This window comes from Stylophora pistillata, chromosome 12 (genome assembly GCF_964205215.1).
Source record: "Stylophora pistillata chromosome 12, jaStyPist1.2, whole genome shotgun sequence".
In the NCBI taxonomy this organism is placed as follows: Eukaryota; Metazoa; Cnidaria; class Anthozoa; order Scleractinia; family Pocilloporidae; genus Stylophora; species Stylophora pistillata.
In genome coordinates this window covers 13,137,501-13,205,675 of record NC_142530.1, presented here as the reverse complement: position 1 = coordinate 13,205,675, position 68,175 = coordinate 13,137,501, and the positions used below count along the sequence as shown (strand labels likewise).

The 68,175-nt window shown below is 40.2% G+C and overlaps 8 protein-coding genes, 1 long non-coding RNA gene and 1 other non-coding gene across 17 annotated transcripts; 3 read left to right on the top strand and 7 right to left on the bottom strand.

Annotated features, from left to right (window-relative positions):
* Positions 1–9,428: 9,428 nt before the first annotated feature.
* Positions 9,429–16,500, bottom strand: LOC111328381 (uncharacterized). Its single transcript, XM_022932792.2, has 3 exons — positions 16,383–16,500; positions 15,859–15,929; positions 9,429–15,502 (listed from the first exon to the last, which is right to left on the bottom strand). Exons 1-3 carry the CDS (start codon positions 16,385–16,387, stop codon positions 10,941–10,943), a joined length of 4,638 nt encoding a protein of 1,545 aa, XP_022788527.2. The 5' UTR covers positions 16,388–16,500; the 3' UTR covers positions 9,429–10,940.
* A 4,086-nt stretch (positions 16,501–20,586) lies between these two features.
* Positions 20,587–23,844, bottom strand: LOC111328395 (uncharacterized). The gene is made up of 3 exons (XM_022932816.2): positions 23,557–23,844; positions 23,144–23,213; positions 20,587–23,052 (listed from the first exon to the last, which is right to left on the bottom strand). The coding sequence occupies exons 2-3, from the start codon at positions 23,199–23,201 to the stop codon at positions 21,197–21,199; spliced, it is 1,914 nt and encodes a 637-aa protein (XP_022788551.2). The 5' UTR covers positions 23,202–23,213; positions 23,557–23,844; the 3' UTR covers positions 20,587–21,196.
* Positions 23,845–24,185: 341 nt separating this feature from the next.
* Positions 24,186–28,942, bottom strand: LOC111328359 (uncharacterized). Its single transcript, XM_022932765.2, has 3 exons — positions 28,767–28,942; positions 28,163–28,269; positions 24,186–28,057 (listed from the first exon to the last, which is right to left on the bottom strand). The coding sequence occupies exons 2-3, from the start codon at positions 28,233–28,235 to the stop codon at positions 26,103–26,105; spliced, it is 2,028 nt and encodes a 675-aa protein (XP_022788500.2). The 5' UTR covers positions 28,236–28,269; positions 28,767–28,942; the 3' UTR covers positions 24,186–26,102.
* Positions 28,943–29,821: 879 nt separating this feature from the next.
* LOC111328413 (uncharacterized) lies at positions 29,822–32,211 on the bottom strand. Its single transcript, XM_022932838.2, has 3 exons — positions 32,058–32,211; positions 31,673–31,747; positions 29,822–31,060 (listed from the first exon to the last, which is right to left on the bottom strand). Exons 1-3 carry the CDS (start codon positions 32,119–32,121, stop codon positions 29,967–29,969), a joined length of 1,233 nt encoding a protein of 410 aa, XP_022788573.2. The 5' UTR covers positions 32,122–32,211; the 3' UTR covers positions 29,822–29,966.
* A 2,515-nt stretch (positions 32,212–34,726) lies between these two features.
* On the bottom strand, positions 34,727–34,799 carry Trnar-acg (transfer RNA arginine (anticodon ACG)). The gene has a single exon. It is a non-coding gene; the product is annotated as a tRNA-Arg (tRNA).
* A 772-nt stretch (positions 34,800–35,571) lies between these two features.
* On the bottom strand, positions 35,572–38,614 carry LOC111328402 (uncharacterized). 4 transcript variants are annotated; one of them, XM_022932826.2, is made up of 5 exons: positions 38,456–38,614; positions 37,664–37,783; positions 36,394–36,636; positions 36,188–36,238; positions 35,572–35,939 (listed from the first exon to the last, which is right to left on the bottom strand). In XM_022932826.2, exons 2-5 carry the CDS (start codon positions 37,740–37,742, stop codon positions 35,728–35,730), a joined length of 585 nt encoding a protein of 194 aa, XP_022788561.2. In that variant the 5' UTR covers positions 37,743–37,783; positions 38,456–38,614; the 3' UTR covers positions 35,572–35,727. The 4 variants fall into 4 exon arrangements, with proteins under 4 accessions (XP_022788561.2, XP_022788562.2, XP_088597086.1 ...); XM_022932827.2 differs by having other exon boundaries at positions 36,406–36,636; XM_088740960.1 differs by lacking the exon at positions 38,456–38,614 and adding an exon at positions 38,360–38,453.
* An 856-nt stretch (positions 38,615–39,470) lies between these two features.
* On the bottom strand, positions 39,471–44,195 carry LOC148718862 (uncharacterized). Its single transcript, XR_015993971.1, has 2 exons — positions 43,999–44,195; positions 39,471–40,204 (listed from the first exon to the last, which is right to left on the bottom strand). It is a non-coding gene; the product is annotated as an uncharacterized LOC148718862 (long non-coding RNA).
* On the top strand, positions 41,681–44,071 carry LOC111328380 (ventral anterior homeobox 2a-like). 2 transcript variants are annotated; one of them, XM_088740959.1, is made up of 2 exons: positions 41,681–41,848; positions 42,997–44,071. In XM_088740959.1, the coding sequence occupies exons 1-2, from the start codon at positions 41,728–41,730 to the stop codon at positions 43,395–43,397; spliced, it is 522 nt and encodes a 173-aa protein (XP_088597085.1). In that variant the 5' UTR covers positions 41,681–41,727; the 3' UTR covers positions 43,398–44,071. The 2 variants fall into 2 exon arrangements, with proteins under 2 accessions (XP_088597085.1, XP_022788526.2); XM_022932791.2 differs by having other exon boundaries at positions 41,681–42,043.
* A 7,460-nt stretch (positions 44,196–51,655) lies between the features above and the next one.
* LOC111328358 (uncharacterized) lies at positions 51,656–57,144 on the top strand. 4 transcript variants are annotated; one of them, XR_015994194.1, is made up of 4 exons: positions 51,656–51,883; positions 52,706–52,856; positions 53,775–55,935; positions 56,718–57,144. XR_015994194.1 is itself a non-coding variant. In XM_022932764.2 (3 exons), exons 1-3 carry the CDS (start codon positions 51,826–51,828, stop codon positions 55,084–55,086), a joined length of 1,521 nt encoding a protein of 506 aa, XP_022788499.2. In that variant the 5' UTR covers positions 51,656–51,825; the 3' UTR covers positions 55,087–57,144. The 4 variants fall into 4 exon arrangements, 1 of the variants encoding a protein (XP_022788499.2); XR_015994192.1 differs by having other exon boundaries at positions 53,775–56,183; XR_015994193.1 differs by having other exon boundaries at positions 53,775–56,304.
* Positions 57,145–58,028: 884 nt separating this feature from the next.
* On the top strand, positions 58,029–60,035 carry LOC111328345 (uncharacterized). Its single transcript, XM_088741663.1, has 3 exons — positions 58,029–58,319; positions 58,922–59,089; positions 59,667–60,035. The coding sequence occupies exons 1-3, from the start codon at positions 58,283–58,285 to the stop codon at positions 59,846–59,848; spliced, it is 387 nt and encodes a 128-aa protein (XP_088597789.1). The 5' UTR covers positions 58,029–58,282; the 3' UTR covers positions 59,849–60,035.
* Positions 60,036–68,175: the final 8,140 nt, after the last annotated feature.

Sequence of the window (68,175 nt, the reverse complement as noted above, 5' to 3'; positions counted from 1 at the left end):
AAATGGTTATTAGGAATGTCATTTCACCGTTTATTTCTATCCGTGGCGTCCGCTGTAAAATTTGGTATAGGGGGCAACCCCTCCAGTGTACTACTTGTCATAAAGTTGGTCATAAGTCGGCGGAGTGTCCCCTTAGGGGCAAATGCTTCCGATGCCGTCAAGGTGGACATCTAGCTAGGAACTGTCAGACGACCGTGGGTGCTCAACCTGCTGTAGACACATCAGTAGAGATGGACATACCCTCGTCTGTAGCTCGAGAAAATGATGTGACAGCTGAGACAATTGCTCCCGTCCCTAATGACGTTGTTGCTGAGTCTGAAGAGTGCGATTATAACCTTGAGGCCAGCGAGGACCGTTTTCCAACCTGCACATCGGTTGACCAAGTACCATCAGACAATGTCTCCCGTAAACGCGCTGCTCCCCAGACTTCTCCGGTTTCAAAAGGAACTGTAAAGAAGCCTGCTACAACGGATACAACCCAGTCGATTTCCTTACCAGTCGCTAATAAGATAACCGTGCCACCCTCCGTTACGTCGGTCATTTCTTCCAAGTCCAGAAGTGAAATTCTCGAATTGCTATCCACACCTCCTGGCCTTTCAGGTGATAGAGTTGACCTCCTACGGTTAACATCACACCTTCAAGTTCCTCCTGGTTCAATTGCCTTTGTTCTCAACCCGCAAAATGGTCCTCCTAGACATGTGCTAAAGTACACTCCGAAGAAATAGTTTAATATTAGTTTAAAAATTTAAAACCTAAAAATGAAAACTAAAAAGTAGTTTAAGTTATTTAAGTTATCGAGTGTGTGTGTTCAATTTTTGGTGTGAGTGTGTTAATTTTTGTTGAGGTGGGGTTCGATTCCCCAGCGAGTTTGGTGTCTGGTGACCCTCGTTTCTGGTGGACCCCAACCCTAAGGCATTGCACGCAAGCCATGGGTGGGATTAGTCCTGTTGGTCGGCGGGCATTGCACACGCCCTTCATCGGGGGCCCGGCCGTCCACCTTAAACATAAAAAAACTGCACTGATGAGGCCCAGAAGGCCGAAACAGTACTGTCTGCAGATATAGATATATATATATATATAGATTATATATATACATATATATATATATATATATATATAGAGAGAGAGAGAGAGAGAGAGAGAGAGAGAGAGAGGGATTAAACTTAGTGTCCGTGAAATAGTGCTCGATACAAATAGTAGAGCGGGTATAATGTGTGGTAGTCGGAAAAAAACAACAACATATACATCCCTACAGACCTGTTTCGTGGTTGCCCACTCGTTAGGGGATTTTAATGGTAGAATAATGCGATACCATCGCTTATATATTACACTAATTGCTAATTAACATGGTTTATGCAGTGTGAAAAGTGTCAAGTCAGCTGTTGCGCAGGAGTGCTTTGTTTCTGTGTCGGCAGGAAGAGACGAGTTCGTTACGCTTGTTGAGTGTTGATAGGTCTGGGTGGCAGATGATTAGGAATTTCTCTTTAAGGCATAGGTTGCACCGTTTGCTTGAGCTGTTGTAGGGCAGGTGGGAAGATAGGATGCGCCAGGTGATGGAATAATTGATGTTGTTGTCTTTAAGTGTCCAGATGTGTTTGCTGAGTTCGGTGGAGTTGCGGTGTTTTGCGTGTCGGAATGATGAGGTGTGGTTGCTGTAGCGCGACTTAAAGTCGTTTGCAGTGAGCCCGATGTATGTGTCTGTCGTGTCTTTACGTGTAATGGTAGTTTGGTATATGACATTGTTGGAGGCAGTTTCCGTCTAGAGGGCATGAGTTTTTCTGTCGGCAGTTGCATTTCTTTTTGCTGTTTGCTGTAGAGGTGTCGGTTGTGGCTGTGGCGTTAGTCTTTACGTGGGAGGTGAGGATTCTTTTGTTGTGGTTGTCGATGATTTGTTTTGTATTGTCCATGCAGCTGTAACTAATTTTGATTGTGTTTCTGTTGAAAATTCTGCGGAGTTTATGATCTTTGGGTAAGTGTTTGTCAACCAGCGTGAGGAATTTATGTCCGATGTTAGTGTTGGTGTTCTTGGTGAAAGGCAGGTTGTACCAGAGGATGTTGTTGCGTTGGCGGTTCTTGGGACTTTGTGTGTGCGTTGGTTCGTAGTGGAGTGTATAGCTGTAACCACTGGTATTTAATGCTTTCTGGTAGGCGGGAGCGGCTTGGTCGAAGGAGGTTTTGTCGGATGAGAGGGATGATAAGCGTCTGTTGATGCCGGCGGGGATGTTTTTCGTGGTGGACGGTGAATGGTTGCTTTCGCGGTGGACGTATTGTAGTGTGGTATTGGGTTTGGTATATGGCTGGTAGGTGTTTTGGCTGAGGTTAAATGTGACGTCCAGGAAGTTGATTACTTGTTTGTTAGCTTCTATGGTGATGCGGAGTTCGTTAGCGTTAAAAGTGCGGTATATCTCTTTTTTGATATTTTCAGTGTCCCTGGGTGTGGCGTCGGTTGTGGTAAGTCCGTCGTCTCGGTATAGACTAATGTTTATGTTGAGATTCTGTAGGTGGGAAAGGAGGAAGTTTCCGACAATTTCACAGGTTTCGGCGCCGTCGAAGCTGCCCATGGTTACGTCAAATGTAGTGTTCCCTTTTTTTGCCAGGGAGGGAAACCCTGACACTGTACACCCCAAATAATCGTACTTAAATAGAATAAATATTTGTTTACAGAGTTTGTTTAATTGAAATTAGCCTGTATCCGTAATTGGATCCCCCTTTGTCATCCGCTAAGTTGACTTCGGTCGTGTATCTTTAATAGATCCTTAGTTGGGTTTCATATGGGTTTATAGGCTTCCCCTACCCTGTCACCTTGAAAATTAAATTTCCTGGGAGACCACGTCTCTGATCACGTAAATCACATCTTCGATTGCCGTGTTGCCAGCATGGTTGTCCTGATACTGTAGTGGTCATCACACCTGACTAGTAACAGGGCGACGTGCGTTCAAATCCCGCTCAGGGCAAATTTGCTTTTCAAACATTTATTCTATTTAAGTTTGATTATTTGGGGTGTACAGGGTCAGGGTTTCCCTCCTATAAAGAATTTGTTTAATTGAAATTAGCCTGTGTCCGTAATTGGATTCCCGTTTGTCATCCACTAAGTTGACTTCGGTCGTGTATCTTTAATAGATCCTTAGTTGGGTTTCATATAGGGTTATAGGCTTCCCCTACCCTGTCACCTTGAAAATTAAGTTTCCCGGGAGACCACGTCTCCGATCACGTAAATCACATCATCGATTGCCGTGTTGCCAGCATGGTTGTCCTGATAGTTTTTTTTATATTTGAGGTGGACAGCCAGGCTCCCGTGAGGGCGGTGCAATGCCTGCCGACCGAACTGTCTGGTCCAACCCAAGGCGGGAGTGCAAGGCCCTAGGGTTGGGTCCACCACAAACTGAGGGTCACCATACACCAACTTCGGTTGGGAATCGAACCCCACCTCAACCAAAATTTAACACGCTCACTCGAAAACTAACACACTCACTCAATAATAATAGCCCCGAGCCAGCCACGGGGTGGCACACACAAAAAGACAAACAATAATAATAGCCCCTAGCCAGCTAAGGGGTGGCCCACGAAAAAAACGAAACATACATAGAACAGGACACAGAAGGCGATTTAAACAGAGAACGCAAGTGAGCTATTGGCGACAGAAGTGACAATGCCACGGGCGCCCCACTGCCGATAGAAGAAGCGCCGGCGCCTGAATTACTTGAAACGTTTGAAGAAGATGGCGAGATGGAACTTCAGACGGGACAGGATGTTAGCCAGGACCGCCACAGCGCCGGGACGGGTGCTGCGGAAGCGGAAGTCGTTTCGGGATTGCCAGATACAGAATTTGGACAAGTTCAGGAGATACACAAAGATACGGGGGGGTGGCTACCAACTCATTAGAGTTGAAGCCGAAGAGAACGTGACGGACCAGGAGGACAGGACACATAAGGGAAGAACAGAACATGAGAGACTGGAGCCAGGAAAGAACACTATGCGCGAGAGGACAGTAGAAAAACAGATGTTCCAGGGACTCCAATGGAGCACCACAGAAGCAGGGGAGGGGGACTGACAACCCGAAAGAAACCAGGCGCTGGGCGGTGTACAAGACGCCACGAGCGATTTTCCAGTTCAGATCGATAACCGGGCGATCAAGATCGAAGAAGGTCAGGGAGCGCCACGTGGCTGATCAATCCAGAGAAGGAAAAGTGAAACTAAATTTATCGACGCAGCGCGGCTGGACCATGTTTTCAGATAGCAAGTAGAGGTAGCAGGATTTGGTGGACATGTCAGTAACAGGGGTGCAAACATGCGGACAGGAAGAGCCGAAGACAAGGCAGTTTTTGGACACGGAAAAAGACCCATTGAGACCACGCCACGCCAAGCCAGGACCAGGGAATGATAAATGGGCGGCAAAACCCTGAGATCAAAGGAGAAGGGACGATAAAACACAACCGGAGGGGGAACACCAAAAGCAGAATGACACCAAAAGGAAAAGAAGGTATACCAGTCAGATGGGGAGGAGGCGAGCCTCCTCACCCACTGACCAAGGATAGCCCACACTTTGTAATGAACATCTACCACAGAGAAACCACCAAAGAGGGGGGGGCTGGATCACGGCAGAGCGGGCCACAAGCTCCCACTTGCCGGACCAGAAAAAGGAAAAAAATAAACGAGACAGCTCTCTCCCCGCCCAGACCGGCATGTGGACGAGGGATGCCACATACCAGACCCGAGCGAGGGCAAGAGCATTGATTACCAGGGCCTTTCCGCGAAATTACAAAGAAGGAGAACGCCAGGATTTGAGAACACGATCCACCGCATCGATAGTCTTTTGTACTCGTTTGAGTCACCTATGTGGTTGCTGACTTTTTCTGGTGGGTCCGAACTTTGTTGCAACCCTTCCAGGTTTTCAGCTTCGCTGAACTTGGTGGGTTTTGCCTTTGAGGCAGGCTCTCTGGGTCTTTTTCCTCTCACTTTCCCGGTGCTATGGTGTTGCCTTGCGCCAGAACGTGCGTCGTGCACGCCACGCCGGCGATTACGGTCTTTCCAAGGCCGGAAGTGCCCTCCATGTTGGAAAAGGTAGTCGATTTTGAGAAATTGTCCACCTTCCAATTCGTACCAAAAGGCCTTAACCGTCTCACCTTTAAAGATCCGGACGATAAGGATAGTATTGTTGAGCGTGGCCTACTGAATATTAGTGGTGTCAACTTCAGTGTCACAGATTCCAATCGGCCTCATTCTTTCGTCTACATCCATCATTACCCTGCCGAAGGGGATGATGAAATTTTGTGCGACGATTTTCGGCATTTGGGCAGAGTTTTCTTTTGCAGGCGCCAATCGTTTATGGGGAGACCCGACAGGGTTCACGCATTCTTACAATGTCTCTCGACAAGCCCATCCCAGCTGAAGTCACCATCGACGGGTATCCCGTTCGCGTCTGGTATCGTGGCATAAAACCGTTTTGCTCAATCTGTAAAGTTATGGGCCCTAAAGCAACCGACTGTCAATATAACGGAAAGTGAATAAGATGTGGTGAAGCCGGTCACTGGGCTCGCAACTGCCCTTCCCGTCGCAATGGTAATGCCTGGGGGCCTGTGCCCTCAGGAGCCAATGCTGCCCCCCCCGGCGGCTGATTTCCCGCCAATTTCGGCTCGGAATGCGGCCACCCCCTCAGTTAATGTAGTGAGTGCTCCCATTCCCTCAATTACTATTGAGGACAATACTGTTGACGCCCCGAATGTGGCAGATGGAAAAGATCTTGTCGAAGATCTAACTATTAGTGAGACGATCATCACCGTCATTAATGAAGCAAGTAGTGAAGCAAATAACAAAGTGAATAATGAAGTAAATAATGAAATAAGTAATGAAATAAGTGCCGAATGTATTAGTAAGCAACCTGAGGCTTCAGTTGAAGAAGTTAATAATAATCCTGGTCAAAGTACCAGTCAACTAATGAATGAAAGCAATAGCACTATAGTGGAAAATAAGGATGAAGATATTACTGAATTTAGTTCACAAGACTCTACCTCTGTTCAGGGCTCTGAGTCCCCAGTTCTCTCTGAGTTCCCCTCCCCCCTTGTGCGGAGTGTGTCCTCCGATAATTTCCAAACCGTCACCAGAAAGCGTCCTGGTTAAGCTGCTAAGCGAGTGATGATCCCGACCTCCGCTCAGTTGTCCAGTGCCACTTCTAAGCGGTCCAAGGCCGTGCCCAATCTTCCCAAAAGGAAGGGAAGGTCCCAGCCCTGGCTTTCATGAGGGTCTTTCACCTTTTCCTCATGACTCTAACTGTAATTACGTTGAATGCCAATGGTATTAGAGCCCGGCCCAACCGCGAAGGTCGTGTGCAGTGGTTGCGATCTCTCCATGGGAATGTGAATTTGGTCTGTCTTCAGGAAACACATTGCACATCTGCCAACGAGTGCTCTTCTTGGTTCCTGTCTTCTGGTTTCGTCTCTGTGTGTTCGCCTGGTTCTATCCACCCTATCTTTAATCAATTCTTGGTGTGACACTGACGGACGTCTTCTTCAATGTGAATTCTCTTTCCTATCCAAGTCCTTCCGTGTGGTTTGTTTGTACGCGCCGAAAAAGCAACCCTGCACGAGACCTTTTTTTTGGACACTATCCACCCCTGAGTGGACCCTACTGTCCCCACACTCCTGTGTGGTGATTTTAATGCCGTGTTTGATCGTGTTTTGGATAGGAGGGGATCCGATCCTTCTGATCAGTCCCGGGAGAGCTCAGTTTCTCTCCAAAGCTTGTTCGATGCCTGTTGTGTATTGGACATTTTTCGCTATCTACATCCACTGACCCCTGGGCTTACCTGGACGAAATGGAATGGTTCCTTGGCTTCACGCATAGACTTGGTAGGCATCCCCTTTTCCTGGGTGCCATCTGTCATGTCGTGTTCTGGGCTCCCCTATCCTTCTTCTGATCATTGTGGGGTTCTTACCTCGCTCTCAATCCCCGATTCCATTCCTCCCGGCCCTGGCTTATGGAAATTCAACACGGCCATTCTGAAAGAAGCCGAGTACATCAAGCTGGTTTCCGACTTTTGGCTATCTTGGCAGGTGTCTAGAAGGGCCTTCTCTTCTATCCAGAAATGGTGGGATGACGGCAAAAGCCGCTTAAAAGGGTGAACCATCAAGTGCTGTCAGGCAAGAACCTCTGCTAAAAAACGCAACCGGGATGTGCTTGTCTAACTCATTGACCACTTGAAGGCCAAAATGGACACTGGAATGGTTTCAGTTGCTGCACCGTATCAGTCGACTCTTGCAGCACTCGCGACCTTGGACCGTGAAACGGCCCTGGTGCCCAGTTCCAATCTCGAGTCAGGTGGGTGGAGGAGGGGGAACTCTCCACGGTATACTTTTTCCGTCTCGAAAAGAAACGTGGGGTGGATCGTTGGATCCCTGCATTGAGGGCGAGCGGAGACTCCATTGTCATCTCTCCAGAGGACTTGTGTGTTACTCTCAATTCCTTTTACTCTGATTTGTTCTCTGCTGCTCCGACAGACCCCCTTGCTCAAGCTTCCCTATTGTCCAACCTTTCGTCCTCCCTTTCCTTAGACCAGGCTCGTGAGTGCGAGGGACTCCTCACCGCGGAGGAGTGTTTTGAGGCTCTTAAAGGGATTGCAAAGAACAAAACCCCTGGTGTCGATGGGTTCCAGGCCGAGTTCTATCTCAGGTTCTGGGATGTTCTCGGTCGGGAACCAGTTTCGGTCCTCAACGCCTGTTTTCATTCTGGTTCTCTCCCCCTTTCTCTGCGTAGATGGGTCATAATACTAGCTTTTAAGAAGAGTGACCGTCTAGATCCACGGAAATGGCGGCCAATCACCCTCCTAAACGTAGATTATAAAATGGCGTCTCGAGCCATTGCTGGTCGGCTCCTGAGGGTAATCCATTTGGTAGTAAGTAAGGATCCGACTTGCGGTGTACCTGGCAGGTTCATCGGCGAAAACGTTGCCCTCGTTCCCGACGTTGCACACTACACCATGTCCACCGGGACCCCTGCGGCTATCCTGTCCTTAGACCAAGAAAAGGCCTTTGATCTGGTCGATTGGGGGTTCATGACGGCCACTCTCTCCGCTATGGGCTTCGGTCCTTCCTTTATTGCCTGTGTCCGTTTGTTCTACCGTCGGGTTCAGAGCACCGTACACGTCAATGGTTACCTCTCCCCCTTTTTTGACCTTTCGCGGGGTGTTCGGCAGGGGTGCCCTCTGTCCCCATTGCCTTACGTTCTGGTCTCTGAAGTATTGGCAGCCAATATCCGTGCTAATTCGCGAATTTCTGGTCTTTCCTTACCTGGTTATCCTCCGCTATCACCTATCTCCCAGTATGCGGACGACACCTCGCTCGTTCTGTCATCTGACGAAGCTATAATGGCCGTTTTCGAAGTGTACGCCCTTTTTGAGTTGGCCTCTGGTGCAAAGCTTAATCAGGGAAAGTCTAAGGGCCTTTGGTTGGGCCAATGGGTTGGTCGGACTGACCCCCCAGTTGACCTAGACTGGTCACCCTCCAGGCTGAAGATCTTGGGTGTTTTTGTTGGAAGAGGCGAACTGGAAGAGGCAACAAAGTTCGGACCTACCAGAAAAAGTCAGCAACCAGATAGGTGACCCAAATGAGTAGAAAAGACTGGCGTTCCCTCCCGGCAGGTACTTAGCACAGTGAAAAATGTAAGAGAATAAAGTAGAATACTTACGATCTCCTTACCAACCAAGCTTCGGAGAAGCGCCTACCCACGTTGCAGAGAGAAAAGCCCGCGTCCTGATAGTGTACTGGTCATCACACCTGACTAGTAACGGGGACGTACGTTCAAATCCCGCTCAGGGCAAATTTTCTTTTCAAACATTTATTTTATTTAAGTATGATTATTTGGGGTGTACAGGGTCAGGGTTTCCCTCCTATACAGAATTCGTTCAATTGAAATTAGCCTGTGTCCGTAATTGAGTCCTCCTTTGTCATCCGCTAAGTTAACTTCGGTAGTGTATCTTTAATAGATCCTTAGTTGGGTTTCATATAGGGTTATAGGCTTCCCCTACCCTGTCACCTTGAAATTAAGTTTCCCGGGAGACCACGTCTCCGATCACGTAAATCACATCTTCGATTGCCGTGTTGCTAGCATGGTTGCCCTGATAGTGTAGTGGTCATCATACCTGACTAGTAACAGGGGGACGTGGGTTCGAATCCCGCTCAGGGCAAATTTTCTTTTCAAACATTTATAACTAACTGCAGACAGTACTGTTTCGGCCTTCTGGGCCTCATCAGTGCAGTGCTAATGCTAGGATGGGGGAGAACCGAGACGGTCACCCCAAACGACCCAACCTTTGTGGTATCGTCTAAGCCATGCCAGAGTGCTCAAACTAGAGTAAACCAGCGAGCATGCGCAATATATATATATATATATATATATATATATATATATACTTCCTATATATATACCTCCTTGACTTGGTTTAGGATATACTTTATTCGGCAATCCCGTTCATAAATGGTTGTGGACTAAGGAGGCTCACAATTCAACTGATTGAATTCAAGTCTAAATAATACGTTCGAACTTCTTACATAAATAACATGCCACCAGTGTAGCGATATGGTAGACATTTATAGTAGATGACATGATAAATATGGTGGGTGCGTTAAGTTATAATATGAAACTCAATGCATTCCTTGGTGTTCCGATGATTCAGAAGACACTTCAGACGACTTTGCGTCATGACGTACTGCTGATCACGAAGTGCCCTCTTTTCTTGTCAAAACTTTCTTAGACTCGTATGAAAGGAAAGTTTAATTTTTTTCCATTTGTTGCCAAGCTCAGTGATAGCAAATTAGCTTTGTGCCCTTCCGCCGATCAAATAAAAGAAACAGGGAAAAAACGAAGAATAGCAGGGAAACCGCCATCATTATCTCTGCTAAGTCATACATTTTACGGAATACATCGATGATGCACTCAAGGCCATCACAGAGAGCGGGATATTCGAAAACATGTTCAGACCTCACTTCTGTGTACTTCAAAATATGTAGTGATGGGAAATGATGCGTGTATGCTTAGATGTAAAAAAGCATTTGCCAGTAGCAGGCTTTTTTTCCAGATACCAAATACAACTTAAGTCTCTAATCAACTCACTAGAAACATACCAACCAATGCTATACATGAACCTTAAATGCACCATGATCTCTCTGCAGCAATATTCGATATTAATATACGATATAATAGACTCAATATGTAATTATTGTTCTAAAAGGTCTGAGTGAGTCCAGTAATTATACGAGTGATCAGTAAAATGGGACGACCGCGAAGTGGGAGTCCGATTTGTTGATTACGAATATGATTGTAGACCGAACTATAGGACACAAAGTCCTGTTAAAAATTAATCAAATTGTGAAATATGTTGAGAAACAAACCATCCTTTGGTTAACGACTTGGAGAAAATAGCACTGGAGTTTACTCGGCGAAATTTGCAGTTTCAGTGCCCGCAAATGACGCGTTCTGTACAATTACACAGGCAGACGCGCGCACAGTCCGATAACCCAGTTCAATTACAAGTATGACGCGTACAGAGTCCTATTAGCGCTCAAACGAGCAGGCCGGATAACCAATCATGTTCGCACATTTCATCGTAAGTTTGATTACGCATCTAAGCAACCTAGTGTTCTTTAATAGTTTTGGCGGTAAGGGTATCCAACATCATGGTAAAGAATTCGTAAACATTTGTTTCCTGTTGATGACAGCTTCGTCGTTTTAGTTATAACACTATGCTAAAAACAGTGTGACAAAAATGAAGTGTCAGGTAACCTTTAACCCTGAAATGGAGTTAAGAGCCCTCAAAAGGTGCCTAAGAAAAAATGGCTTAATGGAAAAATCATCTGATACCATTGGTAAACATGAAAGGAATCCGAATGGGAGTATTGTTCTATGCTTCGCCCTGGACATTGAAGCAAAACTTAATTTAGAATATACTTTCACCACTCAGTGTCCATCAACTTGCAAGGACAACTAGAAAGGACCTTTCCTAAGTACTCCCATTCTCCTTTCAGCGGTGGCGAAGGCCCCCCGATGACTGGTCTGCACAAGTCTCTATCCCCTCTTATTGCCTTGTGCACCACAGCTGTTCTTTTCGCACCTTTCTCTTCCTTTTGGGATTGAGGAACTGTCATACGCGAATGTAAAGGCCGCCAAGGACCTGATCGACTGAAAAGAGTTGGCAAGCGAAAGTGAGCCAAATTTTGCTCCCTGGAGGGCACTCCAAACGGTAAGAAAGGGCGGTGACGAGGATGAACGGGTGGGTGAGCCATTAGCCAGGTTCCTTTCCTGTGGCCATGTCGAGACCATGGGACCCAATGTTTTGCTTTGGTTTCCTCTGATCCTTCATCATCGTCATCGTCATATTCATCGTCGTGGCCACGTGGAATGAAGATATTGTGCTGGTAATCCCAGAATCCTTCATCGCTGTCTTTGTGAGCCATAACCACAAGAGGATGCGAATGGCGGCTATATCCCCAGAAGTGGCGCCTGTTGGGAATCCCAAAATGACGGTGAAATCTAGGATAATGAGATAAACCAAACCCATGAAAGAATCCGAATGGTTGTATCTTTCGATGGTAATGATGATCATTTTTCCAAGCATTTTGTCTCACAAAACCTGGTTGAGAGGTAAACGTATCATCTGTGTCCATTAAGGATGAATGTTCAGGAGGCTCCTCTTGAGAATAAGCTTCTTCAGTGTCCATCAGAGTACTGCTTGGCATTGTCATATCTTTCAGCACATCCTCAATATCTTTGCTTTCTGTTTTCATTTCCTTGTTAATAGTTGTTTTAACTTGATCGTTCAAAACATTCATCACCTGGTCCAGCTGCAAACTGGGGCCATTCGCTGCTTTCAAGTTTTCGGAATAACCATCACCTTGAAAGGCTGAAAGAATATTTGCAAGACCATGCTTTTTTTGACATGTCAACATCGTTGTTCCCGCTTTCTCATTTCTAGTATCAGCATGACAATCTAGCTTTTGTTTTCCTTGTTCATTTGCAAATGAAAATTGCTTTGAGTATCCCTCTTTGGCTGAGCCAATTGGTATTACCTTTCCACCGACTGAAAGAGATCCGTCAATTCGTTGCATTGGATTTAATACGATATTCAAGGTAGGAACGTCTTGAGCTTGCTCTGCCACCAATTGATCCCCTCCTAATAGAAATCCACCGGTAGCATCTTCCGCAAGCTTCTCTTGAACCTTTCGTTGTGCTTCCTGCAGGTCAGGACGGGAAACCTCTTCCATTTGAAGGTCACCAATATCACTTGTTAGGTCCTGTCCAACCTTAACAAAATGATGACCATTATGCGTGGATTCCTCTCGGCTATCGGAGGTAAAATCATCTTTTTCATTCATTAAGACATGAGCATCAGTGTTCTGTTTAGGAAGCTTGTGCTCTTCTTTCCGAGATGTACTTAGTGAACTATCAGCTGGGGCTTTTTTTTGATGCCTTTCTATCTCTTCAGATATTTTTAAGGCAGGCTCAATGTCTTCTTGAAGAAGTGACAGGGGTGCTATCTGTTTGTTGCCAAGTGCTCCATTCCCTTTGTTTTCATTGACTGATGTTTTATTCACGGCTTGAGTGGCGGAATGACTAATGTTGACATTTCTATGATCGTTGGTAGATAGGAAATCATTTTCTGGTAAAAACTGAGATGGGCTAGTCTGTGGTATGAGCAAAGTGTTTTCATTAGGCATAGAAGCTTGAGTTGCAGTTGGGCCTGAAATGATGACCGTGACATGACCATTTGCGTTTGTGATCTTTTTACCTGCATCATTTACTAAAACATGATATGTCTCCGGTTCCTGAGAGTTAGTACTTATCTTCTTAATTATAGCAGATGGCTGTTGTTTAATTTCTTTTTCTGAATCAACTGTCACATTCGGTGATCTATGGGAATCCTTTATCTCAGACTGGACAGCACTCATGCTTTGCTCTAAAAGTTGGATACCTCCACTAAGTGCAGAGGAATTTTTTTCGTACAAATGACCTGTGGAATCTGCTGAAATTTGAAGGATGGTTGCATTTTCTCCATTTGCACTTTTTTCATCGCTAGTGATCGGAATGGACGAGTTATTTATTGCAGACGTACCATTTCCTATCATATTTTGTACGAATTCGGTTTTTGTTTGCCCACGATCAGTTTTATTCTCTTTATACGGGGTCCCGTGATCAATGAGCTCGTAGTTACTTTGTAAGCTCGTTATTGAGTTTGAGCTTATTTGTGTTTTTGTTTCATTCGATTTCACATTATTGACCATACTATTATATACTGCTTTTTCAGTACCATTCTGAATAACTCCAGTCGCTGTAGCGTTTTCACCATCTGAAGCTTGCCACTGTTTTTCAATAGGCTCTGTATACATTGGGTCCAAAGTGTAAGAGTCCGTTAGACCAACTTGATTGGACACCATAGATGTCAGAGCACTCTGCAAGGCCTTATAGCCTTTGGTTGCACTTGGTGTCTTATTTTCTTTGGCTGTATTAAGAAAGTTTGAAATATAACCATTGGCACTGTATGCATTATTTTCTGTTGCTGTGTTGTGGCGGGGAAATCCGTTTGCATCAGCTGAGCTCTGACCACCAAACCATAGAAAGTGGTTGCCAAGATTGATAACCTGCCGTGCAGATACAACTCTTTGCTTTTTATATCCTCTCGATGCGTGCTTCCTCTTTGGATATTCTGTATTTGAAGCCAATCTGTTTATACGTTGAAGCTTGGTCAAACGGTGCAAAACATCACTCCGCTTGTGTCTGTGGTCCTTATCTCTTATTGCTCCATTTAATCTCGCCTGGGAGCTCTTCTTTGAGAAAACTTCTCTGTCAGTATCAAATAGAGCCCGGTTTGCGCCAAATATGATCGAAGAAACTGAGGACGAATTCAAAGCTTTTGCTAAACTTTCGTCTTGCTGAACTTCCGTCTTTTCTTGCCCCCCCTGTAATGTGTTGAGTCTACGGGTTAACCCAGCTTCGTTTGAGTACGGTTCCAAGATATTTTCCGAGAAAGTTCGATCAGCTGATGATTCCTCTCGAAACGGTTGATCAGTGACCTCCAAGTTTACATTGTTAGATAGTGGTTCCGCCCTGGAAGCTAGTAAATCCGAATTGAACTTTTGCAGAAGCTTGTTAGATTTCCCTGTTTTTACTATCTCTTCCAGCAAGACCTTATCAAGAGTTTCGTTTAAAAAGTCACTGTTGCTTGGGTTACTTTTTACGTCCTTTGGTAAGTATTCAGACGACTTCAATGTATCATTCGGCTCAATGTGGATATGGTTACTCTGGTCAGAGCTCTTTAATGGAATCGTGCTGGGAATCTGAAAGTCGAAGGATTGACCTTTTCTTAAACTCAAGATGTTCACTTCAAGTGAAGGTGCTTTTGGATACGTTGCAGGCTTTTCATTGTTTTGTGACTGATTTGATTTTTGCGATGAATCAGCAGACTCCGCGCCACTAAGACTATTTTGCTCCTCCAATAATGTCGTATTGCCTGAGGTGTTATTTTTCCTAGATCCGAGTTCCGAGAGATGTAATACTGTATCTGAAACCGAGACGTTTTGTGTATATGCTTTACCTCTTTGAGCTCCAATTAAATGATTCATCGTATTTTCTGGCGCCTTAGTCTGAATCGCCCCAGAAACCGTTTGTTGCACTGTTTTGTTTGTGTTTGTGTCATTATGTGTGCTAGTTGTAATATTTTGAGCTGTAGATGACTGCGGTGTGGAACTACTTGGCGTCTTGTTTTGCAACATTCTCTCGGGAGTTGCCGTAAGCGGTGACTTTGTACCATAACCCCCAACGATGTCTTTACCTGTCTTCTCCAAATTTGTAGAATTCGAGAAAATTAGCTCAGCATCCACTTGATCTGGTTTTAAATTTTTGATAAGATTTTCATTAATTTCATTCTTGTTACTTTTATTCAAGCTTTTCGTCTGGGTCAAGGCATTTGGCATGTTTCCCCCTGAGTTGGTAAGTATAATCTTAACGGGACTGTTGATATAGTGTGACTGATTTTTAGATGGGATTACTCTTAATGTGCTGGCCACAGTTGAAATATTTTGTTTGATATCCTTATCATGGCTATTCGCTTTGTTTTCCGCTGCTTTTTTCATCTCATCTTGTGCCCACTTAGCGCTATCCTCGTCATCAGAAGTTCCCAAAATTTCATAATCAGCAGTCTGCGTTGTTTGAGGAGATGTGGCAGTACTTGACGCGTTCCTGGAATGCTCATTGTCTTGTTTATTGTTTTCCTTTCGATGTGTTGTGTTCTTCTCAACCAAAATACTCGCAACAGCAACCTCTGAGAGCTTTTTCGCTTTCTGTTCAAAAGCGAGCCACCTGTTTGTTGATCCTCTTTTATCGTGGGTATTTCCTCCTGGATAAGGATAGATTCCACGTCCTTGCTTTGGTTTCTCATTTTTCTTTAGGGCAGGGGATAAATCTCTTCCTTGCAATTTATTGTTCACAGACGACAAGGAAGGTACAGGTTGTTTGTCATCTGAAGATTTTAAAAAGATAACTTTAAATTTTTAGTGGTGCCTGTGTAACTAAGGTTTGGTGATAAATCATTGTAAAATACAAAGAATTAAGGTCCCGTCCTATTTTCAAGGCAAAACTTCTATGTAGATGATTTATTTGTGGCCAGTTGTTGCAAGATCGACTATGTGTGTTGATATAATTCCTCTTGGAGAAAATATGACTTAATAGAATTGCAACAGACTGCAATAACAAGGATTGCTTGACATTGAATGAAGCTCTAAAGACTCGTAGAAGTGTTACAATTTTAATATGCGTTTAATTAGTTTATCGACATTTTATTCTAATAAACTTTATTCTAATAAACTTGAAATTTACCTGCTGAAGCCAACAGGAATCCCTTCAGGAAAAAAAAGACTAACAGGTTCACCACAAGCCTGTGTCTTACTCTTGGGAGAAAGAAAGGAAGTCAGACAGATAAGCAACAGATTCCAGACTACAAAACATTGTAAATGATATGAATTCGATAGGAGATAGTTAGCTTGGGCTAAAAGCAATTCAAAATTCGTCAAAGTAATTCAAAATTCTTCAGCCACCTGCCTAAAGAACAACGTCAAACATGTGTCACATTGTTCTATTAGACTTTGCTATAATTGGCTCGCGGAGAAAAACTAAACCAGGGGAAACTGTGTGATATTGTTGTGTCTTCACGGTGATTGCTGTTATGTATTATCGCATTTGGGCAATCATGAAATAGATCAGAAGGCCTTCACTGTTACCCTGTCTTAAAGTAAACGATAATCTAAGTGCCCGAAAATGTCAGTCCTGACTTAGGAAACTTGCACTCACAGAAGAGTATTTCGAATCATTACTTTTAAGAGCTGTTCTCTTACTCATCTTACCTCATTTTGTAGCCACAAATGGGCTCAATCGTTTGTTTAAAGAAATCAATCTTTCCCAAGATTCTCAGTCTTAGTTTTTTTGCGACGTGAAGTACATTCTATTTCCGTGATCTAAACGTGTAAAAAGAATGAAGTGATAAATATTTATTTCTTTTGAGGATCAGTGATTTTTTCTTTGCACTACATAATCTTACTGGCTGGTGTTTCGCTGTGGACTACCCGGTTTTGAAGAGGTTCGACCCGGGAGACTGCATTTGTTTTTTGACTGGGACGTAAGGTCACTACTTTGGGCCCGACGCCTTGAACTCCAGAAAAAGCTTTGGATATTTCCTAAGTGTGGGACTGTATGTACTGCTATAATTTGTTGATTGACTAGTAGGCAGCTAGCGACGTTAGTTCTTCTGAGCCATTTTCAACCAAGGTGAATAATGGTAAAAGGAGAGCCACTTTATTCGATGTTCGGACACAATGGTCAAAAATACTAGGGTGAAGGATATGTGAAAGTAAAGGAAATTGCGACTTTTAAAATGTTTTGACCCGGCGTATACGACTGGTACCAGTTTATGGTTAAATACGTGCTTTAGATTCTCCTCCCTCTTCTTGTCCTGACAAAGAGGGCATAAACTCGAACATAAGTCAGATCTTAAAGCAGCTCACTAAGGAGCATATCCCGATTTGTAAAACGATGAAAGTGGCCTATAAAAGTTGCATTTTCTCACCTGAGTGTGAAAATATAGGTACCAACCAGCATTGTTTGTCAACTCTCTAATACCCAATATTTATCCATGTTTCAGAGGCATTGCAGTAACAAAATGCAGCTATTGTCTAATAATGTGTTTTTGGGTGTCGAGAACCAAAAAGGTATGTGCTATCCTCATAAGGGATAGAGAAACGATTTTGGTTTCTTATTCATCACGAAAGGCTATAAGCGCAAGTCTAAGTTTCTTGGACCACGTTGCAGCCTTCAATCGAATCTAGGGCGCAATAATGTTTTTATCTATAACTCCACGAAGGACCAGTAATGCCCTTTCCTCGAGGCAAGTTCGAACCGCTTACCGATAAGAGGAGGCCATTTCCTACACAACTTGAATTTAAAAACTCTTTAATATCAAGCTTTGTCTGAGACATACCAGAGATATGGGGGAGATATTCAGGAATTGTTTGGACCTCCAAGAAGAGGGTAACTACCGTAAATCATGGGACAAATGAATAAAGGGGGAAAGTTTCTAAAGAAATTGTGGCGCGGCGTTGGTGGGAATAGGAAGGTAAGTTTGGTTTTATCACCTGAGTTGATAAAGTAAATTGACCATCATAAGGAGTTTCAAAGCTGACACTTCGAGCGACAACCCTTCTTCAGAGCGCATGCAGAAATTGTGGGTTATGTGTGTGTGTTTATATGCAGAAAATGGAGCTATGCTATTGGTGAGAACGTGGTAACAAGAAAGAAACAAGAAAAAATTAGTTGAGTGAAACGCGTTCGTTGATACAGCGGGGATTAAGGGTGCAATTTTGAAAGATAAACTTTTGTTCTAGAGTTTTGCGGCTTTCAGAACTACCTAAGTTTAAGGAGAAGGCGGCAGACTGCCATATGTTACTCAGAATGATTTGGCAGATTAAAGTGTCTAACGACTGGTCTGGATGCGTCCTTGTCATTCCTTTCTAAGTCGTGAAGGTATTCTTGGAATCGGTCACCCAATCGTCTTCCTCTTTTAACAATGTAAATTTTTTGCAGTAAGGGCAAGTTATAACTTGCCCTTACTGCAAAAAAATTTACATTGATGACATTTACAATAGATGACATTGGCGGAGTTGCACGTGAAGTGACCACTAATCTTAATGGATCGTTTGGGTTCCGATATCTTCTCAACGTTTACAATGAACGGACAATTTTTGTCATACGAGCGCGTTTAAAAGTTCCAGGTTGGTCATTAGTTTGTGGTGAACCTCTGACCAAAAAGTTGCCTTTGTTTTTGTCACGTTTGAATGAAATAAGTGGACGTTGCGAAAAGATAGTACCGGTCTCTGGATCGTTTTGAAGTAATTTAAAGTTTTCTAAGAATGATGGATTTAACTGCGGGGTTATAAGGGTGAAATGTGAGAGTGAATGGAATGTGGTCGCTATTTTCCTAATGTGACGTTTGTGGTGCTGACTGTCGATCAGTTAGTTGGGCGCGGTAGTGGGCCGCTTGAACGAAAAGTTCATGTGCCAGTTTTTTCGAAAAATTGGCACATTACCTCTGATTTGTCGAAAATATCATTACTATTTAAACAACGAATTCTAAGAAACTAAGAAAAAGGAATGGAATTTTGACATGTGATGGAAAAGTAAATGAATACAAAAAGTAACTATGTGAGTCTGTCGATTTGTAATGTACACTAGTGCATAAACCGTTGCCTTCAAATGAAACTTAGATGTCTAATCAAAGGAAACTGTGAATAAGTCGTGGGTACATTGCGTTTGAATGAGTTTTGAAGATAATTAAATTCCAATGGGTGACTCCCGGATACAGTTGAAACTACTTAGTATTACTTTGAACTACTGGGGTGATGTTGAGTGAATGGTCAGAGTTCACATTTTAGCAATCGGTCAGTACAAAATACAGACTGCAAACCGGGTAAGAAATGCAGACTAGGTACAAAATGCAGACTGCAGACTGCAGATTGGGTACAGAATGCAGACTGGACATTTTGAAAACTGCTATTTCGTCTGATACATGATAACATAGTGTCATCTTACAACTTACCGAGTGTCACGCAATCGCCTTTTAGCAATTACTTTCATGATCATCTGCACTATTTCGGAATATTCCTTGCCCGTTGCTTCGCATATTTTGTTTTTAAAAAAGTGGCCACTGAATTCTGTTTTTAAAAAAGCGGCCACCATCGTTCTCAAATAGAATTTCAAGCCACCGTATATTAAAAAAAAGACAGCTTTTGTATGTGTTACGAACTCTTCACCTTTTAAACCGATATGAGTATATTTTCATTTTGTGGACAAAAATGTGGACTTAAGACCAAAACTGTTCCTTGGACTTCATATATTTTTAACGTTCAGGGGAGTACACGCAATGATTTTCACAAATGAATGTCTGCGTAGTCACTAAACAGATGAGAGGTGAAACCATAGTTAATCCCCTCGATTAACTATGGTGAAACCATCAGAAAAGTAAACAATAGTCCATTTTAGCAGTTGTGTGCTAGGTTGCCAAGCCTTTGAACGGGAGTGAGGCTAGGGGTGACCTTGTTATGATACAAACCTTGCTACCTTTCAAATGTAAATCACTTTGTTATCATGCTAACTAGATACAGGTCTCTATCACAACAAGGTCACCTTCAGCCTCACTCTGAATCAAAGGCTTGGCAACTAAGTTCACAACTGTAACATGGCCTATTGACCAGTCACGAAAACAACGCTTCGCTTTCCTCTATAAAAATTTGCCGGTTGCTCATTTTAGCGATATATAATGATATAAATACTGACGGCTCGCAGTGAGAAGAATGACGGCTTGAAATTATATTTAAGAACGATTGTGACCCGGACGCTTTGTTAAAAACAAAATATACCCGGGAACGGCGAGGAATATTCCACAATGATGCAAGTGATGGCGAAAGATGATCGGGGAAAAGTGATTCTATTAAGCGTTTTCGCTCATAGTTACACCCTTAGTCTTTCAAAGGGCTTTAATTCGGTTTCACATGTGCTAAATGCGACGAGTATTTTAATTAAAATGGAAACTCCTTCGAAGAAAGGTCGAGTTAAATTTGAACGTCGCAGCATTATTTCTGAACTGTGATAGAGGCGTTCCCGTATAATTTCGGAAGGTCGCTATCAATATTGATCTACCGTCGACATATCGATTTGTTTACATCTGAGTGAGTGACACATTTGCATATTCTGTACGCTTCGCGTACCCACGACTAAAAATGACAAAGAATTGTCGGAAATTTTCCAGGTATATTTTAGAGACGGGTGAAAGGAATTGACAGCGGTTATAAATTGAGTTTACTCCTCCCTGGTAGACGAGGTAGCCCCGATGCAGTCTTCAATGTAGCAACGAAATGTTCAGGTTTGGGGCCTTTGTATTAACTGCGAAATTGATGTCGATAAAACCTACGAAAAGATTGCGTAGTTGGGTCCCAGTTTGTACAATGAAAATTATGACGAGAGAATCCCTTAAATATCATTATCCAATTTTGCGCAAGGTCAAGGGAAAATGCCCTTTTTATTCATGCATTTATATTCTCAAATACAGACAATAACCACACGTATACCTTTCAAGTTTATCTTTTCAAGTCATAGTTAATAGAAAATAGCGACGTAACTGACAGTTGCACATATGATACAATCTTATTTTTTCCACTCTGTTCTTGGCGCGAGTGGTTCGCCGATAATTTGATTGCGTATGTTTCTTAACTTCTTGAAGGTTTGTATAATATATAAAAGCCTTCGCACTAATCATGATCAGTTCGTGAATGGTGTCTGTTCACTTTTTAAAGGATTTTGACAATAACTGTCTACACGTAGCTCTATTAACATACATTCAGACCTATTATGGCACCCGTGATATTCCCACGCCCTCAAATGCTCTGAGCCTCTCTGAAACAGCTCCATGTTTTTAATAACCTCTTCCTTATTTTCTAGCGGTTACTCGAGTTTGGTTTCCTGCTCACTGGTTGGATTTCCTTATTTTGAAAAAAACCAAGACTCATCTATTACCACACCCCATCTCACCACCAAATGAAGTTTGATGATTAAATGCTTCTAATAGCTGAACTGTCAGCAGAGGAAATAACTTAACGGAGTGAATGCAGCTTTATCCAGCGCTTTTCTTGGTATTAGGTCTATTGCTTTGTGACGTTCGCGCTTTCTTTGATGAGAGGGGCAAACTTTTCCCTCCCTTTAAAACCTTTCCTCTTCTAAATGCAATGGATCGATCATTGTTTAAATCGTTAAAGTTTATGGAATCTTCGTCCTTGGATAAGACAGAGGGCATACCCATGGAGCCAACCGGTAACCGTAACCCATGTCCAAGGTTACTATCGAGGTCGAGTCGAGTAACTTTTGACATGGAAGAGCTTTCTGGTGACCGAAAACTAGATTGTAGCCTCAATATACGATCTAAATCAGGGTTCGTTTGCATCGGAAGATTTCCTCCTCTCGCTTGATTGTCGCTTATTTCTTCCACCACCAAATTATTACCTACTGATTGATGCAATGGTAAGCGTCTTTCACTGGCTTCATTCCGTTCTACGAAGTCATCGCCCTGCTTGGAAATGCCTTGGTCTTCTCTTTCATTTTCCATATACATACGCTGAGTAGGATTCGAAGTGTGTTGCAGCACTGAAGACGATATTGGAAGGTCGAATCCGCCAGCTCTTTGTAGAAGCGAACCTTCTTTCTGAGGTGCTTCCAACACAGAACTCTGAAATTCAGAACCTCTTGATGTTGGAGGGCCGAACGACTTGATCATCGAGGGAAATGTCGAGGGGTTTCCAATCATAGGAGATCTTCCTATGGGAGAACGACCACCCATGAAAGATGCACCTTTCAAAGGCAAGTTACCAACTGGTTGATTGGCCATCGGTGCAATAGCACCATTGTCCAACATTTGAGCATGAATAGGTTGCTCCGACGCCAAAGGTGTTCTCATGTCGCCTTGAAGTTGTAAGTTTGGCTCTGGAAGAAGTGGAGAGCTCTGAAGACCGTTGTTAAGTTGCGAGAAACTATTCCTTTCGGCTAAGTCTGAAAATGCTTCATTGCCTCCTGTCTCTTCACGGTTGTTGGCAAGAAGAAATTCTTGCATCATTTCGTTTAAAACAGAATTCCTGTCGGAACTTCCCATAGCCTGGCCAAGTATTTGGTGAATCAACTTCGAGCTGCCTTGGGTTGGCATTGGGCCAAATCCATTAAGTCCTTCACCATTCAAAGCCTCGTTAAGGCTACCAAAATTACCCGGCATTCCATGGCCGTACAGCCTTGCCTTTAATGACCTCAGCAAGGGAACCATTTTCAAACCATGATGATGCTTTCTACGTGTATTCAGAAGTGGATCACTATCCCAATTGTCAGATAGTCCATTTTGAATACCTCCTCCAAAAGGTGACTCGCTGGGACTGTTCATGTCATCTAGAAAGGGCATTTGATTGTATGATCCCCGACTCAGCTTACTCAGAAGTACCTTCTTTAACCATGGTATCATTCTCGTTGGCCATATCATGGCTTTCTTTGAATGGTGCTTGTCTTTACAAGCCTCGCTTTCATTTGAAATGTTAAAAAGTGCACAGAGAAGCTGGCGAATTCTAGCTTTTTGTTTATTTTTATCTTGACTACTGTCATTATCATGGGTTTTTCGTCCTTTAGGCTTAGAGCTGCTGATATCGATCTCGTTTCCGGTTTTATTTTCTTTCTCCCCGACAACTTTTTTTATATCTGGCAAAGTAGTTGTATTTCCTTGCTTAGTTTCCTTCTCTCCGTTGAGGCTTTTCTTTCTTGAAAATTTCCTGTGCTCATCTTTTCTTTTCTCCTCCGTGGAGTCAATCACAGATAACATGTGGAGTTTCCCGCCATCTTTATTTGCATCAGAGCTTTCCTTTAAAAGTACGCTCCCATTGTTATCCTGAAAAAAGCGAACAAGCTTGTTCCCCTTTTCTTTCTTATCCTTTTGAAGTCCTGCAAAGCAACAGAAATTGACTTACGTCAGTGTACAATTTAGGTATTATCATTATTTGAAAAATAGAATAGGCAGACAACAGAATTTTACCATTCGAGAGCTCACAGTAAACCCCAATCAGAACGACCGCTGTCAATATCACCCTCATCGTAGTAGTTGACTGCAAAAATTAAATGAAAATGCAAAATTAGTCATTACTAGAAGTAATACAGCAGCTCTACAAATTATACTGTTTACACTTTAGTTCAATCACCATCAATGGACATCTATGGTCTGTCCAAAAAAGGTGATTGAGATTATAAAGTTTCGTGTAAATAGCATAAGAAATGTACTACTTCATTAAATGTTACGATAAAAGTTCAACGGAGTGTTCGTGAATGTTGTGATGGTAATATAATATTTCTTTAGGAAATTCTTTAACGAGAAATGCATCACTCCGGACTCTTTCTTAAAACATAATACGATCTAACGATCTATCGAAAGTGTCTTCTGAGAGTGATTACCTTTATTTTCGGTCCAGGGCTTAGTGAAACACCCCACTACATGTTATACACTTCCTTCACATCAGAGATCCTCCCAAGAAATTGTATACAGCGTCAAAAGGACTTGTAAATCATGATCATTATGACTTTCTTAACGTCTGTTGTCGTGAAATAATGATGGTATTCCCTCTCAACCAAAATGATGTAAGGTATACTGTATTACTTATGCATGAATTAGCTCTGTTCCATATCTTCTACTGGTTTCATTTCATGAGGTTAGACGTTGTCATTTTCTACTTTTCAATTTTGCTAAATAGTTCTCTAATATTTCTTTTCTTTTCTTTTTCTCTGTCCAGAATATCATTGATCAAAGCAGACTATACTGGTAAACTCTCTCCCTTTGGCCTCGATTTCTCATCAAAAGAAACTTGCGGGACGGTAAACAGAGCATACAGCGTTAAAACTAACACCTTTCTCGGAAGAACAACACGTATGAAATTTGTTAAGACAAAAGATGTGCGGTTTTTAGTGATAAGTTTGGCGGAAAATTGGTATCAATTCAACCAAATCATTGAAATTGCATGTTAGACGCTTCAGTGAGCAACCTGTTTCATCGGTTTCTGTAATAAAGGTGAAGCGAAGCGAAAACGCAAAAGGAAAATAAGTTTTTACTCTAGTTTTTATCGCTCTTTTTTATGCTGGCCATACAATAACTTAATTTATTTGTCTGACATTTAATTAAACATTGTTTGGTAAAATTTTAGGTAGACAGAGGGATTGCCTCTACTACCTTTACTGTTAATAATCAAGTCCACTCTAGAAATACTAGGTAAGCTAAATTTAATTTAGTTTGTCCTAAGCATATACGCGAGACAGAAGGTGGAAAGTCTTTCATAGTCAGAGCTTGCAGACTATGGAATAAATTATCTTTAGAATTAAGACGTAAAGATTCTCTTCCTTCATTTAAGAAGAGTCTTTTTAATGTAATTTTTAAAGAACAGTGTAGTCTAAATCATTTTACTATTTAGCTTAATATTTACTCTTATTTTTAATTGAGGGCCACAAGTTCATTAGCTTTTAGCCATTTAGTGCTACCCTCTATAAATAAAATGTTTACTTACTTACTTACTTACTGCCTAGACCAGTTTTGTATCCACCTTGACTTCCAGAGCACGCTCTCTGGTTTCTGTTGCAAGAGACTATATCGAAGGAATGTTGCTGTTAATTCTGGTCGTTAGGCCGTTGCCTCGCAGCAATTCATTCAATTTCCCTAATAATTTCCCTTTAAAATCTGTACCTATAAAGGAGAGGAGCATTGTAAGAATAAAAATGTCCTCTCCCAAGAACACGAAATAATTTCTTAGCCCTAATTCAAATCACACCTGATAACTTTATTTTTTCTCTTTGTTTGTGGGAATGAGGGTTGGGTTGTTAGTAAAAGATGCACGTTGACTTCAATTGTAAACAGTGTAACCAAAGGCTAAGAGTGTAGCAGCACAAGAGTTGGCGGGCGGGCCTTGCGGAACTACACGCATTTCTTTTTCCTCTTTCTCTCTTTTTCTTCCATTGTGCTCCCCTGCAAAAAGAACACCTGATCCCAAGGCATGATAAAGCTAACTGGTCAGCCTTTTGGAGGTTTTTCTCTACTCGTTTTCATCCCTTCAGTCCAGAATTGTTGCCGGGTTGGCACCAGAATATATTGCTAATATGTTTAGTCTAAAAACCCATAGCATTAATCTATGTCGATACTACTAGATATGGCCTGCACTCTTTATCTTACTATGGTAGCGAACTATGGAACTCCCTCCCCAACACGACCAGGTCACTGCCAAAAGTTGCAGCTTTTAAATCGGCTATTCGTACCTTCGAATTTGATACTTACTGCTGTCCATTATGTAAGTAATTGTAAATGTTTATCCTATTGTATCAATTACTGAATTGTATATATAGTGTTTTATGTATTTATCTTATTCTCTATAACTATTTCATGTTATTTATTTATTTATTTTCTCGGAGATATTAGAATTTTTTTGATATTTTTTTGCTATTTTAAAGGTTTGTTGTTTGTTTGTTGTTGTTTGTGTAATCAGAGTGAGTGACAGCAGGAATCAAGGAACAATCATCAACAATCATAACCGTTGTAACCGAGCTTTTGCCGATCAGTTCAAAGTCCCCATAGACTTGTCTTATATCTCGTAAATAAAATACTATTCCTATTTACTATTTAGTTCTCAAAACAAATTCAGAGAAATACAATCTGGCTCATCTGACTGTCATTTGATGAAATTGCTGCTATTAATTCTATGATGCAATAGGAATAAACAAATTTCAGAGCTTCTTATAACATAGGTGTCGATTAGCTTAATAGGTTATCCTTGTAAAGGGCCAAATGAAGCATAAAATGAGTACCAAAGCGACAAAAAATCAGAACGCTATTGGCTTGGGGACCCGCTTTGATCAGGTGAACTAAATTTCATCTTTGATCATATGATAGTTATCGAGTATTCGGATTATTCACTCTCCCAAGAGTTGGTATCACTAATGTAACAAAACTCTTAATTATTCCATCAGTGTGTTCTCTTAAGATGATCCATCCCCACACGTGACCTGTGATGAATTATACGTTTATATGAAAACCGCTTACGAAAAAGCTTGCGCTTTACATGCGAATATTTTTTGTGCTTTTTACGCGGAGACTCGTCTTCAACATGAACCATCCTAGAAAGTTCATCGATAGTTTTCATCAGCTTTTTTACTTTTTCCTGGAGTATCACTGAGCTTTTGGATGATGGAACTGATTCCTTTTTAGAATAAGTTTTATCTGACTTCATTAACTTCAACATTGCTTTAATAGCGACTTCAACGCTTTTCCTAGCTAGAGGATCCTTCACTTTATTGAACACAGCACCCAGAACTCTAGAAGCCTCAAGGTAATTAGCGGCGTCGTTTTCATTAGCGCTTGTTGTTACACGATTGTGTTCTTCAGTTTCAGTAGTAGTGACAGGTATTGTTGCTGAATTAGAACCAGTAAAACGCCCGGATTCGTTTTCCTTTTCCACATTTATGACTCGGTTACTTCCTTTGACATTTCCAGGTATTTCTTGATTTAATAGAGTGGATATAGAAAACGTAGGTAACGCCGATATTGTTGCTTTGTCAGTATGTACTTCAAACATTTGTTCAGACGGAGGGTTTGCCTTGGAAACCTCTAAAGTTGGATGATAATCAGAAATACTCGGTATAGTAGCAGTTTTTCCCAATTCACCTGTAGGTTCCATTTTAACACGATGGAACTCGGATGTAGATCCCGTTTGAAGGCGGTATTTGTCTGGCGAAAGAGCCTTAGTTGTCTTTTGGGAGATTTCTTGAGGACTGTTACCTGAATCAATTCTGATTCTTCTGGTTTCATTAGACTTTTTACTCCCATTTTCGATACCTTTGATTATATTCTCGATGTTTTTCGTGTCGACATCAGGTAAAGAACTGTCATCTTTTGCATTCTTCGGGGAGTCTACAAGTGATAACTGAGTCCCTTTAGTATCAGAAAAGGTTAGTGGGAACGAGAGATTAGTTTCGAAGTTTCCAGATGTTTTGGTGTCCTTACTCACATCTCTTCCAGAGCTAAGTTTGTTTTGGTCAGACGAATGGCCGTGTTCCTTCAAAGTGTTCTCTATTTTCCCTACTGTTGACGAATCCAGCTTCAACGTCACGGTCTTACGTTGTGAGCTGTTTATTCTATCCATTTCGTAGATGTCTTTTAATTTGTCAACCAATAGAGAGAGCAGTAATTTTGTGACAACGTCAGACTTATTATCTTTCTTTTTCTTTTTGCTTTTCGCGTGATGTCTCGATTGGAGGTATGGGGACTTGTTTATGTTGTCGAGGTCACTGTTCGGTAGGTCATTGAAATCCATATTTTCATTCGGCGGGAGGGGTAGACCAAGGCCTGATTTTCCTGATTGTGAGTTTGCCAGCTTTTCCTCAAGTAAGGGATTGTTAAATCTTCTCAATTCAGAGTTTCCAATCATTTGAGGCGACAAGGTATTCTCTTCTAGTGGACTATTCGTTGTTAATCCTCCCACCGACGCCAGGCTTTTAAGATTTCCAAACATCAGATCTGAAAGGACGTCTTTTGTTAATCCATTGGGTCCTGTCAATGGATTTCCTGCTATGTTTTTATAATAGCTTGGCTCAACTCCTAATGGACGGCTAACGCTATTTTCAGACGCTCCTCTCTCTATCTGTGAAGCATATCTGGAAAGTGGTATCGGTAGGCCTTTGCCTGCTTGTGTAATAGAAGGAGACTGTGGCATACCACGAAGCTGCTGAGTTAGTTCGTTCAAATGGGCAATTTGATTTTCAACCTGCTCTGAAGTTACCTCAGAACTTGCAGGAATCCCATGGAAGGCCAGAAGTGACGGGTCAGTGGCTGATGTGGTACCGGCGAACGGACTGATTTGATGGATCCTGGGTGGAAGAATGAACTGTCGCGCCACCGTTGTTGTTGAATTATCACTGTCACCTTAAACCAAGATATGACTTGAGTCATTAGATAGTAAAGCAAAGATATTGTAGTCGTGCTGAAATTTGAACACACAGGTTTTTTTTTAGGATTTTTAAAAGATACCTGTTGTGATGGAGGCTCCAACGAAAGAGTAAAATAACGCAGTTAGGAGGAGGCCAATTTTGTAGCCTGTCATCTTTCATTTAAAGTATCGTCATAGTATTCGTGAGCTATTAGGAAAAAAAAATAAAGCGAGGGTGTTGCGAAAAGATCATGCATTGATTTAAATTATTATAAAACTGTTTTGTAAGCGTCTGATTTAACTTTATTGTCGACCAACTGTCCATTGGTTAATGTCTGTTCAGCAATAAGACCGACTTAATTCTTAACAGGTGTTTTTTCAAGGACAACTTTAAAGGTCATTTCTTAAGATCGATATGCAAGTAAACAAGCAAAATTGGTTTTTGATCGGTCATCTTGCTGCTCACTAGCCAAAAATTACCCAACCAAATCAGAGATACCTTCACTTGGGATCGCTTTGCTTCGCTTTATCACATCAAGGATTCTTCGTAAACTGATTTTACATTGCTGGACATGTTGACATTTTATTTAGACACTTGGTACTATATTGATACCGTGTTAATTATTGTTTTTAAATCAGTAGAGGAGATACAACAAAAGGGCTAGTAGGATTATGTGTTAAATTGTGATAATGGTCATTTCTTACCTTTCCCCGCAGTTAAGCCTTGATAACCGTTTAGAACTTAAATTATATTATCGTCCTTTCGACACTAACTGTTTAAGGTCAGGCAAACTCTGAGCAAAAAGATTTTCTTGGAATTCAAGATTTTAGCGAAATGACTTCATTCTCCATTTTGCAAAACTTCCCCCGTTTTGGCAATGTCACAATAAATATTTGATGAGCTACCATATTTGTCACCAAAAAGAACAAAGAAAACCTATTATACCATATGACATCTTTAAACAGATTTTAACGAGTGTAAGTGTTAACATACAAAGGTGGAGTGGTGCTGTGGGGAGTAACCAACAATGCATTACCAGTACATTAAAATAGAAAGGAAAGGGTTAATTTTGCCCTCTAGTTTGTCACAGTTTTAAAGGAAACTGTGGCTTGTTAGAAAACGCGTTGCAAATGAAGTGTCTTTGAGATCCTTGACAGTAGAAAAATTATGAATTGCAAACATTTTGGCAGGAAATTTCGATGGAATGTATCTTTTCCTCTTTTAGCCTTTCAAAAATCTCCTCAATGAAAGTTATGTCTTACAACTCCAGTTCAAAGGCAAGGTCTACGAGAAATAGAAAACTGACCATTTTTAGGAAATAAGACTTGGATTTTTCTCTCAAAAGCACCCCTCCTATTTGTTGTGGTATTGTAAAAATCATGCGATCTTTCAAATAAAAGTGTATGGTTCTAACGAGCCCTTATTTAAAAGCGATAAACAAAATAATTGTTGGTAACTTAGAATGGTAATTTAGAAACGATTCTTGAAAGTGACTTTAAAAGGTTTCAAGCAGCCAGCAGACTTCAAATATACGAAAAAAGCGTTATACTCCCCTCCTCCTCCTAGTATAAGGAGATTGCGTCCCCGATCATGGCAATTTGAGACTGCCTTTAAATTGTTCTTTAAACAAAATTGGTTCTCATTCTGGAGTAAAGAGAAGGAAGCAATGCTCTGAGGCTAAATCAGCGTATTCCTTAACGTTTGCTTAACTTTAAAGCGTCACAACATTTGAAAAACTAAAAAAACTGTCATTGTGTGCAGAGTTCCAAACATTTTATTGATGTTTTCTCACTCAGTTGACGAAATTCAATATTAAAAGGGCGAAATCAAAATATAGTTGCCTTATCAAAATATATCTCAATTGTCTCGTCCCTTTCATTCAGTGACATTCTTCTGAATCCTTTTTAAGCCCCATGGGGAGGTCTTAGGGGTTTTTTGTCAATTGTTTTATCGTTAGGGATCAGTGGTATGATGTATTGCTTATTCTTTAGAATGTTGACTTTCGGGCGTATTGTAATTGTGGGAACCCTTTGGAGGTTTTTCCTTTCATCGGCTTTTGAAAGCGAAACTGCTTTCACGGCCTTTCGAAGAAATTCCCTATGCTTTGATCGCGGTTTCTTTCTCGTTGACGTGGTCTCTCCTCTTCTAGAGAAATACGTATCACCTCTCATTTTTCCCATTCCATGCGTCATCATACCCATTCCGTTCATCATCCCATGCATTCCAGTCATCATTCCATTCATTCCATTCATGCTTCCCATGCCATTCATTCCACGCATTGGCTTTAATCCGTGTTCGCTTTCCATAAGGTTGATAACACCATTACTATTTGATCCACCATATGACAACCCAGGAACGTCGGTCATTCCACCACCAAAGTCAGAGTAACCGTTACTCCCTTTTCCTCCTCCCACTGTCTGGGAGAGTCCACCAAACATCAAACGCTCAAACATTCCAGGTCCATTGGCATGTGCGCCATCACCTCCCTTCTGATTGATTGGTATCTGTATAGGTTTAATTTCATTATTTCCCATGTCATTGGTGTCACTCTGCATATCATCTTGCATGTTCGTTTTCATGTCGGGTTGCATCTCGTCCTGCATATTACTCACTGTTGATGTCGGATTGATGTCGCCATCATTAGTTTGCTGTACTATTTGCGTTTGAAGTGGAGTGATTCTCCGTCCATTTACTCTGATGTCATTGGTTAACTGGTTCATGATTGCTAATAGCTTCTGTTGTGATAAACCTCCTGTTCCGTCAACATAGGATGCTACGTTTTCGTGGTTATTACTCCAAGGTATTCTTCCCAGGCTATCATCTAGCTTGGTTTTTATCATAGCACTGTTCAATTCCTGGTATCTTAATTGCTTTCGATAAGCGGTTTTCTCATCGAGTGGCTGCTTTTTCATTTCGAGGAATCTTTGTTTGGCTTTATTGAGAATGCTTCCTTTTTGTTGGTGGTTAACTGGAAAATGTTTTTCGTGATGGGTGGTTTCTGAAACAAGATTATATTAAGTTTCAAAATTCAGAGAAAATTTCGTTAAACCTTTCGGTAAATTGTAGGTACCTTTTCCTTAAATGTGAACAAAAATTATTATTGTCTCGATGTGAGCGTTCTGTTTCCATGAATAGGAAACAGCCATAGGAAAATATGCCCCGGGAGTAGGATCTAACGCGGGAGGGGGGGAGGGGGCGTAGCTAGTCAGAGCAGATATTAATGCGTTTGAATGGTGAAGCGATAACAAGTCTATACCGAACTCCAATGCAAATAGTCTTGTTTGATAATCCTTCTCTGCAATACTGGTAACTTTATCAATTACATATACCACTACCTACGTTTTTCGGCTGAGAATGCTGGGCGGATATCTTCCTCTTAAGGAGCTGATGTTTTTCCGAAAAAACTCAGAAGGAGCTACTAGGCTCCGTCTCAGTCGTTGAGCATGATAAAGATTTCCTCACCCTCATAGATTTTTGTGATGTTTTTCTGTTATCATAATACTGTGCTTTCAAGCAGGAGAATTTTTTTATTTGATTTAACATAATATCGATATTTTACTGAACCTTGTTGACACAAAGCAGGTTACATTACACATGTTGAAGTTCAAACCTGTTATTTGAGATAAGGATAGAAATATCCCCACAGTGAATAAGATGATATTTGCCTTCATCGCGGGTGAGACTACTACAGAAAGAAGCAGAAAACATCTCAAATTTAGGCTTCCATCAAAACTTCTCTAAAGTGAAGTTAGCGACTGTGGTATCCAAAAAAAAGTTTAAAGATTACATCCTTCACGGGTTAACTTAGAAACTCAAACTTCACGGAAGAAGAGGAGAACGAGTGAATCTTTGAATTAGCTTCCAATTCTGATTATCTGAACACGGCAGCTTTTACTCCACTCCACCCTCCGGCGGTCGTTTAAACAGAATTCTGTAATTTTTTAAGGACAACAAGACAGGTAAACAGACTGGGTCTTGCCTATTGGCCAACCTACCTGAAATCTTAGCAGGCCTGTGACATTTGTTCTTTGAATTCCCGTAGAAAAAGTTATGTCGCATCAAAGTTAGACACAAACGTCTTTACGAAGTTCCTTATTTCACGATCTGTCTTGTTTCTACTCCAGTAAGATTCCAGGCAATGAATTATTGATTACCAAAAAAATGTCAAATTTGTGACTACCCAATTTAAACATTTTGAAGAACCCCTTGCCGGTAGGTGAATGTGTCTGGCATGACCTCTGTGCAAGAGCAATCAGCATCTATCCCGCGATTTACACGTGGCTTTACTCGATTTACATTGTTTCGAAATACCTCCAAACAACTCTTTTTAGACCCTGGAGGTATTTCTTTCCAGCAGAATCTGAGTTATTTTTTTAATAATCGGAATAGTCATCCGCCTTCATATTCCTTCCATCATCCTACATGATCATAGTCATTTGACTCTTCATTTAAGAGAACGAAAATCGTCGATGATCAGGAATAGTACCTTAAACCCACTTTCTGGGTAGACGTGAGAAGATTTCCGGCAGAGATTGCGTTTTACAGATAAACCTCACATATGTCTGATAAGCCGTAGATGTAGAAATGCTCCTCCAGCAAACATAAAAGCGCCCCACATTTGGTATCCAGTCTCCTTACTTCGGGAAACTTGGGTGATTAAAATGATAAAAGAAATCAAGACGATAAAAATTTTATCAAATCAAAAAAATTGCGACCCTGTCAGGACTGAAATGTTATTTTATTTAGGGCCTTTCTTGAAAATTAGAGATCGTCAAAGCACAGAAAAAAAAGGTGAATTATGACCTGAAAATGAAATCTAGCTCACAACTCTTTCGATATATTGTTTATTCCTGTTGTATTTGTGGTATACAAGGCCCAAGAAATATACTATTTACAATTTCTGTTCTGTTTGTTGAATTGACTGAAGCTGAAACTACCATGATAAAAAACTTTTTCTTTTATTTTCTCATCACCTTTTTTCAAGGGATGATGCATAAATTTCGGCAGCGATTACATTTAGGGATAACCAAGTAAGCTAAAAGTAGTCATAACATCTTGAAAACAAGTAAGGTTTTCGTAACACGATCATATTAGAAGTATGCCTCAGACGAAAACAGTTCTGTATCCTCTATTAAAAAGCATATACCCAGCCTCATAACTTTGTGAGGCGACTAAAATGATAAAAGAAATTCAAATGTTCTAAAGTTTATCAAATCAAAAGAATTGCGACCCCGCCAGGACTCGAACCTGGAATCCCCTGATTCGTAGTCAGATGCCTTATCGATTGGGTCACGGAGCCTTTAGTGGTCAAAAAAATGGAGCCATGCTGATAAATGAAACCTATCCCGAACAAGAAAGAATTCAATTAATTGTCCTTCCTGTTGTTTTTACCGTTCTAGCAGTTTGTATACAAGGCCTGAGAAACAAAATATTTATACTTTTTGTTCTGGTTACGTTAATTTTCTTTCGATTCTCTGCATGAGAACGAAATAAGCAGAGCAAGACAGGTATCGATCACTGAGCCAAAAACATTCATTACTGACTGACGGTAGGAAATCTACTCTGTTTTCGAAAAAATGTCAGGTTCAAGATACACAAGTTAAACTTAAGGAATCCAAGAAAGACTCAAAATTATGCATTTAGAATTGACTGAAATTAGAACTACCCAAATGGAAAAAACTTTCTACTTTCTTCATTCATCACTTTTTTCTGAACAAAGATTTGTAAAGTTCTATGGCGATTTTAAGTAGGAATAAACTTGGGAGCTTAAACTGGTCATAACATCTTCAAAATAACCAGGGTTGTCAGAGCATAACCATTTAAAATTAATTTGAAGAATACAGTTTTTATCTCTTTGATCAAAAAGCATGTACGAAATTATAACTCTGTCCAGGTTTTAAGATTCTAAAATTGGCCCAACTGTTCGAAAAGTGCCCGCTAATGTGATAATGATTCGACCCCAGAGACGCCTATTTTGATTATTTCCCAATAAAATGGGCACTGAAATACCTATCTGTGACATGATACCAATTCTAAATACTCTCTTTCCCATACCTTAGTATATTAGATGAATAATTTGGATTCACACAATGCATTCACATCAGCTTTTTGTGAACTACTCGTTATCTCCTGAGAGTCTCTTGATTCTTTGTAAGATGGCACATCCGTTTGGCCATATGTGACTTGTTTTCATGGATATTTCTGTTCTGACCTCTAAATAAGATATTTTATGAATCTGAAGACTTCATAAAAAGAACGGTAAGTACCATCTCATGCAATCCTTTGCATCCAACAACTTTGTAACAGGGTGTTTAATTTTTTATTAGAAATTCCAAGGTAAACCCTAGATGTCTTTCCCTCCGGAATATCATGACGTCGGAATCTGTTCCCTTCATATTCCTTCCATCATCCTACATGATCACAGTCACTGTCACTTGATCCTCAGTTTAGGAAAATCGTCGATGATCGGGAATAGTGTCTTTAAATCAATTTCCATGGTAGATGTGTAAATATTTCCAGTAAAGAAACCGGAGAATATCAGCAATGCTCCTCTACCAAACATAACTCGATTTGTTATCCAGCCTCATAACTTTGTGAGGCGATTAAAATGATAAAAGAAAAAGATATCAAATCATGTAAAAGTAAATGTAATGTAAAAGAATTGCGACCCCGCCAGGACTCGAACCTGGAATCCCCTGATTCGTAGTCAGATGCCTTATCCATTGGGCCACGGGGCCTCTGTTGATTAGATTGAACGTCAAAGCATCAAAAACAAAACGTGAATTTTGCCTAAAATGAAATCTATTCCAATCAAGAAACATTTATTCCAAGAAATGGTTATTCCTGTTTCTGTTGGCCTTCTGATGCTTTCACTTCTTATGTCCTCCACTAAAAAGCATTTGTGAAATAATATAATACCGTCCAAGGTTAAGATTCCAAAGATTGACCTAACTTTTCCAAACTTGTTTACAAATGTGATCATAATTTGACCACAGACGCCGTTGTTTTGAATTTTTCCCAACAACCTGATCACTGGCCAAGTCGTTCTCCTCTTTTTCCTACCCTTAGAAATAAAAATTACAGGATTCTATACCGTTCCTCAAGCAAACTTTTCTTTTGAAAAAAAATAATTAAAGTGGAACCCAACCAGTAGTCGAACCTGAAATCCCTTGACTCGAAGTTGGATGCCTTATCCGTTAGACTGCAAGGCCAGTGGTAAAATTATCATTCCAAATACCTTATCAGAGCATTCCACAGCGTGAGTCTCCTAAATCTTAATTTGACACCTTGACCCTCTGGCGCTTGGCAATCCTTCACTTGAGACTCTTCCCATGTGCACTTTGTTACTAAACTCCTCTTAAAACAAAATTAAAACTGATTAATAGTTAGCTGCTTTTTTTACGAATGATTTCACTTGTTCTATGTTTGAATGGTCGGGGTATGGAGGAATATGGATATCCTCGAGGTGCGGTACCTCTAAACGAGCGCTGAGACCCCATGTTTTTGATCCACAATTCAATTTTCCATGAGACAATCAACCAACCGGAGGGATTTAAAAATAAAGAAAGAACCTTAGTGCAACCGCGATTTCAGAAGAATAGCTCTCGCAGATACCGAACGAAAAAACCCAACTAGATATAGACGGCTATCAGTAACGCTTAATGATTATGCTCTTTGCTCATCAGTTTCCGTCGTGAGTGGATAGTACAGAAACCACTTGCTAACATCTAGGTCTTTACTTTTCTTATTGAATATCAACAGGGGCTTGCCGGCCAAATAGGAAGCTCCGTTCTCAAGGGCTGTTGTTTTCTCTGGAACTCCGTCTCTATCGACCAGCACCGGAGCTCCTGCTATACTCACAGCCTGCGAGGAGCTATCTGTTAACATTAAAGATAAAATTTCTTTAAACCAATTTCCAGACTTTCAAAAACAAAAAAGAAGGAGGATAATTATCTCGAATACAGGATCCTTTGTCATGCACGACCTAGGTGATACTGAAAAAGGAGTTATGAGTAATGTGTCTATTTTGTAACTCTGAACGTCAGAGCCAGGCTGGGAATGTTGGCCTAGCTTGCTACCTTTCCCTTGCTTTTCACTTGGTGATCAACACACTGAAGTAGGGTACCTTTTACTTCTCCTGGAAAGCTGTCTCCTTTGCTCTCATCATAAGAATATTCTAACGGATGGAAATGAGAGAATTTTACCCATAATTAGTTTTGCCTCTCCCTGTTTACCTAAGCAAATTTTCTCTTCACAGAGACTTAAAAGTAGAAAAAAAATATGATCAATGGAAAACGTAATATGCACATACTGTAAAGAACTAAACTTTACCAAGGATAGTACCATTAGATCTTTCCAGTTCATTTTCTCTCAATCCGGTTTGGTTTTTTCCGCCTAGAAGTTCTTCACCGATCTCTTGACCACTCCTGATGGCTTCCGTTTGATTGTCTAGGTCGTCAAGGAGTTTTGTTATGTCGCTGTTTCCTAAATTTCCTGAAGACGGAAGATCCTTAATGGCTCTTTCGGAAGGCCTACTTCTTACTGTGGATACTCGGCCATGCCTATTTAGAGGAACTATTAACAAAATTTAAAAAATCGAGTTTCCGGATGGGATTTGAACCCACGACCCTCCGTGATCTAGTCGGATGCTCTAACCACTGAGCTACAGAAGACTCTATGGTGAGCAAGGGTCAATTAGTGGGTATTGACTGGAACCGCATCACGCGGCTACACAGCCAAACATCAGCTAGCGCATAGAAGCTCACTAACAGCATCACGCTGTCACATTAAAGCATCACATGCATTAAAGCATCACATGCAGCCAACCATCCTCCAAAGTGAGCGTGTAGAAATGAAAATAAACAATTTAAAAAATCGAGTTTCCGGATGGGATTTGAACCCACGACCCTCCGTGATCTAGTCGGATGCTCTAACCACTGAGCTACAGAAGACTCTATAGAGTCTTCTGTAGCTCAGTGGTTAGAGCATCCGACTAGATCACGGAGGGTCGTGGGTTCAAATCCCATCCGGAAACTCGATTTTTTAAATTGTTTATTTTCATTTCTACACGCTCACTTTGGAGGATGGTTGGCTGCATGTGATGCTTTAATGCATGTGATGCTTTAATGTGACAGCGTGATGCTGTTAGTGAGCTTCTATGCGCTAGCTGATGTTTGGCTGTGTAGCCGCGTGATGCGGTTCCAGTCAATACCCACTAATTGACCCTTGCTCACCATAGAGTCTTCTGTAGCTCAGTGGTTAGAGCATCCGACTAGATCACGGAGGGTCGTGGGTTCAAATCCCATCCGGAAACTCGATTTTTTAAATTGTTTATTTTCATTTCTACACATTAACAAAATTATATCATTAATGTGGAGAAAATCCTCCAAAACTGTATGAATCAATCAACAGTACTCCTACGAAATGATCTACCTAAGTTTTTATGCCACTGAATGTTACCAAAAGTGCACCATTCGGTATGGAACAGGATTTAACAAGTTTTTAAGTTTACAGTGTAACGATTAGATGGCCTAACTCTCAGATAAACTCTTAAACTGCAGCAACACAATATAGAACCTTTCTCAGCTGAAAATATTCTTACCAAGTTCAACAACTGTTGTTGCTACAATTGCAATCCATGAGAGTAGCTTAAAGAATTTAGGGCTTTGAATGACACTCATTAAGGTTCGCAAGTCAGAATAATGTCTTTGGAGCTCCACCGCTGAAACGGAAGAGAGACGCTGTGGTTAGAGGTGGAAAAACTCCGGATATAAATTTGAAACCACATCTATATTGGAAATGCCCTTTTCAAGGAGTGAACTCACACATATTCGCGTAAGATTCGAAAATAACTGGAACACTTTTAAGATATTTTGATTCGCTGAACTAGCAGGGATTTCTCTAATAGATGAATAGTTTTGGATCACACATAAGAGCCTCAATGCACATTTTAGCATATGGTGTAAACACAATCCGTAGAGAGAGAGCCTACTAAAGGTAAAGGACTTCGAAGGGGAAAGGCTTCAGAAATGAGAAAGAGAAGCTGTCGTTCCGAAGACGACAAAGTAAATGGGCACCGAGGTTCCGTATTAGACTGGCTGATCGAGTAAAAACGATTTATGCTGCTTTAGTATGACTAACTTGATCGTGAAGATAACCAAGGATAAGAAGATGCCACAATTATGAGACAGAATTAGGTGACAATTTCAAATAATCCAACCAAATAATGTAAGATCAGTGTCTGTATTATCGTGAATATTGCAATCGAACAAATGCGATTAGCACATCGTGCACACACCAAAAAGGTAGACCCTTTTCCTTCACCGTATATCCGAAAGTAGTCAGCCAAGATGATAGATTTAGGAAAAACAATAACAAATAGCGTGTGTTTTACCTGCGGTTGGAAATTCCTCGGAGCTGCTGGTACTGGCTGTAAAGCTGGTGACAGTATTACTTACTATTTAAACGCGACAGGTTGTTAAGATATCATTGATTTGCTTAAAGGCGGGTAGTTTTGGCGGGAATCTCTTGATTTGGCCCATAATACTCCTTCTAGGAAATTTCTTGATGATTGGCAGAAACTGAATATAATATTTTATATTTTGATTGTCATGGGTGTTTTGATTATACTCGGTGATATCCCTTCCAGGAAAATCTCTATAATCGAGAATATTTTGGATTATATTTTGGGCTAAATTCATTCAGCCTTGGCTCTGAGAGGAGAGGGCTGCCCTAGAAAAAAGTTGACCCATCTATCTAAGTCGTTCCGGCAATAAATAAAACACATGTGGCTTCGCCTCCTATAGGAAGTAGTAGCCACAAAATATGGTTAAAAGAAGTCAGAGGGAAATCCACGGTGAAGGACCGTGAAGGGTGGGATTTTGCCCTCAAACCATTTACCGATCACATTAGTTTTGTAATTCAGCACAGGAGGTCAGTGCAAAATACGTCTAAAAATATGATTATTCTGAAAAGTATGGTTATAATTAACTATAAGGATGAACTATTGACGCCATAAATTTTAATCAAAGTTTGTTGATGTCAAATGCCGCTCGACTGAATGAAAGATATCAATTATTATTTTACGTATAAGTTGTGAATTACAATCATTTGTGTCTTGTCAAGAAGGAAACGTCGCCGAAAGTTAACAGGACCTCTCTTACTTCGCCATTTCCTTATAATTATCAAATAGTTAAGCAACAGATGAGACCAAAAATGCAACTAAGCAGAGCGGCGGACTGTTGAGTTTTAAGGTGGAGACCTGAAATCTGTAACCTCAGATATTATTGAAAAGGCTACGGCACGTAAGAAAGCAAAAAAAAAAAAAAACAAAACAAGGGTTCAAATGTTATCCCTTTGACTCTTAGGGGAGGTTAGCATATAGCTCTTCCACCAAGTTCTATACACTGTTAAGAAATAGATATGATTTAATGGGGTTCTACAAAACTATAAATCCAACAGACTTTGGCTTAATTCAGTTCTCAGACATGTCAGGGATATCCATCAAATAAATTGAGGGTCTCAAGGTGGGATAATTACATAAGCTTTCAACTTTTCGATTGAAAGAATTCGTGAAAGTTGTCACGGGGCAGAAACATATCCTCCCTTCATGCATGTAAGTATTTTAACCTACTCATATTATTATTCAATACCTAGCGATCAAACCTTCACCAATCGGCATGACCGGCGAAAGTAAATATTTATCTATGTCATGTGAAAAACCTACCCTTGGATATTCTTAAATCAAAATACTTTCATGGAGAGATGATACCGTCGCATTGACCTTTACTTCAAGTATGTGACCTAAGACAGATCGTCCAGTGAAATTTTCGTTTCTCTCATTTTCGATTCCGCATGTAATCGCGTTTTAGAAAGGACTCCAACTGTTCGTGGTCCATCAGATGCTTTTATGGATGTGGCAACAGGCTGCCACCGCGTTTGTCAGTGCCATCTAGGGGGGGTCCTTTACACATACTACACTTCCGACTGAAATTGGCGAGGCGACACAATAAATCATTCCGTCAATGGCAGCGTGAAGTTAAACTGTCGGAGGTCAGAGAGCTGGCAGGTAGATCCATAATCCAATGAGCCAGTGTGTCTTTTTTTCCCTACTCTCATTCTCTGATGAGCCCGACAAGGGAGTCTGTTGATACAAACTATAAGTAAGGCTTTTCAAACTTAAGAATACTTTTTTGTTGAGAAGTTCCTTGCAATGGAAATGAACTTGACTTCATGGATCTTTATATCTCAATCATCACTCGGCTCACTGAGTCAAGGAGGAACTAAGTAAAAAGCGAAATTTCGTTTTCACATACAAGAAAGCATATTTTCCGTAAACTTGAGTTAACTGACGAAGTCAGAATAAGACTCGGTGCTAGTGATTCGGCATAATGCATTTCTTTGCATCGCATCAAATTAACAATCTGGCAAAGAATGCCTCTTTTGTGTCTTGATGTGATTTACGAATTGGACGATTAAGCGGATTATACGAGCAGAACTTTTCAATGTATAACATTCCTTTAATTCTTTGGGAAAAAAATTCCGTGGGAATGTTTTGATTGGCTCAAGCTGGAGAGACTACAGCACTGAAGGAATCTTGACAGAAATAACTGTAGTTCGCCTGAAATCAAATTAATTAATTGAAAGGAATGAACAAAACAACATCCTTGCTTTGATAAACAGATTTTTTTCATCCTATTTTATTTACCGCGTGAAATCCCTACCCTGTCGATATTTTATTAGATTACTGTCATCACCAAAATAACTCAAAATTGATGGCGACTCTACCCACATGACCTTTGTCCCTTTCGCTGAAATCTCTTTAAATTATTACAGAAATAGCTACTTTCCCTCCGTCATTGAAATATAACAGTCTGCACCTGAATTTTCTCGCGAAAATCTGTCAGAAACAAGCAAAATTGTGCAGTAAACCTGGCGTTATTCACAACCTACGCAAATTCAGTTTTTGTTTCCTTCAGAGAAAGGCTTTATTTTGAGCTATGATATGACGAATTGGTCGATCAAGAATTTAAAGTAACCAAAGCTACTGAGACCTACTAACTGCAAATAGGGTCCATTTCGTGGTGTTCATTTTGTAGAGATCAGTCAATCTTGACTGATCTCGTAATCGACGGAGAGAAATCCTCACAAAAACTACAGATACCACCAGCTACACAATCATAGATCACCTTTAAGGACACTCTGAGATACTTAAGAGAATTTTCAAACATGTTCTGAAATGCTTTTCTATTGTGTATGCACGCCAAAGCGGGTCGATAGTGACCAAGTTCTATTCTTTGTCCGTTTTGCCTAAAGCTATTCTTATCAACAGGCCTATCGACGTCTAACGGAAATGCATCAAATTAGAGTAACCATTCCGTCAAGCCCCTTTAATTATAGGACTCATAGCCGAAACTAATAAATGCGTTGAGTCCAATAACTATCTCCTCCGCCCATGTGCTTTTCTAGCAGGTAAAGGTGTTTTTTTAAAGGCATTCAATGGAATGAGGGTGCAAAGCGGGTCAATTTAACTCGGTTGATGTTATCATTGATACCGTACATAATAAGCGGCTATTGTTTGTGGCAGGGTGCTACACGTATCAAATAATCCGTCAGCTGCTATTTATTATAGTACGGCTACATCACGCGCCCTGTTTCAGAGTTAATATGGCGTCAGAGAGTCCGTCAACATCTCCACCAGCTGTTGCTGGAAGATCTTTTTTCATCGAAAACTTGTTAAATCATTCGGATAACACAAAGAAAGAAAAGCATCCTGACGGCTTAGCAGGTAATATTTCGAATTATCCCTTTTACACTTCATCATTTTCATTTGTTCCTCGCGCTGTGCCTCAGCTTTCCTGCGATGGACTAAACTTCCCTCTGAGTACCAATCTCTCGAAATTCAACATTGGTGAAATCTACTATCCTCACTCAGTGAAATTTATTGGTCAGTTTCCAGTTTCAAACAGCAGACATCCATTGGGTAAGATTAATAACGAGTTTACACGAAGACAAATACTTGTCCTAAATGTAGTTGTTCGTTTGGTCCTTCTAACACGGATGTTCAACTTGTTCCATGAAACCAGTGTCCAAAGATACTATTTAAATTTTTACATTTAAATGACTTTATTTTTCAAAAAGTGAGGTAAAATAGCGAACAGTGAGGTAATGATCTGGCATGGCTTGAGAACGACTTCCCCCTCATTGTGAGTGAAATAGTTAAAGACCTCTTTCACAATTAATTTGTTTAGAATAAAGCTTGCTCGACAAAAACGAAAAGAGAGACAGCAAAAGAAAAATTGAGCCGGTTTCTAACCGCGATCTCATTCTGCAATTAAATTTTGATGCGTCACCTCTCAAAGTATATCCGGAGAGGCTAAGATTTATTCTTGAACTGACATGATTTTTTAACCATGTCGTGTTAGTAGTCTGCAACCCAGGTTGAGAACAGAAATAATCATGACCCTCATGGAGTGTGTACTTTTCCTTGTACATTTATATTTGTTAACGCTGAAAAGCAATTACACTAAAATCTAGCGCTAACATTTCGTGAAACATCGGAGCCCTTGATAAAGAAGGATACAGAATTTCAACGGATTTTCTTAGTTAATGACAACCATTATGCTGCAGAAAAGAATGGAGCAAAATAAGAGTATTAAGAGTAAACTCACCCATGGAGCGATCCCGTTTTGTAAATAAGTCTTGAATTCCAACTTTTAACGTCTGCATCTGTGTAGCTTCCCCACTATATGAAGGCTTATCATTAATGAAATGACTTTTCCCATTTACATCCGTGTTATCCCGCAACAACTGGCTAATGTATGATATAATCACTGAATTGAAAATCAACTTTGTCGAGGAATCATTGTCTAGTAACTTTATAAAGTCACTAGAGGTAGTATCGTAAAGATTTGATTTTTCCTCTAAACGATTCAGGCGAGGAGCCTTTCAAGATAAGACGAAGGAGGCCAATGAAGAAAAGGAAGCAGCGTCCATTGTTTTCAGCCAACCAGATCGAGATCATGGAGAAGGAGTACGCGAAATGCCGGTATGTAACTGAAAGCAAGCGAGCAGAGTTGGCTTCAGACTTAAATCTGACGGAGACGCAAGTAAAAACCTGGTTTCAGAATCGACGAACAAAGTCGAAGAGGGAAGCTCAAGACAGACGAAAACGTTCGTCTTCGGAAATCAGATGTAGTCCCTTTGAATTTTGTGACCGACATTCGTTCCAAAGTGACTGGAGATTTCTCAGCCGGGAACATGGGGTACATCTAGTCTCATATGCCCTAAGTAATCCGTCATATTTGCCTTTTCAAGGCCGTTTACTTGGATTATAAGACAGTTTTTAAATTGACCCTGAATATACGTATGAATAAAAACAGATGGAAGTGTAAAGCAACTGAAGAAATCTCCTATCTATCGGTTTGAAGAACTCTCCGCGTCACATCTGCGTTCATAATTCGGCTAGGTTGTTGTAATAACGCAACATGCAATTGAATTCTCACTACCTTCAATTGTCAACATGCATCCTATAACTTCCAGTATATAATCTCCGTTGCTATATGTGTGACACAGCTAAATGGGCCATATTGTAACTTAACTTTTTTTTGCGGTTTTGGTGCACGTCGAGTTGAGTGCCGTTATTAACAGGCACACAATTGACAGTATTTACCTTCATAACTATTTGCTTTTTATTTCGAAAGTATCAGGATCGTGGTCTTTCAACGGACAAAATAACAATGGAATTTACAGATTGGAAGTAATAGTAACAGAATAAAGAGATCCCACCGGTTTTAGGGATAAACACAGTAAATTACACCTCTATGGGTTGATTGTCTATGATGAAATGGATTTACATCCACAATTATTGTATGGAATAAGTTATAAATTCACCAGATATTGAAATTTTAAAGCTGTTCCCAGTATGCGTTAGTTTACCTTCATGTATAAGTTTGTCTTGTTAGTTGAGAATTTTCCCATAATAAAACTTTTGAATCTGCTGAGACACCTACTTCCTCGCCATGAATTTCATGCTGATATTGCTCACGAATAAACACGGAAACTGTTCAATATTGCAAGCCCAACTCCCTGTTGGGTGACATGAAACGGGCAAAGTACACTGAAACAGCATGATGAAAGTGTCCTGGCGCTGCAAAAATTACAAAGACTTTACGAGCGGATTTAAGGTACCCTTCAATATCATTCCCTTTTAGCATGTTGAACAATGTAGGCATCGTCGGATTGGTCAATTCAGTTTCGAAGAGGATGCTTTATCAGGTTATAGAGCCCGCAAGTAACTAATTATGTCAAAAAAGCAAAGAAATGATTGGCGCTTTTTTGTCCCTTCCTGAGAAAATAACCGCAGAAAAGAGATTCTACTGAAGTAAGAGAACGCATTTTTTCCTGACTCTATACCGTGATAAAGCCACTTAGGATATTATGAGAACACAGAAGCTTATAAATTACTCGCTTCGTGAGTTATAAACTTTCCTCGTGTTCTGCTAACATCTCGCGCGTGTCTTTATCACGTTACAAAGCCCGGAAAAATGTGTCTATTGTTTCAAGAGAGTCTCGTTTAAACTCTTTTTTTGCAGTTATTTTCTCAAGAATGGACAGAAGAAGGTGTCCGTTATTTCTTTTGTGTCTAGAAAACGCAGTAAATGGACCTAAAAGCCCAAGGTCGATTTAAAGGCTCCCGTAGCTTTCCTGAAACCTGACTAAGGTTCATAGTCTATTTAGTTTTTGTTTGTTTGTTTGATTGTTTGCTTTTTTTTTTGCGAATCAAATGTACCGCTTAATTTCTTTGACGCACAGTTGCAAACCTTGTATGAATTAAATTGCGGTCGAGTCTCGAGCGAGCCCACCATGACAGAGGCTATCAGGTGGAACGGAAATGAAATGCGAGCGCCGTGACAATGGAGATGAAGGTACCACCCAGGGCGGGTCAGGTTAAAAAATTTGCTCAGACATTCCCACATTATCAATATTTTTCCTTTAAGCTACTCTGGAATGAGAACTTGAGTTTTCTCTTATCTCTGCTGCAAAAATTTTGCCTCTCTATTTTCAGAAATGATTGACATCAAAGAGGATTACAGCAATGAATGAAACGTTAACCAAAGTCTTTTCCCTCGTTCTAAATAACAGTCATCTAGGTTTGCAGTGAATGTATACAGTTATGATCCAGGCTCTGTCCATACGTATTGAGTGAAGCTTAAGAAAGCTTTGAACTAACTGTGAATGTTTGTCAGGTGTCAGTGGCGCGTTGCAATTGCAATTACTATTGCAATAGTCTTGCAACCGTTAATACACCTGCTGTGAACTTGTATAGTTGTTTGCAATGCAAAAAATCAAATCAGATGCCCACCCATTGGAAAAAAAACTCAGAAACTGGCAAATGCTACGAAAATATATACAAGACAGGGAAAACTCATAGCTGTTGAAAGAGCTTTATCAAAACTGAAAGTGGTAATCAAAGTTGAATATAAGCCAGAGTACCTCCTCCGTGATGCCTAACAGACGGTTGTTAATTAGTCTGAAGGTGACGTGGTAATGTAGGTCTGTTTTCATTCTTTCTTCACAGACAGAAAAAAGGTTAGATTTACTGTTTGCTGGCAGACTTGCTAAGAGTCTTTTCGATTAGAGTCTAGAATGATAGTCACTAATCATCAGGTACATGATGTGCAGGATGCCCTATGGTCTTGTTATAGGGTCTGGCTTTATTTGAGGGTGAACGATGTTCGTTGCACTCCCTGTAGTCTTTCGCCTTCTGCTTGGTTTAGTTTAAAGGCTGATAGTTTCGAAAGAAACTGTTTGGGCTGCGTCGGTGGGGGTAACGAAGTAATTTGGATATATCAACAAAGTTGAAATGGTAAATTGGCCACCGTAACGATTACAAAAGCTGACGCTCGAAACGTCAGCTTTTGTAATCGTTACGGTGGCCAATTTTACCATTTCAACTTTGTTGATATATCCAAATTATTTGGTTTAGTTTAGTTTAGTTTAATAGTTTAAAAACAAATATTACATCGCAGCCAAGGGGCTGAATTGCATAATATTTTACAATAATATACTATGTTATAATAGATACACAGAGGAATATAATAAGAATTACAATATTATCAGAAACTATAAAAAGATAAAATATCACTAAGATCGAGTAATACTAGGCAGGCTTAGCCCAGACTTGAAGAGGCTGATGTTCGAAAGAGACAGGCTAAAAAAAGTTGCCTGCAGACTAAAAACTGAGGAAAGCTGGTCAAGGTATAAATCTGTCAGAAACCAAGTGAATGAAGCGACAAAACTGGCTAAATCATCTTATTATAATACATATTTCGAAGTAAATCAAGGAGATATTAAGAAGTCGGGGAAAAGAATAAATCTTATTACGGCAAAAACAAAAGAGACAACTAGAATCAACGCTCTCAAAATTGAAAATGCTGCTTATACTTCCCCTCGAGAAATAAGTGATGTTTTAAATAATCATTTTTCAAATGTAGGACCATTACTTGTCAGCGAAATTCCTCCGCCTGATATTGCCTTTAGCGACTATGTCACATACCTTTATGTTGAAAGAAACGACCAATGGTACTGTTCTAAAACTAATTAACTCACTCCCGTTAAATAAAGCTAGTGGTCTTGATGGGATATCCTGTCGCTTACTTAGAGAGGCAGCACCAATAGTTGGGCCCTCTTTAACCTATATTATCGATTTGTCTATCACCACTGGTATATTCCCAGATGAATGGAAGCTGGCCAGAGTCTCGCCCATATACAAAGAAGGGGCGAAAAGTGACCCTAACAACTACAGGCCAATCTCCGTTTTGTCTGTGATTAGCAAATTGATGGAAAAAATAGCTTTCGACCAGTTTCATGAGTATCTAATAATGTATTACCTCTTGGCTGACACTCAGTCTGGTTTTAGACCCGTGCATTCCACTCAAACTGCCCTTCTGGAAGCTACTAACGAGTGGTACCTGAACATAGACAGTGGTTTGATAAATGGTGTACTTTTTCCCGGCCTAAAAAAAGCTTTCGATACAGTACATCACCAGATCCTACTACAGAAACTTCAACTTTATGGAGTGGATTTCCATACTTTGAAGTGGTCTGAATCTTACCTAACAGATCGTAAGCAGAAAACCTTTGTGCTATTTATCGATAAATGGCTATTTATCGAACTACTGCCCCATTATTTGCGGTGTCCCACAGGGATCGATCCTGGGACTGCTTTTGTTCTTAGTCTATATAAATGACCTCCCTGCGCGCTCCCTATACTCTGTGCCCAGAATGTACCCTGACGACACAAGTCTTACTCTAAGTTCAAATAATCCAGCTGACTTAAGGTGGCTCGTACCGGTTTTCGTCTTTTTGATGGTGTGTAACTTTGAAAGAATACAACAGAAAGACTGACCAAGACCAGTTGAACACTTTTACCGGGTTGAATTACATAATCATTGGTTATCCAAAAATAGGTGTCATTTCGTCACTAGCAGTTTCCATGGCAACGCTTTCATAGGCTTATTCAGACGCATTTTTTAGCTTGTTGCTTAAATAATTCGAAAACTAACCTGGTGACCCCATGATTTTTTTCAGTGATTGCTTTTGGCACTTGAAAAGGAAAATGCACAAAGATTTTTATAAAATTCTACGGAGCGGAATTTCAGAAAATCTAGAAAAAAGGCAATTTTCACACATCGCAAATTTCCTTCCGTAGAATTTTCTAGTTTTTTTTCTGATGATTCCTTTCGACGTTATTATCATATTGGCACAATAAAAAGAAGGGCTCACCGGACTTGTTTTCATGCAATAGCTTTCGTGAGTTTAGCAATTTCCGCGCGCGTTCTCGCACATTTAAAAATCTGGATTCTATAAGATCGACATTTGCTCATGATCTGTTATAGCTACCGCTGACAATTGCGTGTGCTCTCGCGCGCGCCTACGATCTGATGGTTACGGACGTTTACTGCTAATTAAGAAAATCATTGAACAGCTGTCAAAGATAGCCTCCCGGGCTCATGTTAAAAATCCTACATACGACTTCTGGCTATATCATATTATTTTCCTTTAAGTTTCAAAGTCTTTTTCTACTTCAGGTAGATTATCCTTCACTTGAGTTCTTTTTTCGCCGTCGCAAGATTTCATATCGGTTGAACATTTCTTTTAAATGTGAAATGAAGCAACCTTTACTTCTCCAAAAATCGTCTTCTTTATCTTAGTTTCTATCTTCTGCATTCATAGTAGCCGCTCAACACCTCAAATACAAGCTCTTAGGTAAACTTCTCACAAAAGTAGAAAAAATTCCACGCGCCGCCATCTTTGTTTTGAATTTTCATCTTTTGATCTCGCGCTTCTTTCGCACGTTTCTCTCGCGCGCGTCACGCAAGAGTGACCTGTTCCCCGCGCGAGGAAACTGGTACGAGCTACCTTAACAATACAAATTAAATAGTGACTTAGCCCAAATTAAGACCTGGCAGTGACGAGCTAATAAACTTAGTTTAAATGTCAAAAAAACCAAATATTCTATTTTTGGTAGCCATAAAAAATTGGCTAACTTAAACTATTAGTTTGATGTGAAAACTGATGACCATTTCTTAGAAAGAGCTAAAACCTACAAGTATCTTGGTATTGATTTGGATGAGAACTTAGTCTGGGACTCCCATATTGACAACATTGTCAAAAAAGTATCCGCTGGCCTCGGGGCTATCCGACGTGTCAGAAGCTTGGTTCCTCGTGAGACTCTTATTATGATTTATAAAGCTCTCGTCCAACCTTACTTTGATTATTGCAGCTCCGTATGGGGCTGCATAGGTATATGTCAATCTGTGAGACTCCAAAAATTACAAAATAGGGCTGCACGCTTAATTATCTCTACTGACTTAAATATTAGATCCTCCACTCTACTCAGTGACCTCGGTTGGGATTCCTTGGAGCGGAGGCGCTCTAAGCAACTAGCAGTCATTTTGTTTAAGACTCTCCATAACCCTGCTCCGACTCGTTTAAACAATCTTTTAAAATCTATATCCAGTGTTCACTCGCATAATCTAGGAGTCAAAACACAACCTTTTCGTTTCTAGACCGAGTACTGAAGCAGGTAAGCGAAGTTTCCAATACCATGGTTCTGTTCTATGGAACAGCCTGCCCTTGAGCGCTAAGCTACAGCCAACTCTTTGTTCCTTTAAGTCATGTATTTGATTAATATTTATAAGTAGCTATAAGTAATGAAATCGTTTTTATAGTATAAGTAATGAAACCGTTTTTATAGTCGTTTTAAAACCTTGTACAGATAATTAATTTAGTTAGATATATTATTGGTTAATTAATTGATTAACGGCTCAATGGAAGAGCATGTAAAATGAACTGATACCGTGTAGAAATAACGTTTTTTACAATTGCTTGATCAATCAAATATTCACGCAGTGTTGTTTGCTAGTCGGCACATGCTCGGGATGAAGGACCGCTGGCAACGCTTGGTGTGCACGCAGGGGAGGTCTTACTTTCTAATTCTCCATAGGTTATCAAAGGAAATAGGTTTTCCCGTAGAAGTATCCACAGGACATGGCGATGGTTGATCAATTCCAAGACTTAACAGCGAATTTCTTCGGAATTTCCTCAGTCCTCCGCGAGAGCCGCGCCGTGTCGGCTTGACTCGGGATATACCAAGAGCTGTCAAGCGGCACCATAAGGTTGAAGAAAGTTTGCTCGCACAGTGAGGCGACGACGACAGATTTTTCAAAAGGAACTTGTGTAGACAGCACCCATTTCAAGAAAGATGTCGGTGGACAACTGGGTTAAAAATTGGGTAAAAAAAAAAAATTCGAAACTCGAAACTCGAAATCAGTGCCGAACTAGAAAAAGCATATGCTGCCAGCTAGGCGCTCACGTGCATCTCACAGGCATTTCACAAGCAAGTTATAGCTGAAATTCGTTATCACTGCTTAGCGAGAGGCAGACACTTAACTTCGCCTTGGTGGCCTTTTATATTGTATCCACAACAAGTGCACGGAGAAATTGAAACCATTAAAACCTTTAAAACCATTACCTTAAACGGCTGTCAAAGTAATCATCGTTATCTAAGATTAAGGGTTTTATTAAAAATTATTGTGCAGCATGATTTAACAGAGAGAGAAATACGCTGTCAAACTATTTAAAAGCCATCCATTTATTTAAAGTATACTTCGGAAAATAATTATAACAGAGGAGTGATTCCAAAACATCACAGAGTAGTTTAAACCAGCTCTCAAGTCTAGATAGACTAAAAAGGTAAACGCTGCTATCGCAAAATCTCTTTTCAAATCCTTCTCTCTAAACAAACTTTTCAAGAAAACCAAAATACGAGTCTATAGCTCAGTTACAAACCCTATTGCTTTCTTGAGAGAGCCCTTTAATAATAAGTTTACACTTTTGCTTATCAGCATGAATCGTTGATGTAGTTTACCAGAGGACATGCAGCGCCGGCATTATCGAGAGTTCGACCTTTTTCTACTGTTCTTGCAAAGGTTGAGCTCTTCTCTCGGCGACCTAAATTCTTGGCCAATTAAAACCTCACTAAGCTGTATTTTCTGTCGGCCGTGCAATCCAGACAATTAATATATTGGATTGAACCGGTAGATGCTGCTTATAAGATCGATCCCACTTCCTCTCTTGGACGTGGCTAGTTTAGCAATGCATTTTTTCTGATCCGAATTCCAATAAAACAAGCATCAGAGCCACCATCTTGGCCAAAAGGAATGAAAGCAAATTGCGAACTCACTCAGCTACGCACATGACAGGCATGCGTACCATAACAAAAACTAAATTTTGCAATGGATGGAAGATAAGTTATCCGCAAGGTTTTGAGAATGCATCGATCATATATCTAACTGCCCACCGCCCATTTACCTATAAATCTTGGTATAAATAGAAATTGTGCAAAAGTTTCAGATATTTCAAAACCCTCGATTAAAGAGAAAGTTACTCGAGAATTATGGGGAAGCTTTTCTTTACTATAAAGAACGTTTAAGGTTTTCTTGCTGTAACGAGTCTCTATTGAGGTGGTGGAATCTGATTTGTTCTTAGAGTGCGACTCCATAAAAAGGCTAAACCTGATTATTTGCGAGTTTGACATGATGCATTTTGAGGTCATGACGCGGATGACGTGTCAATCACACGTCAGTGGTAATTGATAGAGAAATGACAAGCATAGACAGTGTGAAAGGACTGCATCCAGTGTTTTTTATTTTTATCATCTAAAATTGTTAGTTTGAAAGTTCAATCGCTCTCTAGTTAAAGTGCATTCATTTACTCACTTAAATAGACAAGAATCTATCAGAAATCCAAGCCACTAAAACATTTTCGTAACATTTTACGCAATCAATAGCCGAATATATACGATAACATTTAGTGATTGATCGCTCTAAAGCTTTAAGATCATCTTGTTTAGATCTCACTAAGTCCTAGGGTAATTAGTTTGGCATCGAATGAGTTTCTTGCATCGTTCTTCGGCCGAGCAGGTCTTTTATTTAAATGTCACATTTCAACGAGAAATGTAGCAGGTGCTCTCTGCCTCAACCATTATGGACGGGCCTTCAATTGTGATAAAACAGCAGTTAACCTGTGCTGGTCACCGTCTCTTCTGTTCGCAGTCTTTCACTAAATTATAAATGAGTTGCAACTTTTTTGAAAGAAAAAAAACAGGCTGTAAATGATATCTGATTTCTCGTGCCATGAACCCAAGTTTTAAAAATGTGAGTTAAATTTCTAAAGGAGAAGAACTCAGCTTTTCACAGAATGAAGTCAGCCGTATTTGGTTGGATTATGTTCTGTTGTGTCTTACCCCAAGCCTCAGGTAAGCCGGTCAGGCCTGTCCTAATGAAGAATATTCGTCGTGGCATTGGAACAAAACACTTCATTGTTTAAATCTTTTGAAATTACTTATGTCAGAAACAGTTTTGACAGGGCCTAAGGGTTGCTATAGCCAGCTTATTGTTTGACTCAGCACGTTGTTTCACTTGTTTTCCATTGCTCAAGTCAATACTGAACCTTGGCTGACCAGTTCTTTACAACATCGTTGACAACAGACAGTATAAAATAAAGACATTAAACATTTGTTTTAACGCTCGAAGTTTGCAGCGATGAGTGTGCGTACTTTAGACTTAAGAGGTACGTTAATCTTGTTCAAATTTAGGATTCCGACTAACCATACAAAAAAATCCTAAAAACATTACCACCTCGGTGGAGGCGTCGAAGCCTATTGGCTAAAGCACCCCACTCCGAGTCAAACATGCTGGTGTTGACAAGAGGTTTTGTGTTCTAGCCAATAACAATTCGGAGCCAAGCCCATGGATAGAAGGCCGGGAAATATTTTGAAGTTAAAGCAAGCGTGTTTTAAAAAAGCGAACGAAAGCCCAAAGTCCAGTATTCTTCTCCCTAACGCTCGCTGCAGTTTTTTTTTCTGTACCCTTTGGTTTGAAAAGTCAAAACAGGGGCTTTGCAGTTTGCTGAAATAAAGGGTTAAGTAACTCTGCAATCATCTTTCGCTTATGTACATAGCACATTACGTTTGCACTCCAGCCTGTAGTCTTCTTTGGGATGTAAACCTCAGGGATTAACTTCATGTAGTTAAGGCATGCAGCAAGTCCACTAACACATATCATAAATACCTTTGCAGAATGCATGAACATTCACAGAAGACAACCTTCGAAGATAAAAAAAGAATTGAAAAGTAAGAAAATTATTTACAAAACGGAATTCCAAGAGAAAGGAAGTGCAACAGCCAGGCCAAAAATCGAAAACAATGACACGGAAATAATATTAATCGGGTAAGCAGTGTCAAGTTTTCCTACTCTTCTTTTTTTTTCGGCATTTTTGAGAGAACTTCTACGAACAAAAGCAAACATCTTTTTCCATTCTATGATTTAAATTCCAATTTTAAAAGAAGCAAACCCTATGCTACTTCTACTAATAAGTGAAAAATGCTTAGATTTTCTTCATAGCCAAATTAAAATTGGAGGCATGTAAAAAGTTGTGGAATTACTGCACATAGATATAATTTTATAGGTGCAAAGTAATCTCTCGAGATTGTCAAAAAAAGGAAGTAGGAGGACTACTTTAGCTCCATTTGACACCTTAGGTTTCTAATTAGGTCATTAAATAAAATCTATTAAAAAAAAGGGAAATGACCAATGAATAGGCGGTATTTGAGTCACATGTTTACCCGTGTAAACCACAATATAAATCAACTGTATGAAAGCACGGAAGGGTTTGAAAAGGTAGCAGGAAAAGGCAGGGGTTTATGAATTATGACTAAGTAGAACTATCAAAAGGATTGATTTTCATAAAGATTGCCAACTCCCCTGCGTTACTTTAATAACGATGAGCCCTGTAAATTTGTACTAAGTTTATTGATCTCTTACTAGTTTGACATGTCAGTTAGTGCAAATCATAATTAACTGCGTTTAGAATTTCAGTTTTCTATTTTCTACATACAATTTAAAAGTTTACATGCCTGAAAATATTACTTTTTCTCCCCTTTTTCTACTCTTTTGAGAATGTTTAAAGCATCCTCTCCTCCTGTCTCGGTCAATGGAACAAATTAACAAATAAAGCGAATTGGGCGGAAAACGCTTTCCATTTTGCTCAGCCACTTCTCTTCCGCTCATATCTTATCTATCACTTAGACCCCTCTACTGATGGTAATTATCATCATGACCGAAATTCTGTATTATCATTCTTTCCAGGAGAGTGGCACACAGTAAATCTTTGAAACAGAAAAGTTCAAAGAATTTTTCCATAGAATTAGACGGGGCTGCAAAGACCATATCTCTACCAGCAACGAGAAAGGATGTTTTAGTGAAAAATCCCCAAAATGTCCACTTCGCTAAGAGAGTCGTATTGGGTAGTCAGTTCCGAAACCTTTTAAAAAAGTTGTACCAAAATCATTCGAAAGATGTGCAGGCTATCAAACGAAAACTAACTAGTGAACAACTACAGCTGTTAGAGTCAAAGGAGGAAGGCGAGGACGATAAAGCCAACATATACAATATCGAGGGTAAATCAGAAGCTTCCAAAAACAAAACAGTCGTCGAACTTCGGGCTGCAATACTACGGTTATTGAACAAAGTTGCAAAAAAGGCTAGAGCAGCACACGACGCTGAACAAAGATATGAAAAAGACGAATCATCAGGACACCATTTCAAAAAGAAAAAGTTTGGCCAGACTTTAAAGGCGGAGATAGAAGAGAGTTATGATCACAGCAGAAGCCCATCTCCCATAGCTAAAGGAGAAGATCTCTCTGCAAAGCGCGCAAATTATTTGGATCTTCTGAACTTCATCGCACGAATGAAAAGTACGGACATCGGAAAAGATGTCGATTTATACGACACTGATAAAATGCGGAGTTCGGATAAAATGGAAAACGATGGAATGAATAACATGTTGAACTCAAGAGATTCAATGACACAAATGCCTTACACAGGCAATATGCAGCAAGAAAAAGAAGAAATGGGAGTCTTGCCAGGAGAGGGAATGCAAATGCAGGAATTCAATCTTGCACAACAAAGGAAGCTTCTTGAAGACCAGTTGGAAAATCGCATCGCTCAACTTCAGTTGAAAGCGCGATTACCTGTACCCCAACAAGAATTTCCACAAATGCAAAATTTTCAAAACGATGACATGGCAAACTTTATGCAACGTCTTCAGAATGCGATCGCAACTCCTTCCCTTGGACCCATGCCCCTTTCATTTCGAGAACCAGCCATGTTTCAAAAGCCGTCATTTTTCCCTCGTGTTAATCCGTATTTACCTTTTGCTAGACCTTTTCCAGCCACCGGAACGGGGTTACCTTTCTATCGACCAATGAATCCAAGACCTCCATATCCAATGGATGATGAGGAAGAAGATCATAATGAAGATGAAGATGATAATTCTGACTATGACAATGATGATCAAGATGAGCCTCTACCTCATCATTCGGACCGTGAGCACGAAGAGAATGATAATGATGACGATGATGAAGGGGAACAAAGATACTCTGACAATGACGAAAGATAACACTTTCGCCTTTGTCAGCATCTACTAACGTTCTGTATATAGGTAATGTTCTCATCTCTGTATTTTAATCCAGGGGACTCTGTACTGTGAGGGTGAAAACGTTTTAAGTTAGTCCGGTTACAGCAAAGCTTATAAAACCCCAGCATAAGTGGAAGTCGTAAGGTCTGCTCTAAGTATGACAAACCTTAATGTTTCAAAGAGTTTGCAATGTTTCAACGAGTTCCAGTTAAAGTGGTTAGATTTCGGATAATGTTTATGTCAGAGATAATCAAAATGGCAAAAACAACAATGGCTTAGTTTTATCGTTTGTCTCACGATTTAGTCACTTCCGTCGTTGATCGCTAATTTAGACGCCTGTGACTACTCCTAAAGCTAATAAGTCGACTGGTTACGCGTCATCTTACAAAAAACTGGGATTGGCTGACTTCAAAAATTTAATCCTTAGAGTGACTAACATCAAATATCAGCCCTGAATTAAAAGCTATGTTCATGAAGTCAAAGACAACGAATGAGGAGCTCTTGATTTTTAAACAAATTCTTCTTGTCGTTATCATGGTAGGAATTATATAATGAGCAGCAAAGGGTTTAACAATTGTAATTGGCGCATTTCGATAATTGATGTTCATGTAAAGTGTTTGCACAGAGGTCCATCAACGTACGACTCTACTTGTTATTTTTCATCTAAATGCCACTGTAGTTACTATTCTTCTCTGCACAATGCTACCTGTTATGTTTTGTTATCACTCTACTTTACCATGATTAATAATGACAACTTGTTTTTAATAATTATGTTAACCAGTGCCCTGGATGGATAAAAAGTTGAAAAACATCTGAAAACCACCTGTAAGAGTAAGTGTTACCAAGCAACACCACGTAATCGCAAGCTCAACTTTGAAAATCTGCAAGAATCAGTTGGACTCCATTTACAAAGTGAATCTATTTTCACTCTGCAAAGCTGAGTGCTTTAATTTTATCGGAAGTCTAATTAGCTTTAAAGGAAATGAGATGGCAAATACTTTGTTATGTAATTCTTATATCAATAATTCTGACATCTAAAGTTGCTAACGGAAGACCTCTAACGAGAGAGATACGACCTGGTAAGTTCATCTGAGATCAACTATTCGCATCTAAACTTGACCTTCATCAAGTTCTTACGTGATTTACCGAGTTTGCACTTACTAACCGATGAATAGCCGTTACAGCCGATTTTATATGAAGGTAGGTTTTACGTCACCTATTAGACAGTGAGGCAAGACGGTTTAGGTGTAATTTTATGAATGTGAACTGCCGTCTATCAAAGTGAGATAATGCACACAAATAGATATTGATGCTAAAATGAAGCAGCAGTAAATGGCACTATTGGCCAAAAGGATCCTATCAAACATCTTTAAGTGTCGTGTTAAGTCGCGTAACCCGCCACTGTTATGGTTTAAGAACACAGGTGATTGGGACGGCAACACTAAACAAACTTCTCTAACCCCTGAACTAGACAAATGATCCAAGAGATTGTAGGACTAGCATTGATTAGTTGGCTTTTAACGTTAAAAGTTTAATTCTCATCGTAACCATCAGAGTATAATTTTTAACTTCCAAGTGATGTTGTGACGTCGGTTGTTCCTCCTCGTCAACAGAGAGAGCCAAGCTAGAACTAATCACTGTTCCAATCATGAAAGATGCTCGTGGAGTGCCACACGAAACCACAGCGCAGGAAAATGAAAAGTCTTACTTGACTGGCCCCGCTTACAGGATCCTGAACAAGGACAACACTTTTGACTCTAAGGATCCTTTCATTTTCTTCCCACTGATTGAAGTTGAACACCCCAGAGGATAGGTTGCATAAATGAAAATCATCAGAATGTCTGCTGGTAATTGAGTGAAACTAAACTCCTAAAATATATCTCCATAGAACCGATGAGATGAATTTTTAAACAAAGATTTATGATTTACTTCTACCAAAATCTTCTCCTCCACAGCAGAATTTTATCAGTTCACACCTTCACGTCCATTTGTAGCCTCATTATTGGTGCAATAAAAACACATCTGTTTATTTCCTCGTAAGTCACGTAACCAAAATGCTTTTTAATAGGAATGTTAACGAAGAGCGATGATGAAAAGATTGAAAAATTAAAGCGAGAAGAGTAAAGAAAGGACGTTTTCAAAAAGACACCGTCCGTAGTCTGAAAAGGAGAGGAATTTCAGTTTAGGAATAAAAGTAAAGAAAGGCAAAACCGTTACTGACCCTTCCTTTCTGAGAAATCTTTCTACGAGAAAGAAAATAAGTAGTTATAAACATTTCTGAAACTGATCACCAATTGGTCCAAAAACTAGGAAAATTGTAGTTACAACTTACGTAGAAAGCCAAACACCCTGCGTTTGGTTTAGAGTTGTGAATCCTTGTAAATGAGTCGAGGCAATGAAAATTAGCTTTGGTACTTCAAAGGTCATTTGAGCAGAAGTAGCAAGAATTCTTTGAGATATTAGGTAGTTTTGTTATTTTTCTTCAACTTCTCATAGTTTTACGGAGAGAAAAAATATATAGCCATTGGTTACTGCTGAAAAATATTTGGCGAAGTTTCTTTAACTATTCGGCAACAGATCTGAGAATTTCTGGAAAAAAGAGCTCAATTTAGATTTAAAATCTGTGACGATGTGGCTGAGTAATTTGAGTAATATCTGAGAAAGGGTCCTATTTGCTCAAACCTGATATGTTTTGCCTTTGTTTTGACAAATTTCACTGGTGGCGAGTACAAACTAAGTAACTTTAAGGGTTCATTTTCCGTTGTAAAAATATTTTTAGGAGGGACAAAAAGTAAGAGCAAATCAAAATACTTGACTTCGATTTTAAAAATGCACCTAGCTTTTGCACGTGGACTTCTCATACTAGTTAACGTTCTTCGCCAAGAGGTGTTTGCTCGACCAGCAACAGGTAAGGTCAGATTTATTTTTTTCATAACAGGCAGAAACTCGAGAAGTTGTCACACTGTATTATGATAAATTTTCGGTGCGAAGTTTTTAACCTGCAAGACTTCGTTGCAATCGTCTTGTTTCCCCCTCACAGAGACATAGCGCATGTCATTGCCAACAAGTAAAGTGCTCGATAGATATTTGTGCACCTTCACTGGTCCTAAAAAATGGTTCGTTATTAGTCTTTGTATTTTGCAGAGTAAGTTTAGATTTTTCAATAAGGACGATAACAATGAAAGCTTTTATCTATGCCTCGTCCAGAAAAACAGGTAAGGTGGAGATAAAAGGGCTCGACCTTGGTCCCTCTTAAAATCTTGCAACCTTCGTTCGACTAAGCAAACAATTTGTGACAAGCATCGGGAAAATGACCCAGAAACGTAGTCTAATTAAAAATAAATTCTTTGCTTTGCTGTTAGCATGAAATGCACTGAATCACCCTAGTTTCGGGTTTTGCTAACTCATAACTGGTCCGATTTTGAGCCATATGCGTTTCCAACTGTAACTATCACCAAAATCCAAGGGAAACCACCCGAACACCCTCTAAAGTCTCATCCGAGTTTATACCGACGACAAGAAGTCGTCGCTGTCCCACCTGTGGCGACATCAATACTTGAGGGACCTTACCTTCCCCCTGCAAATGCAGAAAATGAGTTACTTGTTGGACCAACTGGAATACCAAGTCCTCTGCATCGCGGATATCCATCGTTTCCCGAACCTCACATCTCACATTTGTTTCCTTACGTCTCCCACGCGACATTTCATGGCTTTTACTCTCATCCGAGCTACCATCCCATGATACCCTGGGGACTTCACCATGGTTATCACACTCACTGGCCTCATATGCAGGTTTCAGGACCAGTTTTTCTCGCAGATCCAAATGATGGGATGTATCAGGAGCCTGTCACTGGAACTATGATTCCACGACCAATAATACCTCCACAGAATCCAGGATTCCGCTCTATGAATCACGCTCTTGATATGTACAGACACAATCATCTTGGATCAATGTTTCTTGGAAGGCATGGTGCAAGAATGTATCGTAAGAATGCTTTAAAAATCTTATTTATTTATTTATTTATTTCTAGCAATAATTAGCATCTTTATCGGGGCCAATATAGGAGCGTTTCGGAAATACGAGTCACTGCAGCGGAAGGGTTTTTTCCACCACATTGCTGATTGAGTATTGGGTATTCAAGTAACAAACTGCACTCCTTATCGGTTTTCCGGCATAATAACCCGCGCAGGATATTTAGAAAACACGAGATAAGTGTGTAAGTCACGCGCAGGAGGCAAGTGATTTACAAACTTTTCGAGTGTTCTCCCGACATCCCGAGTGGCCTATTACGCCAATAAACTGATGGAAGGTGAGGTCTACTGCTTTTTTAAACTATGGGTTTACTAGTGCAATGAATGATAGTACTTGGCAAATCAGGGCGCTCGAAGTCTCTCAGTTATTATTCCGTTTTATGGAACATCATTCATTAAATTGTATGTCGTGTTTTTTGTTCGCCCGGTTGCTGCTAATATGTGTGGCGATAAAGCTAACACTTTATACAGAATTCATAAGCACACTCAAAGCAACAGAATCTTACAAATTTTCTCTTCCCATCCTGCAGCCGTTGATGTCACCAACGTGGAAGATCAAATCTTAGACAATTCAGCCAATTTACACAGCTCACCGAGTGAGGATGTCGCTGATAAAATGGAAGAGATTAGGAAGGAAACCGAGCTTGAACGACAAAAATTAATGGAAGCAATGAAACTAAACTCTGCGGACAAGAAAGTAAAAAAGCAGTAGCTCGTGGACATCAATTCTTCCCTTCAGATAGGCGACATATTTTTTTGTAAAACGTCATGTTCATTAAAGCTATACGTTCGCAAGTCTTCAACCAAAACGTGTTGGGTCATAATGATGGGGGAAACTAAGTTCAGAGCAACTTATGGTTAACTGCGGTCAACTGCAACTCATGGTGAACTGCGGCTACTTCTCCTGCTTTTGCTTCTCACTGACATCTGACTACATCTTACTGCCTTCTACGGCAACTAAAAAACTTAGATTAAATCGCAACTGCAAAATTTTTACGACCTTTCTTCGGGAGAGTGGACGGCACTTAAAAGTCTATGAAAGCGCGAAGACCTAATTATCAAAGCGGCCGACAAAGGCAGCGCCTTAGTCGCCTAGCGGGCCGACCTCTACCAAAAAAAGCTTTGCGTTAACTTTCTGGCACCCCTTTTCGGGAAAAAAATGGACAAAGTTCTCACTTCCACTAACCAAATCATGGTCAAAAACACGACTAACCATCTTATGGCAATAGAATTGCCGGCCACTACGACAAATCTCACCATTACCACTCCTAAAACTTCGTGTATTTACTTTTTACCTAAAAACCACTAACACCACAGGTCGATCCATCATCTCTGTAAGTAAGTTGTCATAACTAACTTTTTTAAACAAAATTATGGCACCTATTGTCATATCTTTACCATCATACATTTAAGACAGCCAAAACGCCCTTGAAATTTTTCCCATTTTAATTTCCTGGGCGTAGGCAAACTTATTTTAACTCTGGATATCACATCTTTTTATACGATCATTCCAATGATGAACGTCTCCTGGTAATCACGCATATTTTTTATCGACGTATACTGGTAAGGAACCTACCTCTTAAACACTACTTCGCCCAGCGTTGCTGGTTTTGACTCTCAATTGCTTCACTCGGGGACAACTTTTAAAAGCAAATTAATGGAGTAGCCATGGGAACCAAAATTACGTCAATCTTTTCGTAGGTTATATCGAACACCAATTTTTCAATCACTACAACGGCCCCGAACCTAAACTCTACGGTCGTTACATTGACGACTACATCGGTGCTACCTCCTCATCCAGAGAGGAGCTAATTCAATTTACAACGGCTGACAATTCCTTTCACCCGGCTCTCAAACACAGCTGAGAAATTTCCGACACTTCTTAATATTATTAGATATCATGTTTCCATCGAAGGAAAAGCCTGTACTCTAGTGTGTACTGCAAATCTACAGATTCTCGTAGTTCTTTTTTGTATTAATCTTCGCATCCATCACATGTCAAGAATTCCATTCGTTTTTTCAGTTTCTTAGCCTTCTTCTTTCATGTAGTGACAACTCTGATTTTTCTGAAAAATCAGAGATAATGGGCCAGTTTTTCGAAGAAAATGGTGAACGGGGAATTCAACCCATCAGATGAAGTTAGAAGGGGACTTTCAACAAGGAAGTAAATGCAGCAAATGGCTTAAAGGTTACAAGTGTTTGGCGAGGGAGGAAGAGTGTTGGCGACTCAATCCCGCACTTCAGCAAATTGAATTGAGATGATACATACATACATACATACATACATACATACATAAGCTTTATGTATCCTCGGATTTCAGTGTAACATCGCGCAGAATGCTATTGTTTTCCGTGACATTTACTTGCAGTGCGAAATACGTAGTAAGTCCGGCATAAAGAAATACACATCCAGCACTGCTGGGATACTATTGGTCAACTGATAAAGTTCAGGGAATACTAGAGTCCCTTCGCCGAATTCCGCAACTGTCAATCAAACTGAACGTACAAGCTAGTATCTCCGATCCTAATTGCTAATTTTAAAAGTTACAGCAAGAACAAGGCTAAAAAGATGAAAAAATAATTCCTAATATAATATAATAATCATTAATATAATAATATAATGTAATATTAATGTAATATTAACAGAAACCGTGCACTAACAGTTTGCACTTAAATCCACTATAGTCTACAGTCTTTCTAAAGTGGTCAGGGAGGGAGTTCCAGTACTTAACAGATGAATAGCTAAAAGAATTTAGACCATATGTGGTAGTAAACGGCTTAGGAAGTGATAAAATATTGGTGCCCCTTAGGCAGTAAGCAGTAGATCGTAGCTTGATCAGTTGTTTCAAATAGCACGGATATTCACCAAGATGGAGACAGTTGAATATACAAATCATCATATTTTGTATCCTCCTGGCCCCGGTTGTTCAAAGGATGGATAACGCTATACACTGGATAAATCTCTATCCGGTGGAGAGCGCAGTACGTTTTGGTAACACTTATCCGCTGGATAGCGATTTATCTGCTGGATAGCGTTATCCGCCCTTTGAACAACCGGAGCCTGTTGGCTAAACCACACATACCTGCCTTGTCTAAAAGATCATCATAGTTCGAGTCCCAGTCTTTTAAAATAAATCTTAAAATACGTGTATTTAAGATGTCCAGTTTAACAGAGTCCTCTGAATTACAAAAGTGCCATATCATTGAACAGTAGTGAAAATGGGGTAACATAAACGTTTTATAAAGCCGAAGCATAATTTCGGTAGAAATAAGTTTGCCAAATCTTTTGAAGACACTGAACCGATTTTGTTTTTGTTTTTTTTACATACAGAGTATATGTGTTCCTTGAAATTAAGTTCATTATCAAGAATTATTCCAAAAAGTTCTAGGCATCTTGTGGTTGAGAAGGAGAAGGGTAATCGGTTTTGCCAAGAACCATCCCTTGGTGTTTAGCGGGGTTGGCTTTCATCCCATTGTCTTCGAACCATTTGTTTGCTATTTGTACATCATGATTGATCCGCTGTTCTAAGGCTACTGGGTCTACGTTAGATGTGTGCACTTGGCAGTCATCAGCATAAGTGTTTAGTTTTACAGACTTAATGTGAAAGATGAGGTCATTGAGGAACATGTTGAAAAACATGGTTCCCAGGACGCTGCCTTGAGGCACGCCACGCTTCACGCTCATGCAATCCGAATGAGTATCACCAATTTTCACTCACTGCATTCTATCCGTCAAGTAGTCACCGATAAGGGCACAGCTGGATTCATGCAAACCATACGCTTTCAGTTTCGCTAGTAGCAAAGCAGGAGGTACGGTGTCGAAAGCTTTTGACAAATCCATTGATGTAACCGCCACGATCTCTTTATTATCTAGACTACGCTTCCAGCCCTCAGTCAGCCTAAGCAAAGATGGTGATCTAGATGACGATCTAGAGATCAAACAAAGCATTCATTCCTACAGCCAGCCGCAGACATTCCTTCGTCACGGAGTAGAAGAAGTTCTTCCAGTTTGATGGAGCGTTACCCGTCGTGGGAAAGATTTAGAGAGCCTGTGGCCTAGTTATCAAAATTCAAAACCTGGTTCGCCAAGAAATACATGAAGTTAAAAAAATAGTCATTAAGTTTGTGTGAGGATTGTCATACGCAGGGGCAATAGGCATTATAGAAAATCAGCTACGTGAAGCCTTCATGTCAAGTAACTTCTGAATTAAAAGTTAAGATAAATTTTTCGCTATCAGTACGATTCTCACTGTCATGGTCACCGGCACTGACGCTGTTCATGTCACACTCACTGTCAATAGCTTTCATTGTTACTGTTACTGTCTCTCTCACAGTTTCTGTCATCGTCACTGTTACTGTCTCACTCACTGTCAATAGCTTTCATTGTTACTGTCACTGTCTCTCTCACAGTTTCTGTCATCGTCACTGTTACTGTCTCACTCACTGTCAATAGCTTTCATTGTTACTGCCACTGTCTCTCTCACAGTTTCTGTCATCGTCACTGTTACTGTCTCACTCACTGTCAATAGCTTTCATTGTTACTGTCACTGTCTCTCTCACAGTTTCTGTCATTATTACTGTTACTGTCTCACTCACTGTCACTAGCTTTCATTGTTACTGTTACTGTCTCTCTCACTGTTTCTGTCATTGTCACTGTTACTGTCTCACTCACTGTCAATAGCTTTCATTGTTACTGTTACTGTCTCTCTCCCTGTTTCTGTCATTGTCACTGTTACTGTCTCACTCACTGTCAATAGCTTTCATTGTTACTGTTACTGTCTCTCTCACTGTTTCTGTCATTGTCACTGTTACTGTCTCACTCACTGTCAATAGCTTTCATTGTTACTGTCACTGTCTCTCTCACAGTTTCTGTCATCGTCACTGTTACTGTCTCACTCACTGTCAAGAGCTTTCATTGTTACTGTTACTGTCTCTCTCACAGTTTCTGTCATTATTACTGTTACTGTCTCACTCACTGTCAATAGCTTTCATTGTTACTGTCACTGTCTCTCTCACAGTTTCTGTCATCGTCACTGTTACTGTCTCACTCACTGTCAAGAGCATTCATTGTTACTGTTACTGTCTCTCTCACTGTTTCTGTCATTGACACTGTTACTGTCTCACTCACTGTCACTAGCTTCCATTGTTACTGTTACTGTCTCTCTCACTGTTTCTGTCATTGTTACTGTTACTGTCTCTCTCACTGTTTCTGTCATTGTCACTGTTACTGTCTCACTCACTGTCAATAGCTTTCATTGTTACTGTCACTGTCTCTCTCACCGTTTCTGTCATCGTCACTGTTACTGTCTCACTCACTGTCAATAGCTTTCATTGTTACTGTCACTGTCTCTCTCACAGTTTCTGTCATTATTACTGTTACTGTCTCACTCACTGTCAATAGCTTTCATTGTTACTGTCACTGTCTCTCTCACAGTTTCTGTCATTATTACTGTTACTGTCTCACTCACTGTCAACAGCTTTCATTGTTACTGTCACTGTCTCTCTCACAGTTTCTGTCATCGTCACTGTTACTGTCTCACTCACTGTCAAGAGCTTTCATTGTTACTGTTACTGTCTCTCTCACTGTTTCTGTCATTGTCACTGTTACTGTCTCACTCACTGTCAATAGCTTTCATTGTTACTGTTACTGTCTCTCTCACAGTTTCTGTCATTGTCACTGTTACTGTCTCACTCACTGTCAATAGCTTTCATTGTTACTGTTACTGTCTCTCTCACTGTTTCTGTCATTGTCACTGTTACTGTCTCACTCACTGTCAATAGCTTTCATTGTTACTGTCACTGTCTCTCTCACAGTTTCTGTCATTGTCACTGTTACTGTCTCACTCACTGTCAATAGCTTTCATTGTTACTGTTACTGTCTCTCTCACTGTTTCTGTCATTGTCACTGTTACTGTCTCACTCACTGTCAAGAGCATTCATTGTTACTGTTACTGTCTCTCTCACTGTCAATAGCTTTCATTGTCACTGTTACTGTCTCTCTCACTGTTTCTGTCATTGTCACTGTTACTGTCTCACTCACTGTCAATAGCTTTCATTGTTACTGTTACTGTCTCTCTCACAGTTTCTGTCATTGTCACTGTTACTGTCTCACTCACTGTCAATAGCTTTCATTGTTACTGTCACTGTCTCTCTCACAGTTTCTGTCATCGTCACTGTTACTGTCTCACTCACTGTCAATAGCTTTCATTGTTACTGTTACTGTCTCTCTCACAGTTTCCGTCATCGTCACTGTTACTGTCTCACTCACTGTCAATAGCTTTCATTGTTACTGTCACTGTCTCTCTCACAGTTTCTGTCATTATTACTGTTACTGTCTCACTCACTGTCAATAGCTTTCATTGTTACTGTCACTGTCTCTCTCACAGTTTCTGTCATCGTCACTGTTACTGTCTCACTCACTGTCAAGAGCATTCATTGTTACTGTTACTGTCTCTCTCACTGTTTCTGTCATTGACACTGTTACTGTCTCACTCACTGTCACTAGCTTTCATTGTTACTGTTACTGTCTCTCTCACTGTTTCTGTCATTGTTACTGTTACTGTCTCTCTCACTGTTTCTGTCATTGTCACTGTTACTGTCTCACTCACTGTCAATAGCTTTCATTGTTACTGTCACTGTCTCTCTCACAGTTTCTGTCATCGTCACTGTTACTGTCTCACTCACTGTCAAGAGCTTTCATTGTTACTGTTACTGTCTCTCTCACTGTTTCTGTCATTGTCACTGTTACTGTCTCACTCACTGTCAATAGCTTTCATTGTTACTGTTACTGTCTCTCTCACAGTTTCTGTCATTGTCACTGTTACTGTCTCACTCACTGTCAATAGCTTTCATTGTTACTGTTACTGTCTCTCTCACTGTTTCTCTCATTGTCACTGTTACTGTCTCACTCACTGTCAATAGCTTTCATTGTTACTGTCACTGTCTCTCTCACAGTTTCTGTCATTGTCACTGTTACTGTCTCACTCACTGTCAATAGCTTTTATTGTTACTGTTACTGTCTCTCTCACTGTTCCTGTCATTGTCACTGTTACTGTCTCACTCACTGTCAATAGCTTTCATTGTTACTGTTACTGTCTCTCTCACTGTCAATAGCTTTCATTGTCACTGTTACTGTCTCTCTCACTGTTTCTGTCATTGTCACTGTTACTGTCTCACTCACTGTCAATAGCTGTCATTGTTACTGTTACTGTCTTTCTCACTGTTTCTCTCATTGTCACTGTTACTGTCTCACTCACTGTCAATAGCTTTCATTGTTACTGTTACTGTCTCTCTCACAGTTTCTGTCATCGTCACTGTTACTGTCTCACTCTCTGTCACTAGCTTTCATTGTTACTGTTACTATCTCTCTCACTGTTTCTGTCATTGTTACTGTTACTGTCTCACTCACTGTCACTAGCTTTCATTGTTACTGTTACTGTCTCTCTCACTGTTTCTGTCATTGTCACTGTTATTGTCTCACTCATGTCAATAGCTTTCATTGTCACTGTTACTGTCTCTCTCACAGTTTCTGTCATTGTCACTGTTACTGTCTCACTCACTGTCAATAGCTTTCATTGTCACTGTTACTGTCTCTCTCACTGTTTCTGTCATTGTTACTGTTACTGTCTCACTCACTGTCAATAGCTTTCATTGTTACTGTTACTGTCTCTCTCACAGTTTCTGTCATTGTCACTGTTACTGTCTCACTCACTGTCAATAGCTTTCATTGTTACTGTTACTGTCTCTCTCACAGTTTCTGTCATTATTACTGTTACTGTCTCACTCACTGTCAATAGCTTTCATTGTTACTGTCACTGTCTCTCTCACAGTTTCTGTCATCGTCACTGTTACTGTCTCACTCACTGTCAAGAGCATTCATTGTTACTGTTACTGTCTCTCTCACTGTTTCTGTCATTGACACTGTTACTGTCTCACTCACTGTCACTAGCTTTCATTGTTACTGTTACTGTCTCTCTCACTGTTTCTGTCATTGTCACTGTTACTGTCTCTCTCACTGTTTCTGTCATTGTCACTGTTACTGTCTCACTCACTGTCAATAGCTTTCATTGTTACTGTCACTGTCTCTCTCACAGTTTCTGTCATCGTCACTGTTACTGTCTCACTCACTGTCAAGAGCTTTCATTGTTACTGTTACTGTCTCTCTCACTGTTTCTGTCATTGTCACTGTTACTGTCTCACTCACTGTCAATAGCTTTCATTGTTACTGTTACTGTCTCTCTCACAGTTTCTGTCATTGTCACTGTTACTGTCTCACTCACTGTCAATAGCTTTCATTGTTACTGTTACTGTCTCTCTCACTGTTTCTGTCATTGTCACTGTTACTGTCTCACTCACTGTCAATAGCTTTCATTGTTACTGTCACTGTCTCTCTCACAGTTTCTGTCATTGTCACTGTTACTGTCTCACTCACTGTCAATAGCTTTTATTGTTACTGTTACTGTCTCTCTCACTGTTCCTGTCATTGTCACTGTTACTGTCTCACTCACTGTCAATAGCTTTCATTGTTACTGTTACTGTCTCTCTCACTGTCAATAGCTTTCATTGTCACTGTTACTGTCTCTCTCACTGTTTCTGTCATTGTCACTGTTACTGTCTCACTCACTGTCAATAGCTGTCATTGTTACTGTTACTGTCTTTCTCACTGTTTCTCTCATTGTCACTGTTACTGTCTCACTCTCTGTCAATAGCTTTCATTGTTACTGTTACTGTCTCTCTCACAGTTTCTGTCATCGTCACTGTTACTGTCTCACTCTCTGTCACTAGCTTTCATTGTTACTGTTACTATCTCTCTCACTGTTTCTGTCATTGTTACTGTTACTGTCTCACTCACTGTCACTAGCTTTCATTGTTACTGTTACTGTCTCTCTCAATGTTTCTGTCATTGTCACTGTTATTGTCTCACTCATGTCAATAGCTTTCATTGTCACTGTTACTGTCTCTCTCACAGTTTCTGTCATTGTCACTGTTACTGTCTCACTCACTGTCAATAGCTTTCATTGTCACTGTTACTGTCTCTCT

What these genes read in the sequence shown, in the direction of transcription:
- LOC111328381 (XM_022932792.2), bottom strand. An exon ending in ATTCCTGTTGGCTTCAGCAG is followed by an intron (nt 15,503 to 15,858) that starts GTAAATTTCAAG and finishes TAAAATCTTCAG; the next exon opens with ATGACAAACAACCTGTACCT.
- LOC111328395 (XM_022932816.2), bottom strand. Translation starts at nt 23,201, where the DNA reads ATGAGGGTGATATTGACAGCGGTCGTTCTGATTGGGGTTTACTGTGAG. An exon ending in TTACTGTGAGCTCTCGAATG is followed by an intron (nt 23,053 to 23,143) that starts GTAAAATTCTGT and finishes GTTGCTTTGCAG; the next exon opens with GACTTCAAAAGGATAAGAAA.
- LOC111328359 (XM_022932765.2), bottom strand. Translation starts at nt 28,235, where the DNA reads ATGACAGGCTACAAAATTGGCCTCCTCCTAACTGCGTTATTTTACTCT. An exon ending in TGGAGCCTCCATCACAACAG is followed by an intron (nt 28,058 to 28,162) that starts GTATCTTTTAAA and finishes TCTTGGTTTAAG; the next exon opens with GTGACAGTGATAATTCAACA.
- LOC111328413 (XM_022932838.2), bottom strand. Translation starts at nt 32,121, where the DNA reads ATGCGACATAACTTTTTCTACGGGAATTCAAAGAACAAATGTCACAGG. An exon ending in CAGGCCTGCTAAGATTTCAG is followed by an intron (nt 31,748 to 32,057) that starts GTAGGTTGGCCA and finishes TTCTTTCTGTAG; the next exon opens with TAGTCTCACCCGCGATGAAG. An exon ending in ATCCTTATCTCAAATAACAG is followed by an intron (nt 31,061 to 31,672) that starts GTTTGAACTTCA and finishes ATCTTGTTTCAG; the next exon opens with AAACCACCCATCACGAAAAA.
- LOC111328402 (XM_022932826.2), bottom strand. Translation starts at nt 37,742, where the DNA reads ATGAGTGTCATTCAAAGCCCTAAATTCTTTAAGCTACTCTCATGGATT. An exon ending in AACAACAGTTGTTGAACTTG is followed by an intron (nt 36,637 to 37,663) that starts GTAAGAATATTT and finishes TTTTGTTAATAG; the next exon opens with TTCCTCTAAATAGGCATGGC. An exon ending in CTTTCCAGGAGAAGTAAAAG is followed by an intron (nt 35,940 to 36,187) that starts GTACCCTACTTC and finishes TAATGTTAACAG; the next exon opens with ATAGCTCCTCGCAGGCTGTG.
- LOC111328380 (XM_022932791.2), top strand. Translation starts at nt 41,728, where the DNA reads ATGGCGTCAGAGAGTCCGTCAACATCTCCACCAGCTGTTGCTGGAAGA. An exon ending in AAACAGCAGACATCCATTGG is followed by an intron (nt 42,044 to 42,996) that starts GTAAGATTAATA and finishes TAAACGATTCAG; the next exon opens with GCGAGGAGCCTTTCAAGATA.
- LOC111328358 (XM_022932764.2), top strand. Translation starts at nt 51,826, where the DNA reads ATGAAGTCAGCCGTATTTGGTTGGATTATGTTCTGTTGTGTCTTACCC. An exon ending in TGTCTTACCCCAAGCCTCAG is followed by an intron (nt 51,884 to 52,705) that starts GTAAGCCGGTCA and finishes ATACCTTTGCAG; the next exon opens with AATGCATGAACATTCACAGA. An exon ending in ACGGAAATAATATTAATCGG is followed by an intron (nt 52,857 to 53,774) that starts GTAAGCAGTGTC and finishes CATTCTTTCCAG; the next exon opens with GAGAGTGGCACACAGTAAAT.
- LOC111328345 (XM_088741663.1), top strand. Translation starts at nt 58,283, where the DNA reads ATGAAAGCTTTTATCTATGCCTCGTCCAGAAAAACAG. An exon ending in TGCCTCGTCCAGAAAAACAG is followed by an intron (nt 58,320 to 58,921) that starts GTAAGGTGGAGA and finishes TTTTTCTCGCAG; the next exon opens with ATCCAAATGATGGGATGTAT. An exon ending in GCATGGTGCAAGAATGTATC is followed by an intron (nt 59,090 to 59,666) that starts GTAAGAATGCTT and finishes CCCATCCTGCAG; the next exon opens with CCGTTGATGTCACCAACGTG.